This window comes from Canis lupus, chromosome 1, assembly GCF_003254725.2.
Source record: "Canis lupus dingo isolate Sandy chromosome 1, ASM325472v2, whole genome shotgun sequence".
Lineage (NCBI taxonomy): Eukaryota > Metazoa > Chordata > Mammalia > Carnivora > Canidae > Canis > Canis lupus.
This window is the reverse complement of record NC_064243.1, coordinates 90,474,322-90,546,410: the sequence shown is the minus strand read 5'-3', so window position 1 is coordinate 90,546,410 and position 72,089 is coordinate 90,474,322. Positions and strand designations below refer to the sequence as shown.

The following is a 72,089-nucleotide window of genomic DNA, read 5'->3' as shown; positions in this document are numbered from 1 at the left end:
TGTTTTATGAGTTTAGTATGACCCTACTCTTCCCCTACTGGTTAAACCACATGAAGTCCATTTTATTTTCTGCTGTCTGCACTCTGACAACATGTTTGACACTCTTTAATTAATTAGTTCCCTTCCAGCCCCTGCATGCTGGGACCTGCTGGCCAACTTTGGCACGTCTTCCAAGCCAGTGACCCTTGGGTGCTGCGTGTCTGTTTTGTGACTAGTGTAACCTGTCAGCACTTCCATTTTAGTTTTTTTTTTTTCACCTTTTGTGTCTGTTTTCTTCTTCTATGACAGAATCTGGCAGAAACTCATTCTTTTGCAATGGGATTCCAAAGAGCATGCTAACTATCCAATTGCTTTTCAGATTACCGCAAGACTAAAAGAGGTTTAAGCCCACATTGAAAGCCAAGCTATATAATGACTGTTGACATTGGAACAGCAAACACTGGCAAAGCTATTAAGTGAATAGCAGATTGTGGGTAATATTTTATCTTTGACTATGGGGGGTCTTTAAAGGATATTAGGAGAGGGTATATCTATGGGAATATATAGAACATGCCATTTACAGAAGCCATCCTGCCAAGGATATGGCAATCTTTCCTGAATTCTCAAACCCAGGTGCCATTTTGGGACAAAATGAACACAGGTGGTAGATCAAGAAAGGAGAAAATCAGAAATTCTCTTATTCAGCTCCCTCATTCAAGACTGGCTCAAAACTAAACTTTTTCTGTGATTTTTTACTTCTCACAGACAATAAATGACTCTTTACAAATCCCATACATATGTTTTGATTTTTTAACACAACATCCTTTTATTTTAAGTATTTGTTAACATGCCAGTATCTCCCACTATTCCATGAATGCTCTGAACCACAGATGTCTTACTGATATCTATACCCCTGGTACTTAGTAGAGTTCCTGACACATTAATGAATGCTGCATGAATTAATGGATGAATAAATGGTCAACAGAGTCCCAGATAGATATTCTGTTCCATTTCTGATAGGCCACAGACACAAAGGAAGTATCATGTTCTAGGAACTATTGCAAGGACCACTCTACTGGAGTTTAGCTGCCTCCCATGAATTTGCAAGAGGAAAAGTGCTCTCCAGGTTTGTGATGAGGTGAGTCTTCTGTGGCATGGTCACTGACATGGACCCTCCACAGCATAGAACTGCATCTTCCAATAGATGGCAAAACTATGCTATAGCTCGAAGGAACTGTCAAGACTTTACTTCAGATATTTCATTATATAGATAAGAAAGTGGGCCCTAGGAAAGTAGAATATTAAGTCCGATTCTATAAGATAGCTGTGTGATGGAAGATCTGAGAATGGAACTCATATATCCTAAACAGAATGGTAGATTTTTCTTTATTATAGTAAAATCAATATAACATAAAACTTACATTTTACTCATTTTGAGTGTATAGTTCAATGGCATTGAGTATATTTACACTGTTATGCAACCATCACCACTCTTAATTTCTGGGACATGTTTTTGAAAGATTTACTTATTTATTTTAGGGGTGCCTGGGTGGCTCAGTTGGTTAAGTCTGCCTTTGGCTTAGGTCATGATCCTGGGGTCCTGGGATTGAGCCCTGCATGGGGATCCCTGCTCAAGCTCTCTCAATCTCTCTCTCAAGTAAATAAATAAAATCTTTTTTAAAAAGGATTACTTATTTTAGATGGGGGGAGGGGCACAGTGAAAGGGAAAGGAAACCTCAAGCAGACTTCCCACTGAGTGTGGAACCTAACACAGGGCTCAATCCCACGACCCTGAGATCATGACTTGAGCTGAAACCATGAGTCAGTCACTTAAATGACTGAGCGACCTAGGTGCCCCTCTCCAGGACATTTTTATCATCAAAAACTAAGATCTGTATCCATTAAATAGTAACTTCCCATTCTCTTCCCTACCCTCAGCCCCAGCTCCTGATAACCTATTCTACCTTTTGTCTCTGTGAATTTGACTTCTCTAGGTACCTTATATAAGTAGAATTGTATTTCCCCTCTTGTGTCTGGCTTATTTTATCCAGCATAATGTCTTCAGAGTTCACCCATGTTTTAGCATATGTCAGAAAGTCCTTCCATTTTAAGGATGCATAATGTTCCATTGCATGTAAATACTGCATTTTTGTTCACCTGCTGATGGGGCATTTGGACTGTTTCTACCTTTTGGCTGTTGTGAATAACGTTGCTCTGCACACTGATGTAAAATATCTATTTGAATCCTTGTTTTCAATCTTTTGGGTACATATCTAGAAATAAAATTTCTGAAGAGTGCTATCTTGATTATACCACAATGCCTCAAATGATAGGCAGGCTATCACTTTTCCTCAAACATTTAAAATAAAGATGACCTGATCTGGAATGGGTTCCAGTTTGGGTAAGTTCTTCAAATATATTCTAAGTATCTGATGTGTGTCAGGCTCTGTGTTAGGTTGTTGGGGTGCACAGATGGAAGACACAGCACCATGCTAGTGAGACAAGCACAAGGCATGAGATATGAGTGGTAATCCAATACCCCCAGTGGAGGAGAGGAGGGAGTAACTGATCATACCAAGTTGTGGTGGGAGCATTTAGGGAAATTGTCCAGTAAAGGCTTTACAGTCAAGGACATGACACATGAATAGAGTTTTAGAAGGATAAATAAAAATTCAACAGTAAAATTAAGGTTGAAAAACTGCATACTCAAAAATAAGAATGTGAAAAGTCATGGTATATAGTTTAATATGAATGAATGTGAGAAATAGAAAAATTTGAAAAAGAAAAAAAGCAGAAAATGAGTCTAGAGAGCTAGACAGAGTCATAAAATCATGAAAAGGCCTGGAACACCATACTGAGGAATTTAAATTTTTACATTTTACTCTTTAAGCAAGAGGAGGTATTGAAGCATCTTAAAGAAAGAACACGGCATTATGAGAATGCCTCCTTGGGCAGAGAATCACTCTGGCCTCCTTGGGACTGATCTAAGAGTGGGAGGGGGTCCAGATAGGAGCAAAGACTCTCTGTCACAATCTGAGAAACAGAGAAAGGTCTAAGCTGAAATGATAGAGCACCTGTAGATGTAGGATTTGATGGCTGATGAACTGACTACAGAGGAAGAGAGGGAAGTTGGAAGGAAAAGCATAAGGATAACTCCAAGGTTAGTGGCCTAGTAACTGGGCTATTGGGCAGAGCCATTCCTCCAGGAAATAGGATAAGGCTTAAATGAAGATAATCAATTCAGTTTGAGGCATGTTGCTTATAGGGTATCTCTCAAGTAGAGAAGATTCATAAGAGGTTGGAAGTTAAAGATACAAAAATTGAGCTCAAATTAGTCCATTTGTAAGAAACAAATCACTCTCACACCTTTTTTCTGCAAGAAATTAATACAGGGAATTAAATGTCCACAAAATCATTGGAAAAGCTGGAGGAGCTGGCTCTAAATTGAATTTCCAGGAATAATGCCCAGAAAATGGCCGCAGAAATAATGTGCTAGGAAAACTACAATCACCATCATAATTAGGAAGCTCAGTCAAGTAATCAGGAAGCCACTACAGCCATTGATGCAACTGCCTCTTGACACGAAGGAAGTTAGTGACTAGATGCTACATATCCAAAGTTTCCATGATTGTGCCTCCTAGCAGCAACAAAGGGAGGACTCTGGCCTTACTTTTGCCTTTTGAAAAGTACATCTTTTCTTGATTGTGTTGGTGGTTGCACAATTCTGTGGATATACTAAAAGCCACTGAATTATACACTTTAAATGGGTGAATTGTATGGTATGTGACTTATATAGTTCAATAAAGCCACTGAAATGCCTTGCCTATTTTCTCATTGGCATATCTTATTCTGTACCCTGAAACCAAGTTGCAAGGGGGTTGGGGAAATGTAATTTTTAGCTTTCTGGCTTTCATTATATGGGGAGATAAAATAGAAAGAGGTTGAAATGGATGTTGACCAGACCAATCCTTGGTTCTCGTCCAATAGGAGTGGGTAAGTTTTCTAATGAAACTTTATCATAATAGGGAGGGAAGGGAAAGAGCAAAGGAATATACATAAAGTCAGGACTTCAAGGAAGACAAGCAAAAATAGCCAAGAAGTAAAACTGATGAGAGTGATCGAGATGGTAAATGAAGAACCAGAAATACACTGCTCTAGAAGTCAAATGTAGAGACTGAAGAAGGGAGGTCAGAGAAGCAATGAATGCAGCATCACTTCCTAGGTAGGTAGGCTGGGCAAGTCACTCCATCTCTCTGAATCTGTTTCTTCCTCCTTACAGTGAGGATGGTAACAGTAACATTTATCCCTCCCACTGAACTCTTTCTTCTCACAGATCAACTGGGACGGTGCATGTAAAACTGAAGTAAAGCTATAAATCATTCTATTAATTGTTACTAATAATTAATTAATTAGTTGTGATTATCTTTACAAGAAAGTGTGAAGCCTCTACTGATATGTCCCTTAATATTGGATATAACTGAACGAAAAGTCCTCTCACCCCAATTCGACCATTTTATCTCAAAAGAGACGAAGAGCTACTCGCAGCTACCCCTATGCCACCCACATTTGTCCATGAAGAGTGTCAGAAAGCGTTCTTCTCAGCCAACATATTACTGAGAACTGATTTACAAAGATCCGAGAACTGATTTACAAATACAAACTCACGACTTCCCCAACAGTCCTCCGCGGTCATGGTTGGGTGAAAGACAGGTTCACAGCGCCAGCAGATGCATGGAGTTTGGCGCTCACATGCTCTACCCCCCCCCCCCCCCGGTCCCTGTCGCACCCCTTCCTGCCATGTCATTTACCGACTCTCAAATACCGACAGCCTGTGTGCTGAGGAGTGGGATTCCAATCATCCCACTTCCTAAGGCACTCAGTTGCATTTGTAACACACCAGCTGTTTCTGAGAACACGTTCTTAATATAGGAACAGCACGAAATTCCACTGTAACTGTCCCAAGCCATGCTAGAGTGCTACCATGGCAGTGACATCTTGTGGCAGAATTAAACTCAAAGCCGAATCTTTAGGGAGCTGGGCAAACCTCCCTCTCTGACTGTCTCTTTCACCCAGTTTGCTCTGTCACAGGACGGCAGGCCTGAGTACTCCTTGGAACACAAGGTCAGGTAAGGCGGGATCCGGCACAGCAGAACGCGGTGCAGACAAATCACAAAGAGCCCAAGCAATGTGTCCACGGGGCAAGAGAATCAACAGTGAGGGCTTTGAACTGATTTAACAGCCTGCTTGTCAGAAGTCCTCTACAGAGTGGTCATCGCACACTTGCCCTTTCAAAGTCTTTGTTATGAAGAGCAAGTTAAAGTGGATTTTCTTTTTTTGGTCTGGAAATAGGGATCTGTTTTTGCACTGCAGATGGTCAGGACGCACTATTCATCTTAAGGATAACTTGACATTTGTTGATCTTTCATTAGGGGAAGTATGGTATTTAAGAGCACGGACTTTGGAGCCAGACTGTCTTGGATTATTGGATTCCTGGATCTCTTGCTTCCTAGCTATGTAAACTTAAGCAAATTACATGACCTCCTAGGCCTCAATTTATCTTTTAAAGGAATAATTCATGTAAAATGCTTAGCACAATGATTGGCCCTTATTAGGCCTACTACAAATGTAAGCTATTATTATTCCTATCCATAATTTTGCCTTAAGAATGCTGTAGTATCTTTCAAACCATCTTATTTACTTATTTACAGTACATAAGCAAAGAGGAGATGCTCTCCTTAAGATTATTAAGGTTCTCAGATGGACTGAACAGAAGCAAGCCTTTCTAATATAATCTTACTTCCTTCTTCTGTACACTTTCTTTGTGTTACTGTTTGCAAAACGGCATGTATTTCTGGGAGTATCTATCCAGCCTGGTGATCCTGCCTGTCTCCTTTGAGGGGAGCTTACTCAACAAAAATGAAGCACTGGTGATGGAGAAAGAAAAGTCCATTAGCAACAAAGGATGGGGAAGGTATGTCAATGCTTATCAAGAAATGAAGTTCTTGGGGCACCTGGGTGGCTCAGTTGGTTGAGCATCTGCCTTTGGCTCAGATCGTGATTCCAGAGTCCTGGGATTGAGTCCTCCATCGGGCTTCCCTCGGGGAGCCTGCTTTTTCCTCTGCCTATGTCTCTGTGTGTCTCTCATGAATAAATAAATAAAATCTCTAAAAAAAAAACGAAAAAAAGAAAAAGAAATGAAGTCCTTGTACTGTTTTTAGCCAATTTCATCATATAAAACAAATAAGCCCTAAACCTCAGGGGTTCAATACAGTAAGAGTTTATTTCTTACCCATGTGACAGTCCAACGTGGCATGGCATATGAGTATGTATGGAGGGTAAGGGTAGGAGAAAGGGCACAGTGAGGTGTCTGCTCCACACTGTCATTCAGGGACAAGGCTCCTGTGTTATGTGACTTCACATGCCTCATCCAGCAGAAGGGGAAAGAGAACATGTGCAGGATCACATGGGACTAGACCTAAAAGTTGACCAGAAGACAATCATGTCGTCTACTTTACTGCAAGGGAAGCTGGGAAATGTGTTCCTAGACAGCAAAGGAAACAAGTTCCTGAAACTACTAGGATGTTTGATCTTCTCTATTGCTCACCCAGATGATAGTCTTTGGTCTTGCTTCAAGATAAATTTCCTTTTGAGATCTGCAAGCTTTTAGGTAGTCCTTCCAAGGGCTCCACGTCTTAAAAAATTAATAATCTTGACTGAAAGGTTAAAACTTCCCAGATCACGTCTAACAGTGAGTCTAGTATCAATTAAACACCATGTACCAAATTTATAATCACAGGCACCCCATAACTACTGGCATGGAGGGGTAAGATGGACTCTGATGTTAAAGCCTGTCATCATGTTCTTTCAGGTTTTGAGATCATCCCTCGGTTCTAAAGGACACAGTCTCCTAATAGTACTTCTTTTTTTTTCCCTCTCTCTTCTCAGTAAGGCTCATTTAACTATATAGTTGCAAGTAGGGGTTTCTGGTTGGTGATTCCAGCACATCTTCACTGATGTCTGTGATGGTCCTCATACACACCAACCTGAACAGCGCAAGAGCCCCTGCCGCACATGAGACAGCAGAGCAGAATGAGAAGAAGGAGGTACAGAAGTTAAGTGAGCTGTTCAGTGTATCGTCTACCCTTAGGCAAGCCAGAGCAATGCAGACATGTCAGGAGTAGTGAACTGAATTCAGACAAGATCTCCAAAATCAAGGACAGGGGGCCATGAAGAAGGACAATGAAGACCTTAGATCTCCATGTGTCAGAGCTGGGAAATGTGAGAAAGGCAAGCTGGAGATTAAACCTGGCTTAACATTTCAAGCGCACATCTCCTCTTCCCTTTTCAGAAAGCGACTTTGCTGTGGTTTTGCTCCCCACGTGGGTGCTGAGCTGATCAGCAGCAGCAGACCCTAAAAAGAGCTGAGTTCCTCCCTGAGAATGACCTACCTGACCGCGGAGTCGGCGCCTTGCAGGGCAGGGCTCAGTTACTGGACAGCACCCCTCAGGACTCATGTTGGTGTGGATCCTGTTCTTGCAAAGATGCACCAGATTTTAAGTGAAAGGGATCAACAGGAACTAAGCCCTTGTAGGAACTCTCTGATTTTCCTAACAGCAACCCCTCTTGCCATCCCAGCCAGATGGTCCCCTGTTCTCCGCCACCCAAAACCGAGTCTCCTCTCCGGCCTTTGTTGCTGAACTCTCTCTGTCCTGTCCACAGTCTGGACGGTGGCCACAGGCACTGCTGCCAGGCGGACACGCTGACACTACGGCCACTCCGCTCACCGTCCCCCCACCCCCCACGGCCACCACATCGGCTCACTGAGAACCCCAGCGTGCTGTGTGCCTGTGTGCGGTAGACAATGAGGAGGCCGCGGCTGGCCTGGCCCAGCCTGCATTTCCAGCGCTGCGATGCAGAGAGCGAGCCTGCAGTTACTGGGGAGCCAACCTCCACAGCCCCTGACGTCCTCTGCTCCTCGAGGAGACAGTAATACATTACAGGTGTTGTAACTTTTCCTCCCAGTCAGACAGCCTGGGGAGCTGTAAATCTAAATCATGGCTGCCCTCAGGAAACCCGTGGGCCTGTAAACACAGTGAAATGAGTGAGATGAAAGCATCTGAGGGAGAAAATGAATTTCTGGCGTCCCACCGAAGTCTATTTCATTTTTACAGTCTGGTCACCCCCCTGTGGCAGGGGCAGCGCCGAGGAGGGACAGGCCGCCTCCTCACTGACGGCTGACAAGTGCGGCTCCTCGGGGAAGCCGTGGCTCCGGGGCCTAATCGAGAGGGAAGAGGAGCCGCCGCCGAGGCCCAGCGTCCCCGGGAGCAGCTCGGGGGCCACCTGGGCCGCTGCTGCCAAGGCCACGGCCGGGCCTTCTCTTCGGGAGGCCGGGCCGGCTGAGCAGGCCTTTGTAATCAAGGCCAGTCTTCAATTCCCAGGCAGAGCAGCGTTTGGGGTGGGAAGGGAGGGGGGAAGAGAGGGCAGGGGAAGGGCCCCGCAGAGGAGCCGACAGCCAGGCCAGGCCGCCTTCTCCAGCCCTCAGCGTCCGGGCAGGGGCCTCCGAAGCGAGCACCGAGCAGAACGACGGGTCACGCCGAGTGGAAGGCGGCACTGGACGCAGCGGCCCCCTGGTTTCCACTAATGTTCGGTTTTCACATAAAATGCAAGCGTAGTGCCTTTGTGGCCCGGACTGATGGATTAATTAAATGGCTGAGGTCGAGATGAGAGAGTTGTTCGGCGTCCTTGCTATCACGGATGGGTGAGATGCCAAACGCTTGTGATGGTGAACTGAAGCCCCCTCTATCCCCTTGGAATTCCACGCAGGAATCCGAAGGCGATGATGTTTGAATTCTTAGCCAACCCCCCAAGCTCACATTTTACATGCTTTTGGCCGTGACTGCGAGACTGCAAAAGCCTGTTTTTAGAAAATCACCTAGCCTAGTTTGTAGTGTAAATAATAGTTTAAAGCGTTGGAAATAGCGTCTTGATATTTCAACTTGCAGATTGTTGCTGTAGAGGCAGGAGTGGGTGGTGGATACCAGCCCAGAATCCGGAGCCAGACCGTCTTGGATCAAATCCCTGTCACTCCACCTCCTAGATGTGTAATCTTTGACAAGTATCTAAACATCACCGTGCTTTGCTTTCTCATCTGTCAAATGGGTATATAATAGTAGCACCCTCGAGATCACCTGAGTTGAAGGGAGTTAAAGCATATAAAATATACAGGACAGGGCCTGGTACCTAGTAAACAATGAATATCACCATTAGTATTGGAAGTGAAGTTTCTAAACATTTTAATTTTGTTTTTGAGTGCTACTAAGACTCCCTGATTGAGATACATGGCTTTTCAACTGAACACATGTATTTTTGCCTAATGATCGGGCAAGCAAATAAGTGCACGTGGGTCTCAGCTTTACATGTGATACCTATTAATCCATCAGCTGGCAATGTTCTTCCCCTAGGGACACCTTTGCTGCTGGAAAATATTATACTCAGTTTTTGTGACCCAGCACAAGTGGCGCCTCCTGCATGACACCTTCCTGGACTGCTGCAGGCAGCTTCCGTGGCTTCCTCCTTCAGCCTCCCAGGTCTCTTTGCACATGCCCAAAACACATGAGAGCTCTTCTCATATGAGAATGTGACGGGATTTCCTAGCACCCAGCGGGGCAGGACTCCCATCTGGTGCATGTCTACATCCTAAAGTCTTCCAAATAGGAGGAAAGAAAGGACAAGCTATAGAGGGAAGAGTCTTAGCTCAGGGAAAAGAAAAGCCACAGGTCCAAAGGCATAAAAAGCTTTGAGAGCCAGGGCTGTAAGTTCAGGTTCTCATAGCTCCTGTACCACCAATTGCAAGGACAATTACTCCCATGACACGGGTGGTGATGCTACTGAGGATGACACCGAGGGTAACCACTCCAATCCCAAAGAATACAGCACGGTTTTCACACAGGTCTGACTCCAGATCCTACATCCTCTCCACCACCCTCCTCAATTAGTAGTCATTTCACTGATTATGGATTGGAAGCAAGATTGGAGCACATGTGAGCAAGACAAAACATTTTTGTCCCCTGGGACCATGTGACCATTCAGATTCCTTTTAAGTTCAGCTTGTTTTTCCAGCTTGTCCTAAAACCTATAAGCATGCAGTTTCTAAAATAACATTCCTGACAGGAAGAGAAAGCCTAGGTAAAAATATTAATGATGGCTGATGTTATGGAACAGCAACTATGTGCCAGACTGTTCTAAGAGCTTCCCATGCATTAATCATTTAAATCCTCAGGTATTCTTTCAGATACAGCAAACCTATATCAAAGTAATTATAATTTGTCTTTATTTCCATTATCAAATTGCATGTCACATATTTTCAACTGCTTCAACTTACCAACAGAGAAATGGAAGTGTCCTTTAATTATCATCTCAAGGTTGCGTGCTGACAAGACTAGTGTTTCCCACAGAGTAGTTAGGAGAAAGCTCAGATTTACAGACATCACAAAATTGTCACCTCCAACATGTTGCTTGGCCTGAAAGTTATTTTCTATTTATTCTACAAGTCAAACTATGGGAAGGTGAAATAAATGCCTGAAACCTTCCAGGGATCATTCCTTTGTCTGCAGGGACTAATATTAATTCCAGGTACATGTTCAAATGAATGAGCAAATACGTCATTGGGACAGAGGCTGAGAACACACAGTGTCTGCACGATGGTGTTCCTTCTCTCTTGTTCTCCTTTGTTACCTTTGCTCTGTCTGGCTTTCTCCCTTCCTCATTCCTGGTACCAAGAGTCAAAATTACTACTAGATTTCAAGTATAAAATTGATAGGGGGAGACTTTTCTGAGAAAGCTCTTCACATTCTTCTTATAAGGAGGGAGGCCGGGGAGAAAGAAAGAAAGGAGAGACTACATCATTTCAGGCAAGTGTCTGTAACTTCCTGCCAGACCAGTTCCCAAAACTGGCAAAAGTATTATTCCAGAAAAGGTTCTCATCCTTCCAAACCCAGTTTCCCAGCCACAGTTAGAATCAATTGCCATCAAACTGGATCTTCTCGGAGAGCATGCAAAGAGCATTGCTTGTAAAGCTGAGGAAAAAAAAAAAATCATTTCCAGAAAGTCTTTGAAGGGCAAAGTGTTGATCTAGGGCTGCTATTGACTTGTCCTGAAAATATGTGGGAGGGGAAGCACCAGGGGATGACGGGAGTTTGTGAAAACTGCTGGAAATAAAATGCAAATGGAATTACCCATGATGGTCTTTTTTTATTTGAAATAATTTTGTAAACAGAAGTTTACTCTTAAAGGCTGGCAGATTTTTGCGATTTGTTTAAAAACTTTGGACATTTACTTCGATATTTTATCCTTGTTTTATCCACCGTGCTTTACAGGGCGCACTACCTTATAAAGATGCTTGATACATAAACCGACAATGGGTGGAAGTAAGAGAGAAGAAAGAATCACTCTTTGCCCCTGACCTCAGGTAAAGGGAACACAGAAGAAACATGTCAAAATGTGCAATATCTGTAGTCAAACAATAAATGCTGATCGAGGTTTGACTTAACCCCAAATATAGAACCTATAGTACCCAAGTCAACATGATAAATTTTTTAAAATTTCTAATCAGAATAATTCTCTACAGCTGAACACCTCAAGATGTGTTTGAGATGCTGATGAAAAGCTTACAGGCAGATGTTATGATTTGTCAGGTCAAAAGCAATATTTTGGGTTTTTTTTTTTCTTGCTGGAAAAAAGGATCTGCCTCTAACATTATTAAAGTCTGATAGGAAAAGTCTGTTTTTAAAACGTGTCTCTACCTTCAGAGAATTCCAGACGCTAATGGCTTTCAAGTAATTCTTATACACTTTAGAATAAATGACATTCTTAAAAAATGTCTGAGTTGGTATTTACACGTATTCATATTCCCCAAGCTTCCTGTCTAGTTTGTCAATGCTCACATATGTCCTTAAGAATAATGCTTTAAAAGGAGAAAAAAATGCAGTGCCAGAAACTGTAAAAATCACAAGAAGAGGCCCATATTTCACCCATACATATGCACCCCACCAAAGGTAATGGAATTTATCTTTGGGCCAGCAGCTTTTTCATGGTAAACTCCCTGAAATTTAGAAGGGTACTCTTAGTCTGTTGATTTCTGTGTCTCCTAGATGCCAAGGGATGTCCTAATTAATGATATGCTGCAAAATCGTCATGTGTTGGGACTGGTAGGGGTCAAACCTGCCGTCCAATAGGCAGACCTGGTTGCTGAGGGCTGCAAGGTTGTGTCGCACATATTTGGCAGCATTTCTAGTGCTTGGTACCACTTTGCAATGCTCAGCTTTGGCAATCTTGACCAGCAGGTTCAGGGTCCAGGCCCACAGGCCAGGTAGCTACAACTTACACCCCTTCCAGGTGGAAGAGTAGAGATTCAGGAATATCAGGACCATTCCTCTCTGGGGGCATGAGCAGAAATAGAGGGGGCATGCTTTGTTTCTGCTCAACCTGCAGTGGAAAAGCTGCCCTGATTCTTCATCTAAGGAGGTTGTTCTTGACATGTCAAGAGTCTCAGAGCACACTGTTCTTCTCCTGTCCCATCACTCATCACTGTTGTCTCTCTTGATTGCAATGCTCTCCTCTCTCTCTCTCTCTCCCCCCTTCTCTCTCTCTTTCTCTCTCAGCCAATGCAAGCAAAATACTATGTCCAAGTCATAGCCAGCCTTCTTGCTGTGTCCTCACATGGTGCAAGGGGCCAGGAGCTCTCTGGGGTGTCTCTTATAAAAACACCAATCCTATTTATGAAGGCTCCAGCCTCATGACCTAAGCACCACCCAAAGGCTCCACCTAATACTGTGGTCATCCCTGGGGGTTAGAACGGCAACATAGAAACCTGCAGGGTAAGGAGACATACTCAGATCGTAGCATTCCAGCCCTGGTCCCCCAATATTCACAACTTCTTCACAGATAGAATACAACTCATTCTATTCCAACAGCCCCCAAAGTTTTTAACTTGTTCCAACATCAACTCAAGAGTCTCAGGACTAAGTGTCATCTGAGTATCATAAATTGGATATAGGTGAAAGTCGAGGTGTGTTCATCTCCTGAGGCAGACTGCTCTCCGGCTGTGAACCTGTGAAATGACCCAAGTGATGTGCTTCCAAAATACAATGGTGAGTCACACATAGGATAAGTATGCTCACTCCAAAATGGAGACACAGGAAGAAAGCAACCATCTAGAAGATCTAAAACTTGAGTACCACTATGGGGAAGGGGTTCCCCCTTCCAAAGCTTTGTGTGGCATGTCCCCATGGCTCCGTTAGGCACAGCTCATTCTGCATCTCTCACGAGTTGGAGTCCTTTCTGGTCTCGGTGGCCCTCTTGAGCTGAATCCTACGACAGCCTCACCCTACTGCTCTCCTAGGCACAGTCCTATTAAGGGCTCTGCACAGAGGCCTCACCTCCACAGCTCTTGCAACTCTGTGTATCTGCAGAGAAGGCACCAGGCTGATGGCGCCACCTGTGTCCTCCAGAGGGACAGCCCCCAGGCCAGCATGGTACCTGGGTCGCCCTAGAACAGAACATGGAGCAGCTGCCCAGAGTGGTACCAGAATGTGAGTAGACAAGCCAGTGATGTGAAACAGCTTTGAAATCATTCTGCCCGGCAGGCCCTTGCACTCTGAGGCTATGGTAGGAAGGGACCAACCCTAGGATCTCTGAAGTGCCTTTTGGAGTCATTCTTCTGGCAAGCCTGGCTTCTGTTTAGATAGCTGACTAATCTCAAAAAATCATTTGGCCACACTTTAATTCTCTCCCAAGCACAGCTTCTTATTTCTTTCAGCATGGAGAAGCTGAGTATTTTCCAAATTTTCAACTATTGTTTCCCTTGTGATTAAGTTTCCCCTTTAAATCATTTTTCTCTTCTTGCATTTTAGTATAAGCATTCAAGAAAATCTGGGCTGCTCCTTCAAGACTTTGCTGAGACATTTCTTTAGTCAAATACAAAATTCTATTGCTCACAAAATCTACCTTCCACAAAACAAGGGGACATGAACACAACTTGGCCAGGCTCTTTCCCACTTTATAACAGAGAGCGCTCTTCCTCCAGCATCTGCTAACCAGTAACATGTTTCTCATTTCCATCTGAGCCTCATCACCATGACCTTTACCATCCATCTTTCTACCAGAATCCTGTTGGACTACTTTGGTATTCCCTGCAAAGACTGGGGCTTTCTCTACAGCTCTTTTCTTCTCCTAAGCCCTAATGAGAATCACCATTAATAGAGCTTTTCTACAAGCATCTACAAACTCTCCTAGCATCTGCCCATTGCCAGGTTTCAAAGCCACTTCATTTTTAGGTACTTGTTTGAACCCTTCTCCTAGTGCTAACTTTCTGTCTTAATCTCAGGCATTAGGATACAAACATGTTTTAGCAGGAGGGCCAGCATTCAACCTACTAGGGACCATTTCAGGTCAGCTGCCTACCATGGTGTCTGGGTTGTATACTGTTACTGATCCATAAACATTTGTTAAAAGGAGAAAAAAATGCTTCTGGCTCCCTTTGCAGAGCTTTCTTCTTCTTTTTTTTTTTTTTTTTCTTCTAAGCGTCTCACCATTGGCCTGACACCACAGGCTAAATCTCTTGACCACCATCTGTTTCCATACTTCCCCATCCGCAAGATGACCCATGTTCTCTGCTCTAAGCTAATAGTGTCGGGAAGTATAATTAGAGATCATCACGGCTGTGATAGTTCCCATGACTTTGTATTTCATGGAGCAGTATACTTAAAATATATTTTAATTTTTTTAAAATAAACTCTATACCCAACATGGAGCTCAAACTCACAACCCCAAGATCAAGCAAGAGTCACACACTCTCCTGAGCCAGGTACCTCTTAAAATATATTTTAAAACAGAAGGGGTACAGATGTTTATAGGGTTTGTCAGCATTGCATTTTGCCAAAAACTCATTTTTTGAAGTCTACTGACTATCATGACTGGCTCATGAAATATATTAATAACTGTGAAAATATAAGAAAGACTTCATTTGAAACTAAGGAATCAGCAACAGTTTTATAGAGACAGCCCAAATATGGCCCAGCAGCATCATGGGGATGAGCTAGCACAGATGCACCTGCCCAAGTTCAGGAGCTAGTCCAACTATCCCATCTGACAGATAGAAAAAACAAGACATAAGATGTGAAATGACTTTTCTAAGATCACAGAGCAGAACAGGGAATAGAACTCAAATATCACAGTTTATTTGATGATAATTACTATTTTTGATAATCATGATTTTTTCTAATAGCAACCAACAGGCAATGGGCACCTGCTGTGTGTCCATCACACACCGACAATATGCTGTGTTAACCACAGAGCCTTCATTGCATCAACTATAATAATGAGCATAAGACATGCTAACATTTACTGGCTTCCAACTTAGCCACTGTGCTAAGTGCTTTACACACAATATCCTCTCTAATCTTCACAATGATCCTATGAGGTAGCAACAACTACCGTACCCGTTTCCAGATAAACAGACAGCAGCTTAGAGGGTGTAAAGGTGATGACACATCATGAGCAGCAGAGCTGGAGAGAGGATCCAGGCCAGTTTGAATCCCTTTGTTTAAATCGTGATGCTCAACTACTTCCTTCTTCCTCAACAACTTCCTCTCCACAGGCTCTCTCCTCTCAATGGTGAAACATGTCTAAACATTTTCCATTGCTTCTACTACTCATGTAAGAGTTTTTCCTGCTCTGGAATCCTCCCTGCAGTGGCAATTTCACATTAGAGAAGATATTTTTGCTGAATGGCTAGAATCTAGGCTTCTGGTTGCTGAAGCCCCAGAATGAGGTACCAAGAGGTATCCACAAGAGTCTCCACATTGCCTCCTCTGAAGCCCACAGTGGCCCCAGTGCCTCACTGCCACCCTGTGATGCGTCCCTTTTTCTCTCTCTCTCCACCCAGCTATCTCTTCCTCTGTCCTATGAGGAACCAATGCTTTGCATATTTTGAGAAGCTGGCCTGCACCATATAATTTCATAGGTAAGTCTCATTTACCTTTAGTGTATAGTTCGTCAAAGTGGTTTGTAATCTCCACATTTTATAGACATTGACCATAATAAGAACAAGTTTTTACTATGCACCACTGTAAGCTAAGACTCAGAGATTTTACCTGAAACGCAGTAATACAGCCCAGTGACCCAGTGGCTAAGGGTGTGAGCACTGGAACCAAACACCTGAATCTTGTCTTTGTTACTAGCTGTGCAACCCTGAGCAGATTATTCAATCCATTCTGTAGCCTAGTCTCCTCAGCTGTAAATTGGGGATTATGATGATAATACTAGTATTCACCACAAGATAATATTATGACAATTAAATAAAATAGTTCACCTAAAGGACTTAGAACAGTGCCAGGACTAGTGAACTTTCAATAAATAGGAGCTGGTATCATCACACAAATTATCCTATCTGATCTTACAATTGTATAACTGTCGTTAGTCATGTTTTTTTCCCAGGGAGCCTGAGTGATTTTATCCAAAATATCACAATTAATAGGTCAGAGCACAGGGATCCTGGTTATTTCCACTAGGTCACCTGAATCATATTCTGCTTCCTTTTCCCCTTTGCCACAGTCGCCCTAGCAGCAGACTGACTTCTCCCCTTGGGTGTCAGTTAATATAAGCACAGAGCTTATATTACATTTTGAAATAGTAATAATTATATTATTAATAAATATATTATCTTGGAGATTCAGAGCATAAATGGAATGTAGTGAGGATAATTAATATATTAGCTAAATGCATCAACTAAAGTTAATGAGATCACATTTCAGATCAAACTCTTAAAATGGGCTGCATGATTCAATTCTGCCCCCAAGTTTTCCTTCTTCTTTTAGCAGTTTGCTTTTTAACAACACACGGCCCTTTCTTTCTGAAAGTAGATCTTTGGTATTTTGAAAATACAAGCAGATAATAAATGTTGCACAACATAACTACAAAAATAGAACTTCATACTAACATCCATAAAATGGCATAGATATTAAAAGTGGAAATCAAATAGAAATTAAAGCAATAACTAAATTCAATGCTTCTAATGCAAACTTCTAAGATTGCCCTGTGGAGGGTTCTAACTACCATTTCCCCCACTCCTCATTGCAGTCCAGGAACTGTGCTGTGAGGGCACATTTTACATTTTCCTGTGAGGGCCATTTTGCATTTTCGTCTGTGATGCTCCATAACCTGGTAGGCATAACAGATCCTCCACTCCCATAAATGCTGCAAAGGAAGATGTTTTAACTTTGCACCATGTTCAGAAGTAAGAGGAGTCCTTGCACTTAGAGAAGCCAGACAGCCAAGGCTCTGGAAAGGTATAAAGCACAGCTGTGGAAATCACTCTGTGAATGGCACATAGCTCAGCCAATGAGGGAGCCTTAAGAGCATTGTGGTGTGTATATTGTGAAGAATGGTTTGTGCTGGACATCAGTTTGCAAGACTGCCTGGTAGGAGAGAAGGGAACCTGTGCGTCTTAAAGTGAAACTTCTCAAGGACAGAACAATATCCTGCTTCCTTATCTCTCTGTACCCTTCACTTGGCACAAACGAGGCACAGACCGGCGCTGGAGGCTGAAAGGACAACAGTGGCCCACAGGCAGTGATGCAGAGTCACCAAACCCAACTCTTCCTTTGGCTAATAATCATGTCCTTAGCAGTATTTGATCTTACTAAGACTCACTTTTGTCATTTTAAAAGTAAATCATAATTGGGATACCCATCTCACCGAAGAATCATGATGGATAAATAAATTGATGTTGTAAAAAATTGCTTTGCACACTGCACTATAAGAGGTTTGATTATTTTAATTATTAATTTGGTAATGGGGCTCCAATGTGAAAATTTGATTAACTGCATAATTATCTGTGGGTCAAGAGTGGGAATTTCCTAATGGCAGGAGTCCTACATTCAAAAGAAACATCCACATTACATATTTACCCTCAATCCACTGACACATGTGTATTTCTGAACTTTCAAGAAAAACATTAGGAAAAAATTACTAAATAATTGGGAAGTTATGTTTTGTAGGAGGTTGCTTAGATCATGCCTTTTTATTTTAGAAAAAATATTTGTTTTGTTTAAAATTATGGTAATAGATGTTTAGTGTATTATTTATCAAGATGTATGTAACATAAATAAGCAAGAAAATAATGAGTCAATTGTAATTTCATTACCTCAAGATGACCTCATTAAGAGTATTAGCTAAACTTGCTAGTTTTTTCTACATATACATATATGAACATTACATATACTAAAAGTAGATCACACAAGATACATTTTTTTGCTTACTAACACTACATTAGGTACATTTTTACATGTTAACATATGTAGTTTTGTAATATTATTTTTTAGAGATTTATTTATTCTACAGAGAAAGAGAGAAAGCATGTGCACAAAGGGAGGGGCAGAGGAAGAGGGAGAGAAAATCTCCAGCAGATTCAGTGCTGAGGGCAGACCTGGACACAAGGCTTGATCATGACCTGAGCTAAAATCAAGAGTCAGATGCTTAATCAAGTGTGTCACCAAGTGTGTCACCAAGGATGCCTACTACTTGGCATCCTGTAGTAGTATTTTTAGCAGAGGCATAATTTTCTCTTATATCTATGTGGGATAATTTATTCACCAATGACTTCTTTTGGACATTCATTCCCAATGGGTTTACCATAAAGATGAGCATATTTTACATAAATAGTTTTATGCTCTTACAGTTTTTCCTTGGGATGAATGTGTCAGTGTAAAATTGTTGGAAAATAATTTTTTTAAAGATTTTATTTTATTTAAGATTTTATTTATTTATTTGGGAGAGAAAGTTTAAGAGCGTGAGTGGGTTGAAGGGCAGAGGGAAAAGCAGACTCCCCATTGAACAGGGAGCCTGATTTGGGACTCGATCCCAGAACTCCGGGATTATGACTTGAGCTGAAGACAGATGCTCAATGAACTGAGTGACCCAGGTGCCCCTAAACATTTTATTTTCAAGTAATCTGCACACCAAATGTGGGACTCAGGCTCACTATCCCAAGACCAGGAGTCACATCCTCCACCAACTGAGGCAGCCAGGCACCCCAGAAAATACATTTTAATATAAATTTTAAGGGATATATAGATCTTTAAGTATATTAACTTAAACTACAAATTACAAATTAAACTACAAAGCAGATACTAATTTACACTCTTACTAGCATTGCACAGGGTTGCTTGTTTCTATATATTCTCATCTGCACTCAATGATATTAAAAAGAGCTTTGCCAATCCGATAGGTAAAAATTGTTATGTAACTGCTGTTTTAAGTAGTATTTGATTACTAAAGAGAACATACAATTTTTGTATACTTATCAGACATTTAAATTTCTTCTTTAAAAAAATGCCTCTACATATGTTCTTAATTTTTTTCCACTTTGATGCTCACTTAAAAAAAAAAAAAAAGATTTATTGAAGCAAAGTAGGCAGCCTTTAAAATGGCTCCAAAATAATCCTTGCCTTCTGGTATTCACACAGTTGTGCGATCACCTCCCCCTGAGAATGGCCTGGAAATAATCAGTTTCCTCTAATGAACAAAAGGAGGCAAAAGTCATGGGATGTCACTTCTGAAAGCAGGCTACAAAAAAGATGTAACTCCCACATTGCTCATTTGCTCTTCCTGTCTTTACTTTCTCCATCTCTCCTTCTCTCAGGGCCCTCGCTCTGGGAGAAGCAAGTTCCCATGCTGAGTAGCCCTGTGGAAAGAACCGAGTGGCAAAGAAATAACATTTCTAACCAACATCCAGTGAGGACATGAGCCTTGCCAACTGCCATGAGAGCGAGCCAGGACATAAATATCCTGTGACCCGCTGACAAGCACATGAGTGCGCTTAGAAGCAGATCTTTCCCTGGTTGAACCTTGAGATGACTCAGGCTCCGGCCAACACCTTCACCAAAGCCTTCTGAGCAAGAAGCCACAGATTCCTAACCCACAGAACCTGTGAGAGAAGAGCAAGCTGCTGGAAGACACTAAGTATTTGGATAATTTGTTACATGGAAACAGCTAACTAATTCAAGGGACCTTAGAAAAATATGGCATACTAGATTTTTAGAGACCTCATGCCGAAAGATGCTGCATAAAATATTGATGGCATATTTCTTAACGTATACACAAGCTGCCAGGAAAATAAAGGAATCTCAGAGGTTAGAAATGACAAGAAGTGAAAACTCAGGAACTAATAAGCAAGTACTAGAGTCTGTTTTGCCCTCAAGATATCTGCCAGTCCCTGGTGGCTTAGGTCCTGGGTTTTAACGGACTGCCAAGACTGCAGTGAAGCCCAGGGCCTGAGCGGTGTGGGGGGTCTGACTGGAATCCCTTCACACATATGCTATCAAAAAGTCTGACTTGATCAGTGGTGACCTAGAAAAAAATCTAGCAGGCAGAAGGAGATAGCAGTGATGTGTCCCTGGCTTGACCTTGGACAGAGCAGAGAGAGGGGAGTGAAAAAGAAGGAAAGTCTCCCATTAAAATCCCTAACCACAAACCCACAAAACGCAGAGGTTTAGGGCTTGAATTTGTACTGTCATATAAAATTCTAAGCTAAAATTTAAAGTTTTTCCTGGTTGATAATTCTCCAAGGTGCCTAGGAGAAGCAAATGCAAATTCCCTCTGGAGGAACACACTATACACACGTCTAAAAGAATTTCTGTGGATAAAAGACCCAAGGCATGGGAGCTCACCAGCTTACTGAACCAGGCAAGAAAACTAAAGCCATGAGCAAGAGTCAGGAGAATCAACAAAGCACGTAATTAGGTCCGTAAAAGCTGTAGATCAAGGAATGATGAAACAGAGACTACAAAACCAGTAAGTTTTAAATGTTCACAGAAATAAATGAGCATGTTGAAAGTATGATGAAAAAGCATTAGATTACTAAAAGTGACCACCATATGCTTGAAAACCTAAACAGAACTTTTAGAAATGTAAATATAACAGTTTACAAAGTCCATGGGAGGAATAGGCGGAAGATTGGACACAGCTAAAGACAGAGTCTGGAAAATTCATGTGAAAATTACCGGGCATCTGGCATATGGAATCAGAGATGTGAAACATGAAAGAGAGGTTAAGAGACATAAAGGACAGAGGGAACAAGATCTGCAAAAGCCCCAGGAGTCCCAGGAGGAGAAAACAGAGAGAATGCAGGAGAGATGACATGAGGAGAAGCAATGATTTAGAATTTTCCAACAATGATTAGAGCAACACCAGTTAAGAAACTCAAATAGTACAAATACAGGTATCCACACTTAGACACCAAAATAAACTTGCAGAATACCAAAGAAAAGTTCCAAATTTTAGAAGTTGAGTAGCCAGCCAGAGAGAAAAAACAAATGGTCAATGATAGAACTATGATTAGACTGACAGATTTCCTCAAAAACAACTGCTTTGGTTTCCTATTGCTGCTCTAACCTGTCACCACAAATGTGATGTCTAAAATCCCCATGCATTCATTTTCTTACAGTTCTGAAGGTCAGAAGTCCAAAAAGAGTGCCAGGGGACTAAAATCAAGACATCAGCAGGGGAGGTTCTCCCTAGAGGTTCCAGGGGGATCTTACCCCTTTCTGGCTTCTAGAGCTGCCAACCTGTGGCTACATCAGTCCAACCTCTGCTCCCACACATCCTACTCCTGATCTTGACCCACCTGTCTATCTCTTATATGACCCCTGTCATATGGGTTCATCTGAATAATCTAGGATAATCTCCCCATCTCAAGATCCTTAATTTAATCACATCTATAAACTACCTTTTATACTGAAAGGTACCATATCCACAGGTTTCAGGAATTAGAACATGGACCTTCTTGAGGTACCATTATCCAGCCTATGACAGCAACAGCAGAAGAGAAACACAGTGGTATAGTATCTTTGAAATATTGAGACCTGGACTTCTACATCTGGTGAAACCATTACTTGGGAAATGAGACGAAATAAAGACATTTTCAGAGCAACTAAAATAAAGAGGTTTTGTCCTTTAACTCACTAAAGGGATTTCTAAAGGATGAACTTAAGGGGAAAGAAAATGATCTCAGAAGAAAGATCTGAAATCCTGAAGAATGATGAACAAAGAAGTCAATAAATATATGGGAGAATTTAAACACAGACTGAATAGAGGAAAGGTAAAAAATTAACAAGATTCAGAATAAGAAAGATTTGTAAACAAAATTGTAACAGATATTTAAAATAAGAATCTTTTATAAATTATTTTACACCAATAAATTAAAACACTAAAGTGAAATACACAGATTCCTAGAAAAATATAAATTATCAAGATTGATTGAAAGAACTAAGAGATCTAAATGGTTCTATAAACATTAAAAAAATTACCTAGTAGTTAAAAATCCTTCCACAAAGAAAATAGATGTGGATGATTTTATAGGCAAATTCCATCTGCATTCAAAGAATAGACAGTTAAAATCTCATATGAGGGATCCCTGGGTGGCGCAGCGGTTTGGCGCCTGCCTTTGGCCCAGGGCGCGATCCTGGAGACCCGGGATCGAATCCCACATCGGGCTCCCGGTGCATGGAGCTTGCTTCTCCCTCTGCCTGTGTCTCTGCCTCTCTCTCTCTCTCTCTCTCTCTCTCTCTGTGTGTGACTATCATAAATAAATAAACATTAAAAAATAAAAATAAAAAAAAATAAAATCTCATATGAACTCTTTCAGAAAATAGAAAATACTTTCCAACTAATTTAGGGCAGCTAATACTAATTTAATGCTAAAATTTGAGATTAAAAGATAAGGATGGACACCCAGCCCGGGTGGCTCAGTGGCTTAGCACCGCCTTCCACCCAGGGTGTGATCCTGGAGACCCAGGATCAAGTCCCACCTTGGGCTCCTTGCATGGAGCCTGCTTCTCCCTCTGCCTGTGTCTCTGCCTCTCTCTGTCTCTCAATCTCTCTCTCTCTCTCTCTCTCCCTCTCTCTCTCACTCTGTGTCTCTCATGAATAAATAAATAAAAAATCTTTAAAAAAAGATAAGGATGGCTAAGTTCACTCACCAACATATATGCAAATATTCTAATAAATATTAGCAAACTCAAACCTAAATACTACGTATTTAGATTTTTTTCCACAAAAGCAAGACTAGTACCACATTAGGAAATCTAATAGGACAATCTGCCAAATTAACATATTAAAGGTAAAAGATCCCATGGTTATCTCAAAAGATTTAGGAACACTGATAAATTTTCACAATTCGGAAAATAAAATAATTTTCTTAACCTTAAGAAAGGATATCTATAAAATCTAAATAGAGGTCATAACCAATAGTGAAACATAAGAATGTTTTATGTAAAACCAGGAACAAGGTAAGAATTTTCCATCACCACTTCTATTCAAAATTATATTGAACATCGTAACCAGAAAAAGATGTAGAAATTATAAGATTCAAAATAAAGACAACTCATTATTCATAGATAATATGGTTGTTTACATAGAAAACACAAAAGCATCTACAGATACTATTAAAATTAATAGGAGAGTTTAGAAAAATAACAAGACATCCAGAGACACTATCAGAGTGCAAAGACAAGCCACACACTGGTGGAAAATATTTACAACACATGAATTAACAAAGAATTTGTGTCAAAATATATAAGGAACTTCTACAAATAAAAAAAAAACTGACCCTACTAAAAATTGGCAAATGATATGCACAAAAATTTCAGAGAACAGGACATATGGAAAGATGCTCAACTACATCAATATAAAGAAAACACAAAATGAAACCATAATGCATTGACATTCCATACCCAATAGACGAGCAAATATTTTTAATGTAGAATAACAAATGTGATGAGGACTAGAGCAACAGAACTTTCATTTACTCTTGGGGTATAATTATACACAGGTCCATGAACAATGGAAAATAACCCAGCACTACTTTATAGAGTTGAATGTATGCTTGCCAAATGACTCAAGAACTCCATTCTAAGGTATATACCCTAGAAAAATTCTTGCACATTGGAACCAAGAGATAGGCACATAAATATTCACAGCAGCATTATATGTAATTACAAAAAAATAGAAACAAGCTATATGTCTATATACAGAAGATTAGAAAAATTAGGCTGTATGCATACAGTGGGATCCTAAAAAAGTTCAAATGAATGTGTTAAATAATGCTACTCACCAACATAGTAGAGTCTCAAAAGTATGATGTTCAGTGAGAAATGCAAATCACGAAATAATATATACAGTATAATGTCATTTATATAATGTTAAAAGATAGGAAAATGAAGCACTGTATTATTTAGGGATGTATACATATATAGAAGATTATAAAGTACAATGTTGAATAACATAAATCCTCATATCTATCCTTGGTATTTTTTCTGACTCTTCTGTGTCCATTATTCTGTAATATGCTTGCTACTACTTCAGATGTGTAATTTTACATACATGATATTGGAGTTTCCTAGAGCATTGATGTCATCATTGGTGTTGTTAAGTATCAATTAAGAATAAATGTTGACTTTTATCAAAACACTTTTTCACTTCTATCTAGATGACCATTTATTTTTCTCCTTTACTTTCTAATGTGACGGATTATATTAATAGATATCTTTGAAATATTTGAGCCACTTTTATATTCTCCAATTATGGCATCACACTGTCACGTGTTTATTCTTTCAAGGTACTGATAGATTCTATTTGCTAGCATTTAATTTTGGAATTTTATGACTATAGTAATAGGTATAATGGACATGTTGGGGTTTTTTATTGCCATTTTTTTTTTTTACCTGGCTTTAGTTTCTGGGATATGTTCACATTACAAAGTCAATTGAAATATTTTCTTTTTTCCTGTATATATATTTTAAGATTTTTATGTATTTATTCATGAAAGGCAGAGACACAGGCAGAGGGAGAAGCAGACTTCCTACAAGGAGCCCGATATGAGACTCAATCCCGGATCCTGGGATCATGCCCTAAGCCGAAGGCAGACGCTCAACTGCTGAGCCACCCAGGCGTCCCTCTCTTTTCATATATTATGGAGTCATTTATATATAGAGAAATATTTATTCCTTCAAGGCTTGAAAACTCCAGATTTTACCACCACCTGGACCTGAAGTCATTTTCAAGCAGTTCTCTGACAACTTTAAATATTTGTTTTCAAGGTAATTGTTCTCTTCAGATTCTTTTTCACTATGCTTCACATTTTTCCACCTATCCCAATGGCTGTAAGTCAAGGAAGGGATGTGGTTTCTTCATGCCCCATGTGATGGAGAGTAGAAGCAGACTCAGAAGCACAGGAAAGATAATTCATGGAGGCAAGATATTCAAGTGCTTATATGGGGACAGGCACGTGCTACATGTGGGCATCCTAGAGATGGCCATTAGTGTAGAAGCAACCTAAATGCACTAGCTTCTTAGAAGACAAAGATCCTTAATATCCAGAGCATGGAATTGTTTTAGGAAGGAATCAATAATAGGTCCACTTGTGTATTTCGAACTTTTTTTTTGCTACAACCCCCAATAAGCAATATAATCCACATTACCATGTAATTATACACACACACACACACACACACACACCACTGAAATAAAAATTTCACAAAACAATACTTAACTTTCTGCCTGTGAGTCACTCCGATCTATTCTTTTTTAAAAAAATACTGTATAAAACTCATTAAATTGTTTTCATGACTTAGTGTAGGATTGAAACTGGCAATTTGAAAAATACCACGTAGGGGGCTTGATGAAGGATCTGTCCAATTGGTGGTAAGCAAGTAGTAGCACAATGGAGGAAGGAGTGAAAAGGATGGGAGAAGTTTTTTCATCAAACAGAAGAGGTCAAGTCAATCCAGCACATCAGGTGAACTTCTAAATGTATAGGGGTCACAGACCATATTTTCCTGAATTTACCTGTCTCATAGATTATGATTTGTTCCAGCCAAATTTCTTCTGAAATGGACCTTGTGGAAAAAAAATACTATTTGAAATCCAAAATAATCTTAATAATAGTATACTTAAGTTCCATCTAAAATTATATATTATGGGCAGCTCAGGTGGCTCAGTGGTTTGGCGCCGCCTTCAGCCCAGGGCCTGATCCTGGAGACCTGGGATTAAGTCCTGCATCAGGCTCCCTGCATGGAGCCTGCTTCTCCCTCTGCCTGTGTCTCTGCCTCTCTCTCTCTCTCTGTGTGTGTGTGTGTTTCTCATGAATGAATAAATAAATAAAATCTTTAAAAAATAAAATAGAATAATATATTAATAGAACTTAGCCAATTCAAAGCTATATTTTTGCATTCAGAGTTCCCAGATTTAGTAGCCTCTAAAATACGAAACATGTATTGAGCTAGCCTATATGCATAAATAATATGATACACGCCTCCAAATGTGAAATTGGGGGAACTACACATTATCTGGGCCTACCTTAGTGATGTTGACACCTTTTTCCGCTGCCTTGAAGGGATGTGGGTGGGTGAGAACTGACACCAGCATAATAATCCAGAGGCGTCTTGTAGTAAAATGAAAACAAGCAGTGAAATTGCCATTGTGGGAAAAATTTAATTACCAGGGAAGTCATTTTTGCTTCAGAAATGACTAGGATTAAAAAAATATATAATTTAAAATGCCAAACAATATGCAGTCAAGTAAACCAAAATATCCTACCTGTAGGAAAACAAGTGAGGGCAGCTTGGTGGGCTCCTCCAGCTGCCACTGAGTGAATGACCCATTGATGTACATATCAGGTGCACCTTTTACTGAGTTTTATTTCCAACATAATTGTGGTTTACAAAGCAGAGAGTATCTCTCCATTAACCAGTTTTGTCAAGAATGAAAAGATAGGGAGAAAAGCCAGAACTTGCAGGCCCTTCCAAAGTGGAAGCTGCAAGAGAAAATGGAGAGTTGGGGTTGGCCACTTGTGGTATTATCTTTGCTGAGCTAGGTGTACTCTGTTTACAGCTCCTTTCTCCCACCCTGCACGTCCTCTAGGGACGTGGCTCCAGAGAGCCATGCACCACCGAAGAGCCAGCATGAAGGGTCAGATGGCTCCAGAGAGGGTCCAAGTAGCCCTCAGAGATTCACTGAAATCTGCCTCCTTGGTCTGATTGCCTGGACAGCAAGGGATCTGGGTGCCCACTCTAATGGGGCTGGACGCACGGCAGGGATTGAGGGCTGCTTCAGACTCAGAGTGGGGGCTGACAATGTGGTCTCGGGCACTGAGGTGTCACACGGGCTGAGGACGGCAAGAACAATGGAGAGGGAATGATAGGGAAACCTCTATAGGCAGTTCTGCGGGCACTCTCAGCTGTCACCATCCTCTCACCACCTCACAAGAGCCCTTCTCACACCTGACTGTGCACAAGGATCCCATTGGCATCTGGTTAAAATGCAGATTCTGAAGGGGCAGGTCTGGGATGGGGCCGGACTTGTCACCATCAAGCTCCTTGGAGACACTGATAACAAGGCCCTGTGGAAGTTTTTGTTTTGTTCCGTTTTTTTTTTTTTTTTTTTTTTTTTCAGACAGAGAGAGAGAGAGAGAGAGAGAGAGAGATGTGAGCTGAGGGTAGAGGCGGAGGGAAAAAGAAAGAGAGAGGAAAAAAATCTTAAGCATGCTCCCCACTGAGCACAGAGCCCCAGGGTGCACGGTCAGATCCCATGACCCTGAGATCATGACCTGAGCCGAAATCAAGAGTCTGACACTTAACCCACTGAACCACCCAGGCACCCAGGTCCCTTACAAGTTTGTAAACTCCTCTGAGGTGCCTGGCATTGCCTATTGCTTAAATCCCAATGTTACAAGTTCTATCCTCCCTGATCCCCGCTCCGTGTTTCTCTTCAGAACTTAGAAGCAGAACAATTCCTTAGCTGTAACTATATTCCTTATCACACACGTACGCACACCATGTCCTCTTTATGTCACCATAATTAAATAAGGAACATAATTCAAAATAGGACTTAGACACCTCAGTCTTCCTTACTCCATACCAAAGGCCTGGCTTATGATGATAGGAATCAGACCAGCATACAGCAGTTGGAGGGAAAGAGAGGAAAGGATTAACATTGATTTGTGTCACCGTGGGGCAGATACTTACTAGGCTAGGGAGTGCACACCATGGCTAAAAGCTTGCTGAATTCATGTATTCCAAGTCCTAGACTGAGTACTTTTCTCACATTCCCTCATTTACTTCTCACAACCAATCCACGTGTTTGACACTTATTAAAACCTCCAGGGGTGCCTGGTGGCTCAGCAGGTTAAGTGTACCACTGCTGATTTCAGCTCAGGTCATGATCCCAGGGTTGTGAGATTGAGCCCTGTGTATCAGGCTCTGAATTCAACGGGGAGTCCACTTGGGATTCTCTCCCTCTACTCCCCATACCTTCTCTCTCTCTCTTTCTCTCTCTTTCTCTCTCTCTTTCTCTCTCTCTTTCTCTCTCTCTACCTCTCTCCAAGAAAAAAAAAGAAAAATCCGTCTTACAAAAGAGAAATGTAAGTCTCTGAAGGGTTAAGCAGTTGCCCAAGGTGATGGGGATTCAAAATAGGCAAGGTGTGATCCCACCCAAGGAACAATCCAGGAAAGTATTAATTGCTAGTAGAGGTTGCTGTTTTTTTTTTTTTTTTAATTTGTGAAAACAATTCATAGGTGGCAAAATATGCTTTCAAAACTGCCCCAAACCAAGAGGCTTTAACCCTTGCTACAAATAAGCAGCACCTTGGGGCCTTTAAAAATAATAATCTCCCTACCTGGAGATTCACTCTCAACCAAGCCAGCCCCAATTCCTGGGGGCAGGGCCCAGGCAGTGGCATTCTCTACAAGTTCCCCAGGGGATCTTAATGGGCAGCCATACATATGAAAATATATATTTTTAAGATTTTAACACGAGTCCTCCATGACAGCAAACTGTAAAAGGGGGAGATAAGGCAGGTGAGTCCCTGTCATCATGAAGGAGGTGAAGATCACATACCTGTATAATGTAGTTTCGCTGCACCTCACTGTCATGGCTCTACGTGGGCTGGTGGTAACCGAGGAAAAGGGCCTGTGGGAGGTGGCTACTGAGCTGAACTCTGAAAGAATTAAAGAATAGAGCATGAAACAGATGACAATGCCAGAGTTTGATGAACCCTGTGCATGTGTCCCTTTGTGCTGCTGCCTATACTGCAGAAGAATCTGGTGCGCACAGCCTTAACACTGAGTCCCCATTAAGTTCAATGCTGTGCTATGTTTCTCAGCACTTCTCCCTCTCCAGGAGTGGGTGGGCTTTGTTGATATCAAATCTGGGGGGAAAATGTTTTCTTTTCCAAGACTTCACTTAATATGTTAGATAGGGTTCAACTTCAAGACTCAGGAATAGCTCTGTTTGGACTTCCGCCATTATGTCACTGTTTCACTGGAAGACTGTGACTTCCATCAGCACTGGACACGAACAGGTGTGAATGATACTTGTCCAGGCAACTGCCTGCAAATGGAAATTAGCTGGAGTGTGTGTTTAGTCTGAAGGTGTGTGTATGTGCGCGTGTGTGTGTGTGTGTGTGTGTGTCATGAGGAGTGGATTGTAAAAGATAACCCCCCAGGGCAATGTTAATGGCCAAAGAAGTTGATGCATACAAATCAACAGACTTAATGATGATTTAATAGAAACAACCAGTTGCCCTGTCAGGGGACTTCCCCACTGTTTTCTTTATGGAGAAACTTCCATAGTATGAGGGGTAGATTGCAAGAAAGGGTTTTAAAACTTATTTTTAGGGAGGCCTGGGTGGCTCAGTAGTTGAGCGTCTGTCTGCCTTTGGCTCGGATGTGACCCGGGGTCCTGGGATCGAGTCCCACATCGGGCTCCCTGCAGCGAGCCTGCTTCTCCTTCTGCCTTTGTCTCTGTGTCATGAATAAATAAGTAAAATCTTTAACATAAATAAATACAAAAAAATAAAAATTACTTTTATTTTAAGAAATTAGTACAGAGATTCTATTTGCTTTATAAAATTGTTGCCCTATAAAGAACAAAGTATCTTATCTACTGGTATACACATGTATATCCATATACACATTTTTTTCTGTCAATTGCTTCATTATGAGATTAAATGAAGCACTGATATAATACCAGAAATAGGATGGGATGTATACAAAATTTATTTACTCTTTGTCCTTAACATCTAACCCTCAGGGAAGGGAGTCCCAGGATGCAAAGACCTGAGAAGCAGTGCCTGTGGTGTGAATGAGGGCAGCAGGAAGGCTAGGGTGGCTGGTGGCAGGAGAAGGGTCAGTGCCTCATGGCCACAGTAGAGATTTAGGTTTTTATTCAGTATGTGTTAAGAAGTCACACAAGGATTCTGTGAAAGGGAATGCAATGATCTGATTTATATTTTGAAGGGATTTCTCTGGCTGCCCTGAGGAGATTATAGAGGGTCAGGAGTAGAAGTAAAGGAAACAGGATGTTGTTGCAGGAAATCACAGGGATGAGGATGCCAGCTATTCAGGTGGTGAGAAATTATGGGGCAGGTTTTAAAGACTGAGAAAATCTAGGACTTCCTGAAGGATATAGTGATGGAGGAAAGTCAAGAATATGGGTTCAGGAAGGATGGCAATGGCGTGTCATCGAGATGTCTAGCACATATTCAAGAGGGAAAACTTTATGGGCTGCCAAATAGGTAAGTTTGGGGGTTAGAGGTAATGTCAAGGCTGGCAATATATGTTTTTGAGTTATCAGCATGCAGATAGTATTTAAAGTCAAGTAAGTGGATAAGGCACCAAGGGAGTGAGCAGGAAGAAAAGAGCCAACTGTGGGGCACCCGAAGTTCAGAAATCTGGATTACAAGAGGCATTGAGCAAAGAAAACTGAAAAGTTGTGGCCATTATACTATGAAAGAAAGGAGGAAAATCAGGAGTGTGGTGAAAGAAAGCTTTTAAACTTTCTTTTTAGAGCAGCAGGACTCTTTCAAAAACTATTGCTAAATCTGGGTGTCTGGGTGGTACAGTCAGTTAAAGCATCTGACTCTTGGTTCTGGCTCAAGCCCTGATCTCAGGGTCATGAGATCAAGCCCCGTGTGGGACTCTGCACTCAGCAGCAGAGTCTGCTTAAGACTCTCTCTGCTCCTTCCCCCAGCACTCTCAATATCTCTAAAATAGGTAAACCTTTAAAAAGAAAAAAACAAAGAGCAAAAACACTATTGCTAAATCTAATCTTATAAGAAGCCAACAACAACATGACACTTCAAACCCTATTTAAAAAGGGAGTTTGGGAAATGCTGGATGTATGCCTGCAGGTAAGGAACCTTCCTAAACCCTGGACTTTGTGAAGGTCAACGGTACCACCACTAGGATAATTTGAGGTTCCTAACAAAAGCTTCATGTTGTCTATTTCTAACACTCCAGGACCCAGCTGAGAGCAAGGGATTGAGGAGGTACACTTTGGTAAACTCTGTGGGGGTCAGAAGAGATAAGGTGTGACTGGCAGGTACCATGGACTGAACATGTGTTTCTCTCCTCAAGTTCATATGTTGAACCCCTAATTGCTAATGTGATGGTATCTGGACATGGGTCTTTGGGAAGGAATTAGATCATGAGGTGAAGCCTTCCTGCTGAGATCAGTGCTGTTCTGATAAGAGATATGCTTCCATTCTCTCTCCACCCCATGAGGACAGAACCAATAGATGTTCCTCACCAGAAACAAAATCAGCCATAACCCAATCCCCAGACTTCTCAGGCTGCAGAACTGAGAGAAGGAAATTGATGTTGCATAAGCCACTCAGTCTATGGTATCATGTTATAACAGCCCAAACTGACTGAGGCAGCAGGGGATGGAGAAAACACCCCCAGACCCCTGCGGCAGTGCACATCATGGGAGTGTGCCGTGTAAGAGGTGAGGGGAGCAAACCCCTGCCCCACTCTTTGAGCTTTGCTTCTGAACTGCTCTTACATGATAGAGCCACAGTGCTGCCATGGGGAGTGAATACATTTCATCCAAAAGGTGGGCGTTTTCTCTTTCTTTTATGTTTTGTAATTTTTGTAATGTTTTATACTTTAGTAATTCTTCTTGACCTTGGATCTTCATCTCAGGAGACCACAGGGCCTTATTTGCCCTGATAATCCATTGATTTCACTCTCAGACACAGAGGCTGTGTCTCAGTCAGGAACCTATAGTTAATTACTTTTCAGACTCACCTCTACATATATTCAGAAAAAACTGAGACATTGACTTTGGATCCCACCAAGAAAAATGTTTTCCTTCTTTTAAAACTATTAGTTCTCCAAGAAATGACAATTTAAACAGAGGCATTGTTACGGTCCTAAGCCAGAGTTCTTCCTCCTGTTCCTTTCTCCCTTATATTAATGGGTATCTTCTTAGCGACATCCACACATTTTTCTCTAAAAAATTCACTCACTTAGCATATATTTTCCGAGTACCCGCTAGGAATCAGATGGGCACTAGAGCACAGTAAGAAACAAGACAGACATCTCTGCACTCATGAAATCTGCATTCTGCAGAAGGAGATATGTAAGGGGGAAAGGGCAAGGACAGTTGGAGAAAGCCTTTAATTATGGTTAGCATAAATGAGGTAATAAAGGTAATGTGAAGAGAGTACCTGTGCAGGACATTTTACACAGAATGATCTGGGGCACACTCTGAAATGGTGACATCTGAACCAATGGGCATGCCTGAGGCAGCTCTACAAGTGACTTGAAGAAGGGCCCAAGGCAGAAGGAACAAGTAGACTGTCAGAAAGGTCAGCAGCCTGACCTATCCAAGGAACAGAAAGGAAACTATTGTGGATGAAGCTTACAGAAGAAGGGAGGGATGGAGAGAGAAAGAGAGAAAGAAAGCTGGCAAAGGACAGATCTTAGAAAACCATATAAAATATAGAAAGAAGGTCTGCTTTTATTCTTTTTTTTTTTTTAAGATTTTATTTATTTATTCATGATAGTTACACAGAGAGAGACAGAGAGGCAGAGACACAGGCAGAGGGAGAAGCAGGCTCCATGCAGGGAGCCCGACGTGGGATTCGATCCTGGGTCTCCAGGATCGTGCCCCAGGCCAAAGGCAGGCGCCAAACCGCTGTGCCACCCAGGGATCCCGGTCTGCTTTTATTCTAAGGGGGATGGAAGTCAAATGCTTATAAGGAGGATGGAGACTTGATCTAGTGTACCTTTTTCTTAATTAAACTTTTATATTTTGAGATAATTATAGATTCCCAGGCAGTTGTAAAAAAATAAAACAAATCCCATGTACCTTTTTCACAGTTTCCTCTAGTGGTATAATACCTTGCAAAACTACAGTACAGTACCACTAAAATATTGACAGTGATAACAATCCACCCATCTTATTCAGATTTCTCACGTTTTATATGTACCTGTGTATTTAGCTCAATGACATTTTTTAAAAGATTATTTATGTATTTGAGAGAAAGTAAGAGTGAGAGACTGAGAGAGAGAACAGAGGAAGAGAGAGCAGCAGACGCTCCTCAAAGCGGAGAGATCAACGGGAGGATCTTGATCCCAGGACCCTGAGATCAGGACCTGAGCTGAAGGTAAACACTTAACCCACTGAGCCACCCAAGCACCCCAAGTTCAATGACATTTTTAACAGACTTTTTTAGGCCAGATTCAGATAAATAGAAAAAAATAGAGCAGAAAGTACAGAATGTTCCCATGTGTCCCGTGAACCCACACACTCACACCTCTGCAACCATGAACCTCATGCAGAAGAGTCATGTATTTGTTATAATCCATGGGACCACACTGACACATCATAAAGTCCATGGTTCATATGAGGGTTCATTCTTGGTGTTCATAATCTATGGGTCTTGACAAATGTATAATGACACATCTCCATCATCATAGTATCATACAGCGTAGTTTCACTGCCCTAAACATTTTCTGTGCTCTGCCAATAATCCCTCTTCCTTTCCAACCTCTGGCAACCTCTGATCCTTTCACTGTCTCCTCTTTGCAGTTTTTCAAAATGTCATAGAGTTGGAATCATACAATAAGTATCCATTTCTGATTGACTTCTTTCACTGGTAATATGCATTTAAGTTTCATCCATGTCATTTCATAGCTTGATAACTCATTTCTTTTTAGTGCTGAGTAATGTTCCATTGATTCTTTGTACCATAGCTTATTTAGCCACTCACCTACTGAAAAAAATATTGATTGTCTCCAAGTTTTGGCAATTGAATAAAGTGAATAAAGCTTCCATAAAAATCTGAGTGCATGTTTTTGTATGGACACAGTTTTCAACAGCTTTAGGTAATTGTGAAGGGTTGTGATTGCTGGATCATAAAAGTAAATTTCGTTTTGTAAAAAAAAAAACCTGCCAAAATCTCTTCCAACCTGGCTGTATTCCACCACCAGAAGGAGTTAAGAGTTTCTGTTGCTCCATATCTTTGCAAGCATTTGGTGTTGTCAGTGTTCTGGATTTCAAACCATTTTAAGAGATGTGTAGTGGTATCTCATTGTTGTTTTAATTTGCATCTCCCTGATGACATATAATGTAGAACATCCTTTTCATATGCTTATTTCCCATCTGGATATCGTCTTAGGTGAGGTATCTAATGGTATTTACACTATTTTTTAATTAGGTTGTTTGTTTTCTTGTTGTTGAGTTTTCAGAGTTCTTTCTACATTTTGGACAACGGTCCTTTAACAAATATGTCTTTCTCAAGACTTACTTTCTCCCAATCTGTGTCTTGTGTTCTCAAAAAGTCATTACCATAGCAAAGGTCATTTAGATTTTCTTCTATATTATCTTCCAGGAATTTTACTGTGTTGCATTTTCAGTTTAGGTCTGTGATCCATTTTGAGTTAAATTTTATGAAGGGTATAAAGTCTATATCTAGAATCATCTACATTACTTTTTACATGTGGATGTCCAGTTGTTCTAGCACTATTTGTTGGAAACAAATATCTTCACTGTTTTGTCTTTGTTCCTTTGTGAAAGATTAATTGACCATTATTTATGTGGGTCTACTTCTGGGTTCCATTCTCTTCTACTAATCTTTTGTCTCTTCTTTCACTGGTACCACACTGTCTTGATTACTGTAGCTTTATAATAAGTCTTGAAGTTGGGTAATGTCAGTACCCAAAATTTGTTCTTCTTCCATACTAGGCTGGCTATTCTGGGTCTTTTGCTTCTCCATATAAGCTTTAAAATCAGCTTGTTAATGTCCACAAAACAACTTGCTGGAATTGATTGCAATTGCATTGAATCTATAAACCAAATTGAAAAGAACTGATATCTTGATAACATTTAGTCTCCTTATGCATGAATATGGAATATCTTTCCAACTATTTAGCTTTTCTTTGATTTCTTTCATCAGAGTTCGCAGGTTTCTTCATACGGATCTTGTACATATTTTGGTAAGATTTATACCTAAGTATTTTTTTTCACTAATGTAAATGGTACTGCGATTTTAACTTCAAATAAATACAACTTAATTCATGGCAGGTATATAAGAAAGCAATTGCCTTTTGTATATTAATCTTGAACCCTGCAGCCTTACCATATCACTTATTTTTTCCAGATTTTTCATCAGTTCTTTCAGATTTTCTTTTTTTTTTCTTTCAGATTTTCTGCAGTTATGTCATCAGTTAAGAAAGACAGTTTTATTTCTCCATTCTCAATCTGTATACCTTCTTTTTCCTTTTCTTGTCTTATTGTATTAGCAAGGATTTCCAGTGTAATGTTGAAAAGGGGTGATGAGAAGGGACATCATTGTCTTCCATCTGATTTTAGTGAGAATGCTTCAAGTTTCTCACAATTAAGTATGAGGCTGGCTATAAAATTTTTGTAGATATTCTTTATCAAGTTTGACATTTTCCTCTGTTTCTACTTTACTGACAGTTTTTATCATGAATGGGTATTGGACTTGTCAGATGCTTTTTCTGCAACTACTAATAGGATTATTCATTTTCCATTTCTAGCCTGTTGATGTGATAGATGATATGAACTGATTCTGAAATGTTGAATCAGCCTTGCATATCTGAGATAAATCCCATCTGGTTGTGGTGTATAATTCCTTTTATACATTGTTGGATTCAATTTGCAATTTTTGTATCTATGTTTACAAAATACATTGGTTTATCATTTGCCCATACAGTGTTTGGTTTTGATATTAGAATAATGCTGACCTCATAAAATGAGTAAGGATTATTTCTTCTGTTTCTATTCTTTGAAAGAGGTTATAGAAAATTGGTATAATTTCTTCCTTAAATATATGAATTTACCAATGTAAAATTCACCAATGTACCTACTTGGGCCTGGTGCTTTCTGTTTTGTAAATTATTAATTATTGACTCCATTCCTTTAATCGAGGCCTATTTTTGTTGATTTTTAAATCAGATTGCTCATTTTCTTATTGTTGAGTGTCAAGAGTTTTTTTGGATACTTTAGAAAATAGTCCTTTACTGTGAGTCTTTTGAAAATATTTTCTCCCTGGGGTGCCTGGGTGGCTCAGTGGTTGAGTATCTGCCTTTGGCTAAGGTCATGATCCTGGGTTCCTGGGATCGAGTCCCACAGTGGGCTCCCCGCAGGGAGCCTGCTTCTCCCTCTGCTACGTCTCTGCCTCTCTCTCTGCTACGTCTCTGCCTCTCTCTCTGTGTCTCTCATGAATAAATAAATAAAATCTTATAAAATATATTTTCTCTCAGCATGTGGTATGAGTTCTTTGGAATTTCACTGCATATGAAGGCTCAGGTATGATTAGCACTGTTAACATATAGGACAGTTCCATTACCACAGGATCCTTTGTAGTTGCTCTTTATAACCGCAACCACCACCCTCTTTTTCTCTCCAGTTTCCTCCTATGGCAATCACTAATTTGTTCTTTATTTCTATAATTTTGCAATTTAAACAATGCTTTATAAATGAAGTCATGAGGCATATAATCTTTGAGATTTGGTTTCACTCAGTATAATTCTCTGGAGACTCAATCAGGCGTTCTGTGTATCAATAGTTCATTGCTTTTTATTGCTGAGTAGTATTACAATGTATGGATGTATGACAGTTTGTTGAAACATTTACTCATTGAAGGACATCTGAGTTGCTTCTAGTCTTTGGCTATTGCAAATAACGCTGCTGTGAATATTCACATGCAAGTGTTTGTGTGAGTCTAACTATGTACATTTTTCTGGGATAAATGCAATAGCTGAGTAATATATTTTTAGATTTAAAAGAAACTGACAAACTCTTTGGTAAAATGGCTAGACCATTTTATACTCATACCAACAATGTATAAGTAATCCAGTTTCTCTAAATCTTTGCAAGAATCTGATGTCATTATTTTTAATTTATTTTTATAGATTGTAGTAGTAATTCATTGTGATTTTATTTTGCACTCTCCTAACAGCTAATGATGTTGAACATGTCTTCATATATTTAAAACCCATCCACATATCCTTTTCAATGAAATGTCTGTTCATAGATTTTGCTCATTTTCTAATTGGATTGTTTGGGAACTGTTGTAATTGTTGAGTTTTGAAGGGTTCTTTATATATCCTAGATGCAAAGTATTCATCAGAGATGCAATTTGTATTTTCTCCTATTTTATACCTTGTCTTTTAACCCCCTTCACTAAGTTGTTGATAGAACAAAAGATTTTAATTTTGTTAAGTTCAAATTTATCAATTTTTTGTGTTCATGTCATATTCATTCATTTCTTTTTCAATTTAAATTCAATTAGCCAACATATAGAACATCATTTAGTTCAGATGTAGAGTTCAGTAATTCATCAGTTTCATATAATATCCAGTGCTCATTACATCACGCATCCTCCTTAATGCCCATCACCCAGTTAACCCATACCTCCACACACCTCTCCTCTAACAACCCTCATTTCTTTCCCATAGTTAAGAGTCTGGGTGGGACTCTTAACCTAGACTGGTGATTAATGGTGGGATGCCTGGGTGGCTCAGTGGTTGAGCATCCACCTTCAACTCAGGGCATGATCCTGGGATCTGGGGATTGAGTCCCACATCAGGCTTCCTGAAGGGAGCCTGCTTCTCCCTCGGTCTATGTCTCTGCCTCTCTTTGTGTGTCTCTCATGAATAAATAAAAATCCTTTAAAAAAAAGAGTCTCCCATGGTTTGTCTCTTTCTCTGATTTCTTCTCATTCCATTTTCCTTCCCTTCCCCTATGATTCTCTGAATTCTTTATTATATTCTTCATATGAGTAAAACCATATGATGACTGTCTTTCTCTGACTTATTTCACTCAACATAATACTCTCCAGTTCCATCCAAGTTGATGTAAACGGTAGGCATTCATGCTTTCTAATGACTGAGTAATATTCCATTGTATTTATACCACATCTTCTCTATCCATTCACTTGTTGACAGACATCTCAGCCCTTTCCACAGTTTGGCTCTTGTGGACATTGCTGCTTTTATTATTAATATTATGAACATTGGGGTACAGGTTCCCCTTAGGATCATTACATCTGTATCTTTGGGGCAAATACCTAATAGTGCAATCGCTGAATCATAGAGTAGCTCTATTTCTAACTTCTTGAGGAACCTCCATACTGCTTTCCAGAGTGGCTGTGCCAGCTTGCACTCCCACCAACAGTGTATTCCCATCAACAGTTTCCCCACTTTCCACTTCCTAGTCAACATTTGTTTCCTGACTTGTTAATTTTAGCCTTTCTGACTGGTGTGAGGTGGTATCTCATTGTGGTTTTGATTTGTATGATGCTGAGGGACATGGAGCATTTTTTCATGTGTCTGCTGGCCATTTGTGTGTCTTGTTTGGAGAAATGTCTGTTTATGACTTCTGTCCACTTATTGATTGGGTTATTTGTTTTTTGCTATTTGCCTCTTGAGTTTGAGAAGTTCTTTATAGATTTTGGATACTAGCCCTATATCTGATAAGATATTTCTTCTCCCATTCTGTAGGTTGTCTTCTGATTTTGTCAACTGTTTTCTTTGCTGTGCACAAGTTTTTTTATTTTGATGAAGTCCCAATAGTTCATTTTTGCCTCTGTTTCCCTTGCCTTTGGAGATGTGTCTAGTAAGAAGTCGCTGTGGCTGAGGTCAAAGAGGTTGCTTCCTATGTTCTTCTCTAGGATTTTGATGGATTCTCGTCTCACATTTAGATCTTTCACCCATTTTGAGTTCATCTTTGTGTATGGTGTAAAAAAAAAATGGTCCAGTTTCATTCTTTTACATGTGGCTGTCCAAATTTCCCAACGCCATTTGTTGAATAAACTGTCTTTTTTTCCACTGAATATTCTTTTCCTTTGTCGAAGATTAATTGACCATAAAATTGAGGGTCCATTTCTGGGTTCTCTATTCTGTTCCATTGATATATGTGTCTGTTTTTGTGCCAGTACCACATTGTCTTGATTACAGCTTTGTAATATACCGTGAAGTCTGGCATTGTGATGCCACTGGCTTTGGTTTTCTTTTTGTAATTCCTCTGGCTATTCAGGGTCTTTTCTGGTTCTATACAAATTTTAGGATTTTTTTTTTTTGTTCCAGCTCTGTGAAAAATGTTGATAGTATTTTGATAGTGATTGCATTAAATGTGTAGATTGCTCTGGGTAGCATAGATATTTTAAGAATATTTATTTTTCCAATTCATAAGCATGGAATTTATGTCCATTTCTTTGTGTCTTCCTCAAACTCCTTCACAAGTTTTCAGTAGTTTTTAGAGTAGAGATCCTTTCCTCTTTGGTTAGGTTTATACCTAGGTTTAAACCTAGGTATCTTATGGTTTTTGGTGCAACTGTAAATGGGATTGGTTCCTTAATATCTCTTTCATCTGTCTCATTGATAATGTATAGAAATGCAACTGATTTCTGTGCATTGATTTTATATCCTACTACATTGCTGAATTCCTGTAAGAGTTCTAGCAATTTTGAGGTGGAGTCTAAAGTATCATGTCATCTGCAAAGAGTGAAAGTTTCACTGCTTCTTTGCCAGTTTGAATATCTGTTATTTCGTTTGTTGTCTGAGTGCTGTGGCTAGGACTTCTAGTACTATGTTGAACAACAGTGATGATAGTGGACATCCCTGTCGTGTTCCCGACCTTATGGGGAAAGCTCTCAGTTTTTCCCCATTGAGAATGATATTTGCTGCAGGTTTTTTGTATATGCCTTTTATGATAACAGGGTATGTTCCCTCTATTCTTACACTGTGGAGTGTTTTAATCAAGAAAGGATACTGTATTTTGTTAAGTTCTTTTTTCTGCATCAATTAAGAGGATCATAAGGTTCTTGTCCTTTCTTTTGTTAATGTGATGTATCACATTGTTTCATTTGTGAATCTTGAATCACTTTTGCAGCCCAGGAATAAATCCCACTTGGTCATGGTGAATAGTCTTTTTATGTACTGTTAGATCCTATTGGCTAGTATCTTGGTGAGAATTTTTGCACCCATATTCATCAGGGTTATTAGGCTGTAACTCTTTTTGGTGGGATCATTGGTTTTGGGATCAAGGTAATGCTAGCCTCATAGAACAAGTTTGGAAGTTTTCCTCCTTTTCTATTTTTTGAAACAGCTTCAGAAGAATAAGTATTAATTCTTCTTTAAATATTTGGTAGAATTCTCCAGGGAAGCCATCCAGTCCTGGACTCTTGTTTGTTGGGAGATTTTTTTTAATTATTATTATTACTGCTTCAATTTCCTTGCTGGTTATGGGTCTGTTCAGGTTTTCTATTTCTTCCTGTTTCAGTTTTGGTAGTTTATAGGTTTCTAGGAATGCCACCATTTCTTCCAGATTGCCTAATCTGTTGGCATATAGTTGCTCACAATATGTTCTTAAAATCATTTATATTTCCTCGGTGTTAGTCATGATGTCTCCTCTTTCATTCATGATTTTATTAATTGGGTCCTTTCTCATTTCTTTTTGATAAGTATGGCTAGGAGTTTGTTGATCTTATTAATTATTTAGATCCTAGTTTTGTTGATCTGCTCTACTGTTCTTTTGGTTTCTATTTCATTGATTTCTTCTCTAATCTTTATTATTTCTCATCTCCTGCTTGATTTGATTTAGCTGTTCTCTCTCCAGCTCCTTTAGGTGTATGGTTAGACTGTGCATTTGAGACTTCTTGTTTCTTGAGAAAGGCTTATATTTCCATATGCTTCCCTCTCAGAATCTCCTTTCCCACATTCCAAAAGTTTTTAGCAGTTGTGTTTTCATTTTCATTTGTTTCCATGATTTTTTTAAATTCAATTTCCTGGTTGACACATTCATTCTTTAGTAGAATGCTCTTTAATATCCCAGAATTAGAGTTCCTTCCAAATTTTCCTCTTATGATGGAGTTCAAGTTTCAAACCATTGTGGTCTGAAAATATGCAGGGAATAATCCCAATCTTTTGGTACCAGTTGAGATCTGATTTGTGACCCAGTATGTCAGCTCTATTCTGGAGAATGTTCTATGTGCACTCAAGAAGAATGTGTATTCTGCTGCTTTAGCATGGAAAGCTCTGTAGGAGATACACACACACACACACACACACACACACACACACACACAGAGTATCATTCCAAGTTCCTGTTTCCTTATTGATCTAAGGTCCAGAGTATCATTCCAAGTTCCTGTTTCCTTATTGATCTTCTGCTTAGATGATCTGTCCATTTCTGTGAGTGAGGTGTTAAAGCCCCTTACTGTTATTGTATTACTATTATTATTATCAATGTGTTTCTTTAATTTTTTTATTAATTGGTTTATATAATTGGCTGCTCTCAAGTTAGGAGCATGCATATTTATAATTGCTAAATCTTCTTGTTGGATAGACCCTTTGAATATGATAAAGTGTCTCTCTGCATCCTTTACTAAAGTCTTTGGTTTAAAATCTAATTTGTCTGATATAAGGATGGCTACTCCAGCTTTCTTTTGAGTTCCACTAGCATGATAAATAGTTTGGGTCTAAAATGAGTCTCTTGTAGACACAATATGGATGGGTCTTGCTTTTTTATCCACTCTGATACCCCGTGTCTTTTAATTGGAACACTTAGCCCAATTACATTCCAAGTAACTTTTGAAAGATATGAATTTGGTGCCATTGTAGCAATTGTAAAGTCACTGTGTTTGTATATTATCTTGGTCTTTTCTTGTATATGTTATTTTTGGGCTCTCTCTTCATGTATGGGATCCCCTTTCATGTTTCTTGCAGGGCTGGTTAGGTGATCACAAATTTCTTAAGTTTCTGTTTGTCCTAGAAGCTCTTTATTTCTCCTTCCATTTTGAATGACAGTTTTGCTGGATAAAGTATTCTTGGATGAATGTTTTTTCTCATTTAGTACCCTGAATATATCATGCCAGTCCTTTCTGGCCTGCAGGTCTTTATGGATAGGTCTGCTGCCAGTCTAATGTTTCTACCCTTGTCAGTTAAGGATCTCTCACCCCAAGCTTCTTTCAGGATTTTCTCTTCATCTCTGAAATTTGCAAGTTTCACTCTTATATGTCAGGGTCTTGATATATTTTTATTTATTTTGAGTGTGTTTCTTTGTGACTCCTGGACTTTAATGCCCTTTTCCTTCCTCAGATTAGGGAAGTTCTCAGCTATGATTTGCTCAAAAAAAATCTTCTCTCTCTCTCTCTCTCATTCATCTTCCCCTGGGATCTCAGTTATTCTAATATTGTTTTACTTTATGGTATCACTGATTTCTCAAAACCTCCTCTCATGATGAAGTAGTTGTTTTTCACTGCCTTCCTCAGCTTCCTTACTTTCTATCATTTTGTGTTCTATGTCACTGACTCTTCATTTCATTTCATGTCGTATTATTGGTGTTAAATAGGAAGAGTTCATCTACTTTGCCCATTTCTGCTTTTAATTAGTGTATTTAGACCACTTACATTTAAGGCACATCTTAAATCTACCATTTTCTAAATTTTGTTTCTTTGCTTATTCTATTTCTTATTCCTGTGTTTCTATCTTCTTGTCTTTCTGTGGAATAACTGGAATAATTTTTAGAATTTAGGTTATTTTTAATAGTATTTTTTAGTGTATCTCTTTATACAATTTAATGAGTTATTGTGATGTAGTTTAAATTTTTTTAAAGGGTCACAGGCTGTTGTGTTTAGAATGGGTTTGAAAGTAAAAAAGTTAATGAAAAGATACCAGTGGAAATGCTATTGAGGTTATTATACCAGTTAGCAATGGTTACTTTAAGTATTGCTTCAGTTGGTTCAGGCTTCAGAAAAGTATATGCTTTTCTATCTGGGTGAAATATTATTTCTCACCTCTTTCACCTAAACTTTTTCTCATATTTTATTTTGTCACTTTCATCTGAAGTCTATTTACTCTTAAGATTGGATTTCTGTGTTGCCCCAATATTTGCCCATATAACCCCTAACACCTCCAATTATACATCTAACCACATGCATTTGTAATCACTTATTTACTTGTCTGTATTGTCTGTCTTCCTATTACACTATAAACTCCTCAAGATCAGAAACATATCTTTTCCTTTCTGGAAATTAACCCCTTGTAGAGTGTCTGGGACCTAGTAAGCCCCCAAAGCCTATCTACTGACTGAATCAATACATTTTATGGGATATATTTGAGGTCTTAAAAGGGAAAATTGTCTTCCAAAACATAGTCAGTTTATCCCCATAGATGTTATCAAAGTGTTTTAATACAGTATATAACCAATTTTAAATATTAATAATTTAAAACCACATTGTTTTAAACCACTACAAAGGTTGCTTTTAGTAGATTCCATTAGAATTGGGCTATAAACAATAAAAGAAATATTAATTAGTATGTTTATTATACATAAAAGTACTTGGTGTTTTAATGCAGGATTTTTTTTAAATGCTGTTTCTGGTAGTTTCTGAATGGAAGTGAAACAGAATATTGCTACAGCAACTATTTAGAGCATCAAGTCATTATTTCAGCTCAGAGAGCACTATGGATTAATCACTTCAGCATCCAAAATGAGTTCTGGTTTTGATTTTCTTGAGGTTTCAAAGGTAACAAACCAAAACCTCCCATTTTTATGTTCCAAGGAAATATAGCTGAACCCACAACACTCACATAACACCAAAAAGTGCCTCAAAAAGCTTCTGCTGCTGAAACCTTTATGTGCAGATTGTAACCCAGAGGAAACATTTTTGGACAAGTGTGGATGAGGCCTTTCTGCACAGGATCCACTATTCAAAGTGCTGACACACAGGACGACTGTGTGGCATGGGAATCAGTATTCCAGGCTATGTTATTCTAAAAAATAATGTATGACTGCTTCCCAAGGAAAACAAACCATGGAGCCAGCCTGCCTTTATCTTTCTGTCAAATATATAATTGTATTAAAATTCTTTATGGATATGGCAATGGGATTTTCCCACAGTACAGTGACCTGCTGCTTTATCAATAATCTGGCCTCTGTTTTTGTTAGGTGAAATCTTAGGGTATATTGACTTCATCTGTAAAAATATGACAGGAACACTTGCAGTGAAATATAAACAATGACCTTCTTGGATTTTCCAAAGAATGATTTTCACAAGAACCACAAGATGGCATTGTCTGCTATGGGACTGTGTTCTGACACTCAGCAAGAACTGACAGCAGAAAATGGAGACAGAGTGGCTTCACATTCCTCATTTTATCTGGAAGATTTTGTCCTTCCCTTCTACATCAGCTTTGTTCACTGTGTGCTGTGTGGTTGTGGTGAATGTTGGGATGTAAAGGAGGACAAGGGGTGGGAAATGAGTCTTGGGCAGCCTCCAGAAGAGCACTGAAAGTCTATAATGAAATAAAAAGCAAAGGAAGTTGGGGTGAGAACATAGAAACTCCCACCTGACACAGTGCTAGATTCAAAGACTCAGCTTGTACTTACAGATGGACATGGAGGATATTTAGACCTCATCCAGTTACTGTAGTTGAAGAGATTTAGATAATTGTTTACATTAATCATATCTAAAAGATTGTCTTCCCTCTGGTATCCCTCCATATGTACCTACACTGGCGACTCCACAGCTAAACTTCTATAGTGTGTGTAGGATGGAATACAATCTTTTGTCACTTATCTCTAGTCCCTGAGCATGAAGCCATTAATGTAAAGCAAAAGCAACACATTTATGGCAATGCCTATACTGAGCCTTGAACTTTACAGAAATTTCTCATTTTAAGCCTAACCCTTCTTTGTAGGTATCCTAGATGAGGAAATTGAGGCTCAGAACAATTAAGAAACTAGTCCAAACTTCTAAAGTGGTGTCCTATATAATTTAGTCTCAAATTAATCCAATCCTAATGCCCATGGGCTTTCCATTATACTAAACTATTTTCAAGCAGAAAGATATTATGCAACTAAGCAAACCTGAAACAAGTGTCACAGTGCTGTCTGTAGTCTTATTGTACCTAACTGTATCAGTAGTGTTGGACACAGGTGATCAGCACCCATATGGCAGACAAGATGCCTGTCCCACACTGCTATTCTTCAAGATCTCTTGTTACTACAACACATAAAGGGATGGCATATTTGTACTTGTCCCCTCAATGAACCAGAAATGTGACTCCACCTACCATCTCAATTTTATATCATGCATTATGAAGCGCTGTTTGTTAGTTTTCTGTGTGTCATGTGCACTCTCAGTGAGATACAAGAGATAGTTTGCAATTTAAGGACTTAGAACTTGGTGTAAAATGTATGTTTTTGAACAAAAATCTATCCATCAGAGTGAGCAATCCTAGATGCCAGACATGTGCCAGGAACTAAAGGCTCAAAGACTTATAAGATACAGTTCCTATGGAGTTCAGAGCCAGTGAGGGAGTCAGACATGGAAAGAGATATAATTTCATCATAATTTGGTAAGTGTTGTAAAGGAGGTAGGAACTGGAAACTAAGAGAACACAGAGAAGGGCATTTACTCCATCTTGAGGACTCAGAAAAGATTTCTTAAAGGATATGATATGTCAGCTAGGCCTGGAAGGATGATATAGAGGCTACTGTTAAAATAGACCAAGTCTTAATCTTACCTCCTATTCTTCACTAGAAACCCACTTGACAGGGAAACCTTCACCAAGTTTTGGTTGAGTCTCAGATGCTGACTTGGGGGTACATGCTGGTTATTCTTCATTCTGTCCCCCAAATGATTTGCCCTATATTCACTGAGATACTAACTTCTGGAGGCCACATCATTAATGTAAAGTCACTAATGTAAAGCCATTAATATAAAATGTAAAATGGAACCCTTGGGCTTCAGTTGGGTGTTTGCCCAATGTGGAAACACCATCTGAAGATCTCATAGAAGGATAAGAGGGACTGAAGTATTTATAACTCACACCATTTCCAGATTTGTTGCAAATATGCTGGTCACCATATCATCCTATGACTATAGCTTCTGTTAAGGAACCTCTTCCTTAGCAGTTTTCTTTTTTTTTTTTTTTTTTTTCTTTTTTTTTTTAATTTAATTAATTTATTTATTTATGATCGTCACAGAGAGAGAAAGAGAGAGAAGCAGAGACATAGGCAGAGGGAGAAGCAGGCTCCATGCACCGGGAGCCCGATGTGGGATTCGATCCCGGGTCTCCAGGATCGCACCCTGGGCCAAAGGCAGGCGCCAAACCGCTGCACCACCCAGGGATCCCCCTTAGCGGTTTTCAACTGGGATCATTTCCACCTTTGCCCTGCTGACTGGTGCTTCAACCCCCACTTGTTGGTTTCCTTAATCCTTTCCATGCCTCTCTAATCTTTCACTAAAAAAAAATATTTAAGATTCCCTTACAAGGGTACCGCCTGTTTTCTGAGGGACCCTGATTGAGAAAGGTAAGAGAGAAAGAAGAGCTTTCTTGCAGCTATACCATCTATAACATGTGGCCTCTAAGGTTCAGTGGGAGAGAAAGAGAGGAATGGAAGCTGCACCTGCTTTTAACAACTTGGGCCTACAAGTAACAAAGTCACTTCTGTTCATTATCCATTAGTGAGAACTGACTTCTGTCTAATGAACACAGGGACCCATGAGTGAGACTTATGGACAAGGTGACAGTTGAGCTTGGTCTCAAAGAATAAGAGGAAATAACAGCTGATAAAGAGAATGGATGAAGATGTTCCAGACAAAGAGAAGGACATGTTTAAAGGGAAGGCAGAAAGGACAAGTATGGAGTTTTCAGAAGAGAGCACAACAATGCACAACAGTGCATTTTGACATAAGTTGAACTCTAGGAGGTCACCAGGGGGATGGCAAGAGGTGCAGCAGGACAGGAAGGCAGTGGCCATGTGATGAAGAGCTTTGTTTGCCACAGTTAGGATTTGGGGGTTTACCCCAAAGTTTATGAACAAACATTACAGGATTTCAAAGATGGCAGAAGTAACAAGAGAAACATTAAAAATAGTTATTCTCCTAGCATGAGAAGAACACCTATCAAAAGAGAGTGAACCAGAAAGCAAAGGGGCTCTGTCTTCAATCTGGACACAGATGAGAAAGGTCAGAAGTGAGTCAGCAGTGGTGGGGGCAGAGAGAGCATGATGGACTTGGTGTGACTTCTAGTCGGGACTTCAACAACTCTGCAAGCTTGAGAGAAGACAGGACAAGTGGACTTTGACCCTTAGAGCTTCTGACAAGTGTCCCTCAATAAAACATGGTACATTTGCTGAGACAGCACAGACAAATAAGAGGCAGAAGATAAAGGGGATAGACAGTCCCTTACTTTGAGACATGCTGAGGTCAAGGCTTCTGCAGGATCCACAGGAGGAAATGTTCAGTAAAAAACTAGAATGGGATCAAGACCTTGGCTGGAGATACAGAACTGGGAGTCAACAGAGGTAGTTGCTGAAGCCCCGAGAATAGGCACAAGTATCCAGGAAGAATGGATGAGAAAGTCAGGATGCACCCTGATGAGACCTAGCAGAGGGGACACCGCTAAATAATGAGCTCCAGAGGAGACGTGAATAAATGGTGATCCATGGGTGAAAAGGCAATGTTCAGATATGAAACATGGATCATGAGGGTGAAGAAAAAGGAAACTCCATTAAACAATGCGTCTGTGAGTGGAAGTCAGGGATGAACAATGAACTATACATTGTCTAGAGGTAATCAAAAGTCAGACAGGGAGCCAAGGGAGCAGATCTGAGAATTTCTGAGTCAGCAAATTAGAGAAGGCTGAGTGTACAGCTGTGAAAACACCTTGGTTAAGATACCCCAAATAATCAGTATGTCCGTGTCCTTCCTTCCCGATGATTACCACACCAACTATGGTTCACACACTTTTCTATGGAATGATGGTGTGCTGTATAAAGCAAACTTGGAAGCTGTTAATTTGACAAATTTGGAAATTGATTAGGCAGCAAATCTAAAAATCTCTAAGTAACACATTTTTTAAAATTGAGGGCTTAAGATCTACGAGGCACAGCCACAGTGCTTTATATTTGCTACCTCATCTAACTTTGGGAAGAGAGTATTATTATTCCCATTAAAAGATATATAGGAATCAAGGGCTCAAATAATGTGGCATATCTAAAATTGAATAGCTGAGAAAAGACACAAAGTCGACAGCCAGATCTTCAAATTATCAAAGCTTCGGCCACCAGCCATCCTGTTTCATGTACGTGGTCAAACAGGAAACGCCCCTAGGCAATCAGCTCTCTTAAAATGGACAGTGTGGAAATTTGTCAATCACTGAGTCTTGAAGCCTTAGAACTATTATCTAGGGTTTTCTCTCACCGTCTTCACTGGGCATTCATATTTAGTGATTCCTCCTTTTATTATTCTCTTTAAAATAACATTAAGATTACTTATTAAGCAGCATCTCACTCTAACCTTGGATGCCTATTGGACTTCTGCTGAGTCACAAAGGGTATAGAGACCAGAAAACTAGGTACCTGCCTCAGTACTACCTAGAAATAGCCTTCCCTGCTATGCAAGCTTCCCCTCCTCTCTCGCTCTCTCCTGCTCACATATCTGTGGTGAGTAGAAAAAGGGAAAAATTGTAATGGAAGGACTTAGAGTGTTCAGGAAAATCAATCAAACACTGTCACAACAAACCTTCTTTTGAAGGAAAACTAGAAATAAATAAATAGGAAAATTAGTAGTGTCTTAATGTACTTACCATAGCACTATATAGGGATCCCTGGGTGGCTCAGCAGTTTAGCACCTACATTGCCCAGGGTGTGATCCTGGAGTCCCGGGATCGAGTCCCACATTGGGCTCCCTGCATGGAGCCTGTTTCTCCCTCTGCCTGTGTCTCTGCGTCTCTCTTTCTCTCTCATGAATGAATAAATAAAATCTTTAAAAATATACCATTATATAATTAATTATGTAATAAATATGAAAATGATATAATAACTTAAAAGTATCTTTGACTACTGATGAAAGTGAAGACAGTTGAGGGACAGAAGGGCAGGGCCCGTGACGGCATGCTAACTTGCTCCTTGGGCAGAGACAGACCAAATACGATCTTGCCTTTGACAAAGAAATGTACATTTACTTATGTGCTTTGTAAATGTGAAATCAATCTCTAATACACTGAGAGTTAGACTATTTTGTATCTTGACCATCACTGAAAATAGTAAACCACATGATAGAACAAAATCATATAGTGGAACAAAATAAACCAACAAAAACATACAGAAAAAATGAAAGCACCAAAATCAGAAGATGTAAAATAAGGTACAAAATGTAAATTAAAAATTATTTGCTTAGGGCTGCCTGGGTGGCTCAGCGGTTGAACATCTGCCTTTGGCTCAGGAAGTGATCCCAGGGTCCCAGGATCGAGTCTCACATTGGGCTTCCTGCATAGAGCCCGTTTCTCCCTCTGCCTATGTCTCTGCCTCTCTCTCTGTGTCTCTCATGAATAAATAAAAAATCTTTAAAAAAACCTTATTTGATTAAATTTTCTTATTAAAACACAAAAGTAGTAAATACAAATGGTAGTATTTCTTTATCAAAACATAAATAGCCCCAAACCAAAAATTATCATATATGGGGAACCATACACAACAGAATGATGCTAAAAACTTACAAATAAAGGAATGCCTGAGTGGCTCAGTAGTTGAGCATCTGCTTTTGGCTCAAGTCGTGATCCTGGGGTCCTGGGATCGAATCCCATATAGGGACTCCCTCTGCCTGTCTCTATCTCTCTCTCAGTCTCTCTCTCTCTCTGTGTCTCATGAATAAATAAATAAAATCTTTTAAAAATTTTATGAATAAAAAAAAGGAGGAACAAAGATCCATCACGGAAATGGATATTATTAATATTGTGGAAGGTAGAATTTGAGGAAAAAGTAGTACGTGGCATAAAGAAGGCCATTTTGAATTGTCAAACTATATAATGAAATCATAAGAGACACTAACATTATATAATGGGTCAAATCCTTTACAAAAAGCAAAAACTGAGGGAAGCACAGGGAGGCACTGACGGGAGCCCAGCTGCATGGGAGGTTAAACAAAGCGCCGTTGTCTGTGAGGCAAGCCAAGGTCATGGGCACTCCTGAACACTCCATCTCCTGCTTAGGTGGTTCTGCCTCTCACCTTCTGTTCCCGCGGTGCCATGGCAGCCCCTGCTCCCCCACATTTCTCTGTATGAGGCATCAGAAACCTGGAGATTTAAGAGGCCCAAACTGATACTACTAATGAGAGAGGCCGCCAAGTGGAGAAAGCCAGGAGGGGGGCACATGCAGAGGCCACGCAGAAAGCAAGCCACACAGAGGGCACAGGCTGCAGCCAGCCCCAGACAGTTGCCAACAAGGGAAGCCAGAGTCTCAGATTTGTAGGTAGTCTCTCAATTTTTCAATGTTAGCTTAGTTACAAACAAAGTAAGACTCCACTCTGTGATGAATCTAGCCTGTAAATCTCCAGTCCAGTTCATTATATGTCTAATTTTGGAACTTTCTGGCCTGTGACTTTCAATATATATATATATACAGCAAACTCCCTGGAATATAATTGCTTATCTAAACACTTGCTGAATGAATGACTTCATGAACCAATTGAATTGTATCTGCTTTTGAGTATATTTGGTCTAGTTAGGAAGAAAGATAATCAGTGATGAAAAGACAGTATGGGGATGCCTGGGTGGCTCAGCAGTTGCGCGTCTGCCTTCAGCTCAGGGCGTGATCCTGGAATCCGGGATCGAGTCCCCTAACGGGCTCCCTGCGAGGAGCCTGCTTCTCCCTCTGCCTGTGTCTCTGCCTCTCTCTCTATGTCTCTCATGAATAAATAAATAAATCTTAACGAAAAAAAGACAAAACAGTATGATAAATCCTGTAGAAGGGGCATAGTGAGGATACAATGGAAGCCAGAGAAGGGTCCTAAGGTCAACTCTAGATTCTCCTTCCCAGAATATTTTTTGGAAAAATCTCTCTCTTGAGAGGAGTGAGTAAGTAAAAAGGAGGTTTATTCATTACAGCATCCTATAATGAAGTGAAGTTTAGTAAATTAGATTTACAAGTAGCAACATGAACAAATATCAAAAAATAGTATCAGGTTAAAAAAAAAACAAAGTCACAAACGGATTCCTAGAGAAAAATACCAGTTATATAAAATTTCAAGGTACACAATCACTATGTGTATTCTTTTAAAAGAATATATACATGTGTTGCCAAAGGGGAAAAATAAAAGTATTGAAATGATATATGCCAACCTCAGGGTAGCATTTACTCCTGGGGAGGAAAGGAATGAGGAGGTGGGGGGAGGGCTGCGCTTTAATTATATTTGCAATGTTATATTTCTTTTTTTTTTTTTTGTAAGATTTCATTTAGTCATGAGAGACACAGAGAGAGAGAGAGGCAGAGACACAGGCAGAGGGAGAAGCAGGCTCCCTGTAGGGCACAGTCTCATCGATATGAGACTTGATCCCAGAACCCCGGGATCACGACCTGAGCCAAAGGCAGATGCTCAACCACTGAGCCACCAGGTGCCCCACAATGTTATATTTCTTAAGAAATATGATATGAAACAACACATGGATATTTGTTGATACTCATCAAATTTGTGGGGCAGGTTCACTGGTGTCTGCGTATTGAATATTGTTCTCTGTACAGTGTGTTTAAAACATTTCATAATTAAGAATAATAATTATGATGGCCATAATGGGAGAAGGCAGTTGTGAGTTAATTCTGAGAACCTGGCAATTACGTTTTCCGGGTTAAGATGTGAACAATGCAATGAAACGGTAAGCTTCACTGTGTAGCTCTGACATGCTTGATGTTTCCTACGCAGATTGTTACATGGACATAGTGGTTGGTCTTGACCTTCCCCAAGTTTTTCTCTGTCCCCAGTTTGCTCAGTCCACAGACTTGACCACTGGTCACACTTGACCTCACTGAGCCAACTCCCAAGTCTAGACATGGCCACTGGACAACACATAAGAAAACACAGCAAGAAAAATAAAGGAAGTGGGTTCCCTCACAAAAACTGTAGAGCACACTCAAGGAAAGAAAGAGTAATCATAAAATTCGAGGTCCACAAAAAGGTGCAATAATTATGAAACACAACTTCTAAGTTTACAAGGAAGGAAATCCTCAGGGAAAAGAAGGACTTTCCTCAGTCACAAAGGCTAATTAATAGTACAGCCTGGACACAGCTGAGGACTTAGGCTCCTGCTCCGGGAATCTTCTTTCTGCTGCACCCGTGGCCCTAGCAGAATTCTGGAGCTAGGAGGGACCCTGAAGCTCACACAACCCATGTCCCTTACACTGCAAACACAAGGACCAAGACTTCCAACAATCCTCTCACTGAAGAATTTAAAAGTTGTCAACTTTATCCACTCTAAAAAAATACGGTGTTAACAAATGAGAAATTGCTCTCTTGAATATAAAAATTTGTAAGTCACTTAATCTGGGAATCAATGAATTGAGTGAATTCTGAGTCATCAAATCTGAGACTCTTGAGTCACCTCTTTGTATATATTCTACACTCTGGCAGCTTTCTTCATCTTATCTACCTGCTATGTCCTTTCAAGTCCTCCATGTCACACCAACGCTGGTCTCCCCTTCTCTTTATTCCCACGTGACATTTACAAGTATAAATATTCCATTGTAACTGCTATATTTGTACTCTCCCAAACTGCATGTTCCTAGGGAACCTGCACCATGTGTCTCATTAATCTCTAAACAGTAGTGCATGGTCAACAAATATTCATTGAATGAGTTAAAGACAATAAGGATTCATTCTCAATGCTACATATGTTTCTCCAAAACAACTGGATTTACTCAGTATACATTGATTCTAAAATTTATTTTTTTTAATATTTTATTTATTTGAAAGAGAGAGCACGAGTGGGAAGGGAGGGGCAGGGGGAGAAGCAGACTCCCCACTGTGCACGGAGCCTGATACAGGGCTTGACCCCAGGACCCTAAGATCATGACCCAAGCTAAAGGCAGATGCTTAACTGACTGAGCCACCCAGGCACTCCTGATTCTAAAGTTCTTAGAATTAATTTTGGCCTATGATAAAACTCTTCAAAGAGTGGATCATAAAAAAAAAAAAAAAAAAAAAAAAAAACAAAGAGTGGATCATGCAACAGAATTTGAAGAGCTTAGGCAAAACATTCTTCATGCAATTATGAGTTGGGAAAAGATAGAAGAGTCTACTTCTGAAAACATAAGTTCCCCACTCACTGGAAATGTTTGAAGGAGAAGTGAACAACAGCCTGGAGTGCGTATCTTAGAGAAAATTCGAGAACTTGGTGAAGATTTGGAGGAGGTGTCCTTCAATATTTTTTCTAACTAGGACATCGCCTAAGACTTAGACTGTCACTAAAGGAACCAATTCATCATCAGTCTACCAGTCATTCATGCTTTAGTAGGAACTGGGGAACTGTAAGGGGGTGGGAGACATGATAAAGTACCTTTAAGGAAATCAGCTTAACAGAGAAAACCACTCAACCCTTTGAGCAGTCAGACAAAAAGTCAGCCAACTTGTCCTAGGATGCCCTGATAAGAAGCAGGAGGGCACCTGGGTAGCTCAGTTGTTGAGTGTCTGCCTTTGGCTCAGGGCATGATCCTGAGGTCCTGGGATTGAGTCCTGAATGGGGCTCCCTGCAGGGAGGCTGCTTCTCCCTCTGCCTGTGTCTCTGCCTCTTTCTCTGTGTCTCTCACGAATAAATAAAATCTTAAAAAAAAGGGGGGGGGGGAAGCAGGAAGTTAAGCGAATGTTATACAAATACCATGCTAATGGCAGAAAGGATATTTTAATAACCAAATTTTTATTTTAATTCCACCACCCTAGCAGTGGAATAAGGTCTGTTCTGTAAGACTGAGTACCCTTTTCTTGGAGGAATTTCAGAAAAGAGGCCAGATGGCCAATGGTTTGGGATATGGTTAGGTGGATTTTTATCTCCATCAGAAGGTGGGGTCACATTTAGGGAGTCCACACATTCTGATTTTCTCAGGACAGTTGTAGCTTACATCTTTTGTTCCAGTATAACTATTAGTTCTTCCCCATTTTACTTTCAAAAATGACCCAGAGTTTGGAAGATAAATCCTATGGTCACCCTACTTATATGACATGACCCTTAAATCCCTCTCAACTTCAATAATCTTGCTCAATGTTTGACCAAGAGGTACGAACTTTATTTTTTTTTTAAGATTTTATTTATTTTTTCATGAGAGACATGGGGGCAGGGGGGCAGAGACACAGGCAGGGGGAGAAGCAGGCTCCCTGCCGGGAACCTGACATGGGACTCGATCCCACGACTCCAGGATCACGCCCTGGGCTGAAGGCAGGCGCCAAACCACTGAGCCACCCAGGCATCCCACAGGGTACGAACTTTATAAAAGAAGGAACATTTCAGCTGGACAATCCCTAGATGAGGGATTTCAGACTGAAGGAGATAGTCCCCATATACCACTTCCATCCTATATACCATGTCCCCAATTAACTCTTCCATCCTATGACTCAAACTCTGACTATCTGAAAATCTCTTGAACCCATTGGTGACCTACTTAAGACATGAGTTTTCACCAGCCTTATGGAGAGAAGAACCTTCATGAACTATAGACACCTCTAATGCAATACAGTTTGTATCATTTTAGGAAAAATACCTTAAGAATTTGTGACAGAAGCATTTTCTGGCAAAACATCTTTCCACAATAAAAATTCATATGGATAGAGTAGTAAAATTAAGAATTAAATACCTGTACTATTATGTATTGATTTACAAGAATTCATGTAAAGCTCCTTGATCTTATCACAGAACCCGAATAGCTGTATAAAGAGAGAAGAGTCTATGCTAAGTCCCAATGTAATGAAAGATTATAGTTCTTAGCTTGGTACTATATACTTTTTTGCCCTCTTAAAAAGTATTTAAATGATAATAGGATCTTCAAGGAGGAAAGTGAGTGGGTGTTTGAAATTTATATTTTCCTGTCGCTAAGTAATATTTTTGAATATCAGAGCTGAAGAAGGGTCACAGACTTTAACACATATCCCAAGATTTGTCATAGCTGTCTCCAGGGTGCCCGTGGGTAAATCTGAAAATGTCTACAGTGAAAATGAGAACAACATTTGTGGCTGCAGCCCAACAAATTTTTTTGGAGAAATCATAGTAAATTATGAGGTAAAGCAGTCAGAAACTAGGCCAACCTGCCTCTGCATGGATGCATGCGGCATCACTGGGTACCACCTGATGTAACTCACCTCTTGTCTCAGAGTCCAAATTTCAGTACAGTTCAGAGCTGTAAAGTCTCAAAACTGTTGAAATGCCTGAGGTGTGTCACCCAGCTGGGAGTATGGCCTGAGGACCCAGGCATCTGGCATCACCTGGGTGCTCATCTGAAATGCAGAATCTTGAGCTCCAACCTAGATCTAGTGCTAGGTCAGCATCTGCACTATGGCAAGATCCTAGACAGATTCATACTCATTTTAAAAATGGCAGAATTAGGGCAGCCCAGGTGGCTCCGCGGTTTAGCGTCACCCTCGGTCCAGGGCACGATCCTGGAGTCCCGGGATCGAGTTCTGCTTCGGGCTCCCTGCGTGGAACCTGCTTCTCCCTCTGCCTGTGTCTGTCTCTTTCTTTCTGTGTCTCTCATGAGTAAATAAATAAAATCTTAAAAAAAATGGCAGAATTAGAATGTTCTCATTACAAGAAAAAATCGTGTAATTCTGTGAGGTGATGGATGTTAAGTTATTGCGGAGATTAGTTTACAATATACACATGTCATATCATTATGTTGTACACCTTAACCAATGTTATATCTCAATAAAACTCTGTGAGGGTAGGACGGAGAAGCATGAGAAATGCAAGCTAACTGCTTACCCAGAGGTATAGATTCAGATCTAGACTCTTCTACTCACTATAATACTGAAATTGTAGGACTAAATCCAGCAACATGACTGACAAAGAGGAAGGGACCCCTAAATGCTGCAATTGTAAATTGCTCACCCTGAATAAAATCCATCCCAGCCCTGGTCAGGCCCCAGAAATGGGTTCCTCTACACATCTTTTGCAGCCTTTTAGCTTGAATCAGTGTCCTGCATTCTTAGAAAATATCCATAGACCTTGGCCCAGAAACACCCAGTTGGTCTGTGACATTCATGATCATCTTTCCGCCCTGCACCCTCCTTCTGAAGATTTAGAAAGGGCTTTTGCCTCAAGATAAAAATAATCAGAAAAGCAGAACCTGGTTCTGTATTTTTCACACAGCCTGCTTGGGGTTTTCGAAGAGCATGAAATGCAATTAACACCAATGTGAAATCCGCATTTGTTCATTTTGAGGTTATTCAATGCTATTGTTACCTGACCTATAAGCAGCTGTTGCCAACTAATGTAAATGGTCACTGGGATCTGGAATTATTATATACAAGTGAAATAAATCTGCCTTTCAGATTGGCACGTTACAGAATCCTTCCCTCCCCTGCCCTCGACCCCTCACCACAGTCGGGTCATGGAGAGCTATGGTCACACGTCTCACTTTTCTTTATGCAATTTCTCTCTTATTTTTTTCCCCTGAAGTTCTGCTCTATTAAACATTCTTATTCTTGCAACCCAGGATTTTTGACCATTGAAGACATAGTAAAGAGGTTAATCTGAGCTGAAATAGATCAGATCTGTTACACTCATTCTGATTTATCTGACTCCTTTACTGGTTCACCAGCTTGAAATCTTTGGCACTGGTTCAGGCCATGTCTCTGGTAGAGAGGTTTTTCCTTTTTTTTTTATTTTTTTTTTTAATTTATTTTAAAGGTTGCTCTGTTTTCATTACAGATGATACGGTTGGATCTCAAAATGCCACAAAGTAAAATGCATATACTAAATTTGATAGATATTTTTCCCCCTGGGGCCATAGAAATGCTTAAACAAAAGCAATTTAAGAAGCTCTTTTCCAACTTCTGGGGCACACATTGGAAAATATATTAGGTTGGTTGGACTTATTTTTGTTCTTGGGTGCTGAAGACCCCAAAGCAGCAGCTGCTTTTTGCATATGCCGTTATTATTCCTACCATGATAAATACAGATGTGCCGCCTGCGGGACAGAGACACACTGGTATTATGGCTGGGCTCTCCAGCTCCTCATCAATGAAGAATGTTAGAGCTGACCGGCAAATGAAGAGCTCCATGACCAAAAAATACCAAGAGAAGGCAGAGATCCTGCCTTGAAGGCAAAGAAGAGAGAAGCAAAATGGGACCCAAGCTGGAAGATCCCTGGCTCTTGGCAGGAGAGGCCACCATGCTTCCCAGCTCCCCTTGCCTCTCCAGGATTTTGGAAGTCATTTTGGACTGCTTGCTTAGCATAAGCAGCTGATTCGAAGAAGAGGATTCAAACTGGATACTGATGGGAATTAAGTACACAGGTGTAATGAGTCTAATAGATTATAAAAGAGTTTTTCTGACCAGATAATGCAGTCTTTGCCACTGAGGCGTTTGGCTTTGAATTCCAAATCAGCCTAATGCAGGATCATTTAAATTGGAATTGTACTGATTATAACATGGTTCTCATCCCGGTGGGGCTCAGTACAGGGGGTGTCCACAGAGGAGCAGGACTTCCTTACCCTACAGCAGCCTTCGGAGGGGGAAGACACTGCATGGTGCTCTGGAGGGCGAGCCCACACCAGAGTCAGGACTCTCCATCAGCCACAAAACTAACTTCACGGCCAAAGAGTTTCTCTCCCAACCAGAGACAAACAACTCAACTTCGTTGGAGCTCTTTACTTGAAACCGGGAGGGAAATATTTAGAAGGTAATAGAGGACTGACTCCCATGTTTCCTTCGAGGTCTTGTGTCTTTGGGGTTAAGGGTGTTGTGTGCAATACCTTTACTTTCTTGAATATTGATCTTTGATACAGCGGCCCCTTACCCTGCCTTGGGCCGTGGAAGCTGGATCTCAGGGCTGAATGCAGAGCAGATGCATGACTCCGTCTTTCGTCAAAAAGAAACCTCAAAACAGACACAGAAGTCCTGATGTGTCAGTCTGTCAAACGGTTTTCCTTATTTCCCGGGGGGCCAGAGATCTAAGAAGGCCGGTCACAAAGGTCCCACTAAATAAATGCTCCACACTTGTGGCTCTGCTGTGTCAAGAGTCCTGGCTGTTTCCAGGGGGTGGAGGGAAGCATGCCTGATTTTACTCACACATACAATTGTTTTGAGTCCACTTGTCCGCCTCACTTCAAAGGAAGCCTCTGTTTACAAGTTTGTCCCCAGTATGTTTTCACTTGACCCATAGAGTCCCAGGCTCTGCAGAGACACTGACGAAGGCGGGGCCGGGCGTCCCCGCGCATCTTTCATCTCCAGCCAGCGCTCTCACTGAAGGCCACCCCGGCCTCTCATCCTGGCTCCGAGGAGGCGCAGGTGCCCGGGGAGATGACTGGGGGTCACCTCCCCGTCTCGGGCAACGGCCCGACCTCCGAGTCTCGGGCAGGGTGCTGCTTGTGTTTTCTGAAAAGATGAAATCAACTGGCAGAAACAGCTGTTTGTTTGGTTTCATCTTCAAAATGCTCCTCAAGGGGGCCCTGGGTGACTCAGTGGTTGAGCGTCTGCCTTCGGCTCAGGGTGTGATCCCGGAGTCCTGGGATCGAGTCCCGCATGGGGCTCAGTGGGGAGCCTGCTTCTCTGCCTCTCTCTGTGTGTCTCTCATGAATAAATAAATAAATGCTTTTAAAAAAATGTTCCTCGGGGATCCCTGGGTGGCGCAGCGGTTTAGCGCCTGCCTTTGGCCCAGGGCGCGATCCTGGAGACCCGGGACCGAATCCCACATCAGGCTCCCGGTGCATGGAGCCTGCTTCTCCCTCTGCCTGTGTCTCTGCCTCTCTCTCTCTCTCTCTCTCTCTCTCTGTGACTATCATAAATAAATAAAAATTTAAAAAAAATGTTCCTCAAGTAAAACAAAAGTGTAAGGTCTTTAAAAATACTACTGTGATGACTCCAAAGTGTCTGGGGTAACCTGGATCCACCACCCATTTGTCGTTACCAAGAATAATTAAGCACCGCAGATTAGCTTCTCTGCCCACCCTGTGTGATTCATTACAAAGATTTCGCCCTGTGATTTCTAGGTGCACGAAACTGGGTTGTTGATTCCTTGTACACACATTGTTAGCCCTAAACTTATTTATAGGCAATTTCCAAAGGTTCACTTAGAAGTTGATTTTTCTGGAAGTCAGAACAATTTTACAGAGAAATAAGATTAGATATGATGCTGATGGTTCCTCAAAATCTCCTTACCGCAAGGTATTTGTACTATTCTGCGCTTAAAACACAGTTAACAACAACAAAAAGCTAAAAGATTTTTTTCTGCTCTGAATATTATTTTTTTTGATGAAAACATTTTTTTAATCAGAGGAGGATATGGAAGAGCCAGTGGAAACTTTACTGTATAAATAAATAATTGGATACTTCCTAAGGCTGTGGGATATAATGGCAATTAGCAAATTTCAAAATTTGTGGTGTTATTAATCAAATGTGTTAACTAGTCATGCTTATCAGACCATGTTGGGCACCTCTTTTTCCTTTTTTAAATCTTAATTACAACAATAACAACAACAACAAAACCCAACAGCAAAGAAAATGAGAGGAAAAGGAAAGCAATAAAAGATATTTTTCTGGGATCCCTGGGTGGCGCAGCGGTTTGGCGTCTGCCTTTGGCCCAGGGCGCGATCCTGGAGACCCGGGATCAAGTCCCACGTCGGACTCCCGGTGCATGGAGCCTGCTTCTCCCTCTGCCTGTGTCTCTGCCTCTCTCTCTCTCTGTAACTATCATAAATAAATAAAAATTAAGAAAAATTAAAAAAAAAAGATATTTTTCTAAGATATAGGTTAAAGGTGGATAAAATGTTGCCAAAAGGCAGTTACAAAAGAAAATGTGCATTGCTATGAAAAAGCAACTGCCCTGAAGTGTTAAATTAGCTGATCAGTGGTCAGTGAAATTGTTGACAATCATAGGGTATGCCTGGGCATGGCCTCCTTAGAAAGGAAGAACATTATGGTAAAGCAGTGGTGATCAAACTGTGGTTCTCAGACCAGCGGCTCACTACCTGGGAGCCTGATAGAAATGACACTGACTGGGCCCAACCCTAGGTCTACTAAAGCAGGAGCTCTGGGAACTGGGTGCAGCAATCTCTGAACAGATGGTCCCAGAAGCACTATGGTCAAGAAACCCTGGATTGGAGAGTTTCCTGTAATGAGCGCTAGGTGGCTCTGTTGGTCAGGACAGAGAGGAGAAGGAAGGCAGTTGGGTGGTCAGGGCCTAGGATCAATGCTACTCCTAAGAAGCTGTGGAGGAGGGTGACTTATCTGCTGCCTTAAAAAAAATCTTTTCTGGGGCGCCTGGGTGGCTCAGCAGTTGAGCATCTGCCATCCACTCAGGTTGTGATCTTCAGGTCCTGGGATCAAGTCCCTCATCCGGCTTCCCGCAGGGAGCCTCCTTCTCCCTCTGCCTATGTCTCTGCCTCTGTCTCATGAATAAATAAATAAAATCTTTTTTTAAACAACAAAAAATAAAATCTAAGTCATTGGGAATAAACCACAAATAAATCCACTCTCCTAAATGACTAACAAAAATTATGAGACATTTCCCGGTTTGGTTTTTCATATCTAGGGCTTGTTTGCAAAAACAGAAATTTGTATCAATATGTAGAAAGCATTAAATACCTGTTTTCTGTACCACGACATCAAATATTGCTACTATTACCTAAAAACATCATTTAATTTCCCTTGACTTCAATACTTTATAACAGAGCCATTCCATGACACGGCCAACAAAATGAGAAATTAACCCTTAACACAACCTTGGATTCTACTGAATTTTGTGCCCATCCTTGCTCTAGATCAACAGTTTCCTCCAGGGGCCTCCTTTTGATTTTGTTTCTCTGGTCCAACCCTTCTAGCCTTTCTAGTTTTGACCCAATCCTATATTCAATCTAAAGCATTTCTCATTCCTGCTTTTACAACAGCAAGTCTACCTTAGCCTCTGGGACTCAAGTCAGGTACTTCAGACTGAGGATGGCCTTGGTCCATTCCATTGGATAGGGCATCCATCAGAGAGGGAGAAAGCAAGAGCTGAGATCCTCCAATGTAGCAGCCTTGGGACTGGGTACATTTTTGCATCTCTACCCAGGAGATACTATTATAGTTAAAATGTTCCTAATGAAACTCTGTAAATGCTTTGTAAGAAAGGCACTAAAAATTCAATATAAATAATTTGAAGCTCTCTGTTATTGTTGTACCACTGTTCTCTAACAAAGAGGTTCTTCACCCACAAGGGTTTTTAACCTAAAGCCTTCGGACATAAAAGTCTGTTTCAATATAACTGTTTTCCTCCAGAATTCTGGTGTTTTTTATCATATGAATTGAAAAAATATTATTCTGAGAAAGGTTCTCTGGTTTCATTAGACTTCCAAAGGCATCCATGCAGGATAAAGATAAACGCTGAATAGTACCAGTTACGCTGCCTCTACATCAGAGGAAGATAATACTGAGCTCCTTGGGCCTCACCAAAGGACAGAAGAAACAATTACCTAGAGGCAGAAAGTAAACTGAGTCTCTGGACAAGCTGATCGAGGTTGTCATGCTCCCAAATTTAGCATATGTCTCAAGCCAACAAAAGTGAGAAGTACTGTTCATCAAAAACATACCCATGAGAGGCCATCTCAGTCTCCCCAGAACCCATGTGCTCATGGTAGGCACATAATGAAGTTAATACACACTGCTTGGGTGAAGTAGAGTGCAATTAAGTGTGACAAATGAAAACTGCATGCCAGGGGCACCTGGATGGCTCAGTGGTTGAGCGTCTGCCTTTGGCTCAAGTTGTGATCCCGGGGTTCTGGGATCGAATCCCACATTGGCTTCCCTGCAGGGAGCCTCCTTCTCCCTCTGCCTGTGTCTCTGCCTCTCTCTCCATGTCTCTCATGAATAAATAAATAAAATCTTTAAAAAAATAAAAAAGAAAAATTCATGCCAGATTATTGATCTAAGACTTGAGTTCTTATGCTGTGTAAATTAACAAAATGCAGCCTCCATTTTTCATAAGGATCAAGTAAGTACCTTACTCTTACCATAATGGTTGGGGGCAATCAGGGCATCACCACTGTATAAAGTACGTCTTGCGATGGGAAAAAGCATTTCCTGTTTTGGGAGCTGGTCAGGACCATGGTAGGTTTAATAGCTATAAATTAATCTTAAGCATCTGGTTACTTATTCATGGGAGACACAGAGAGAGACAGAGACATAGGCAGATGGAGAAGCAGGCTCCCTGCAGGGGACCTCATGCGGGACTCGATCTTGGGGATTACGACCTGAGCCAAAGGCAGATGTTCAACCACTGAGCTACCCAGGTGCCCAAGTAACTGGCTACTGAGCAACAAAGTCCATATCTCATTCCTACCAACGTCAGGTCCTGACATTCTGCAAATCTTGGCTAAGAACAACTATTAACCAGTGTTGTTGTGGTGGAAATAAGAGATTTTAAAAACCTACTCCCCTTCTTAAGAACTGGTCTCTCTTTAATTGTCACTCTTTGTGATTATGCCTCTTTATTACTTTGTTCTCTCTAAACCCTTTTTAGGTGAGCAGACAGTATCAGTTCCACACTTCGTAGGTGAGGAAACAGTGCCTCTGTCCCTCCCTGATTACATGATGAATTGGTCCTGGAATTAGAAGACCACACAGTTCATGGTCTTACAATAAGAGCCGAGGTCCTATAGAGGGTCTCAAACAGTCCCCTGGACTTTTCCCTTTTCTCTCTCATTCAGTAGCAATAGGAGTTGTGACCTCTGGCAGGGAAAACATTCCATCTCTACCCAGAACAACCATGACAGCAGAAAAGACAATCTCCCATCCTTAAAGAAATGAACCACTGTGTGTCCCCTTGTTTGCTTGCTTATGGTGCTACTGGTATAGCTACCAGCCAATCGGCCAAGGGGCGGGACAGATTTTGTCAATTATGGATTTGAGATTGCAGCCTCTTATTGAAGTTTTTCACTTTTTCTGCCGCAGATTGAAGGCTGACTACAAAGTATTTGCTACAGTGGGGAAAAAAATCATAGGATTTAAGTTTTAAATCAATAGGGGATTCAGAGATACCCAGCAGAATTTTATATTACCTGGGTCCGGTTTAACGGATGAGGTAAAAACATAAGAAGATACATTATTTTCCTTAGAAGGAGCGACTCTGCTTCATTTCTTAGTATGTGAGGAAAGACATTTTCTCACCAGTACTGGACATAGCCTGTAAATGTAAGATGAAATCTGCATTCCAGTCAGTGTTGAGGATGGGGGTGGCAATGCTGGCCAAAAGCTGCCCCCCACCCCGCTCCCCTGAGGATAGAAGGATCACAAGGCAGGGTGTGAACTAGACTCAAGTCACCCTTAGAGCCCCTGCAGAAATGAATGCTTAGCACCGGAGGAGCATGACTGATGGGACTTTATTAAGATTTAGAAGGGAGAACACTTGCTGAAGTGACAGGCTGGAGCTGAAAGAGGAATGGATCACAAGGCCACCGGCTACTCACACGGGCCAGAGCAGGTCACCTTCTGGCATCGGAGCAGCCTAATTCATGAAGTCAGGAGTTAGATCTGATTCTATCCAACCCTGGGAGACAAAGGAAGTCTGGAGCCCCACATGGCAGGCTGCATTCAGAAGTTAAAAACTAGTTAGAATGTTTCACTGAAAAATAAGAGAGGAGGTGCAGAGGAATTCCGAAGCCCCGAGTACCTGTTGTGAGCAGGACACAGTGTTGGCCATTAAGTGATGAGAAAAAATAGGACAGCTGAGAAGCACAAAAATACCCACAAAAGAAAATGCTTCTCGTTTCAGCTGCATTTAAAAGTATTTCATTCCTATAGGACTGTGTAAACAATTATGCAACTTTAAAAAAGGGAGAGTCTTGTCCATCCTGAACATTTACTAGACTTTTTTTTTTTGTAAAGAGCTCTATTAATGCAATAAATTAACTTTGTGTGTGTGTAGGTATATATCTCAGCTGTCGAGAGGCTTCTCTCTCTCTCTCTCTCTCTCTCTCTCTCTCTCTCTCTATATATATATATATATATATATATATATATGCATGCCGTGGCCAGCAGAAGTGATCAAAAACGAGGGACACTGGGCCCAAGCTTGCCATGGGCTGGCTGGACGTGCCGCCGAGCGCAGGGTGGACCTGCCTGACTCCCGTGGTTAGCTTTTTAAAAACCTTGAAAAGGAAAACAAAACCAAAGTGTGTAATTTGGATTTAGAGGAGATGCAAGATCCTTAGCTCCCTGACCTCGCTCTGGGGTCTGTTGGGGACCATGGAGCTTGGGTGTCGAGGAGGGGCTTCACGCTTGGTTTTATAGCTTATCTCCTGTATTGTCTTTTGGACCTGTTTTAGTAAACCTGTTTTTCATTTTATTAGATTTGGTCACTTACAAATACATATATATATATATATATATATATATATATATATATATACACACACATATATACAAACTAGCAAGGGATTTCAGAATGTTGTAGGCCTCATTACAGCCTGGTCTCCAAAAACCTGTTTGAAAAAGGCAACATGTTCTTCACAATGTTTCCTGGCCTGAAGTTAGGGTTCCCTCGCAAACTCTGATTTTGCTGTTCAAAAAACCGAACTATAGTATAGAAAAGAATGCTGTCTTCAGTCTGCTTCGCAGCACCTAAAAATTTTCATGTGGAAATGTTGTCGTGGCCGCCAACGCCCCGGGTGAACCGTAAGGTGGCTAACACGTGGTGCTTGGAAAGCAGCACTTTGACGATCTTGTCGTCGGCTGTCAAGAGGCTACTCCCCTTTCCCATCTCAGCTTCCCTTTCCTGAACTGCTAGGAGGCCTATGTAACAGGCATTCTTAATGTTCCAGGCCGTCTGGGCCTCACCATTCCAGAACCTACAGGAGCACCTTAGGTAAGCACCTGCAATTCTGCAAGCCCTGGGGCTTAAAGCTCCCTGGAGGAGGGAGCCCAGACAATGGCAGACAGGAGCAGGTGGGTAACCACCCTGCCTTCTCTCCTTCCGTGGCACAACTCAAGCTACCATAGGCAAGTCTGGTTGCCCAACACTACCCAACTCACCATCACACATCTGTACTACTTCCTACCAGTGCTTCTTGGGCTCAGCAACTAAGTAAAATACCCTCAATCTGTGTCACAGGATATACTTCTGAGAAAACCTAAGACTGTGTGCGTATATGCGTGTGTGTATAAATTTTAGAGACTTATTAAGATTTGATATTTATTGATCAAGTTTGCCCTGATATTTTGCAAAGTTCCTAAGCTGCCAAGCCAGAGTTTTGAGAGAAGTGAGGTGGGCATGAGTCGCTGGCTTGCAGCCAGTGGCAGCTGTAAAAGGAGGGCTTTCACATGCTACTTGCCTGGCCTCAGACTCTATTCTGGAAAAGGAGGCAGATCCTTTTTCATCAACAGGGAAAACTGGGTTTCTGTGGGGTCTACTCAATAAGGGGTTTTGACATGTTCAAATGAATCAAGTATGAATATATGACTTTTCTCTTTTCTGCTCAGCATTTAATAAGCACACATAACAGGATGTTTTAAATAAATCTACCAAAAATGCAAAACCTCTCTGCTCATCAATAAAAATACACCAATAACTGGCTTCTGGAGGGATTGTAATACTGTTATTTACGTTGAGATGTTACTACACAGAGAAACAAACATGTTTAGCATGTTGTAAAATCTTCTTTCTCTCTTCCCAGATATTTGTAGGAACAAGGAGGTGGAAGAAGAGGGAAAAGAGTCATGTTTACACTCATTTTAAATGTCAGTTTAAGCATTTCTCCTAGAAGACATGTTGGCAAGCAATGAGCATTTCCCAGCTACCCTCAGGATAGGAAATACCAACCTATTTTACATTACCCTTCTCTCAATTAAATATTTCCTTGGGAAATTGATTGGAAAGCTTATAACAACCAAGGATAAAATCACTTTTTGGAGAAAAGAGCCGCATCCATGTGCTGAGGCAGGACACTGTGTGATAGGCCAAATAAAACTGCCAGGTACAGAGTCTGTCAATGAGTTAGTTACTCAGCCCTCAAATTTACCAGGTAAATGAATAATTTGTGGAATAAATTATCTCCTGTCAGAGAAGTATTTGCATGAATTTGGGGATACAAGATCTCATCTGTCCCTCTCTGCTCCCCAGGCCCCTGAGATTCAGTGAGTGAGGATGGATTACTTAAATGCAAGGTAATGGTTGAGGCATCTTAGTGCCATGAGCCCATTACTGAGCAAAGTGTCTCCGAGCCGCATAGGAAGTAATCCCGTGTCATCAGGAGACACAGGGACCCTGCAGCCCGGGCAATAAAACACACTGTGTTTGGTCAGAGTGGGAACTGCTTCAAGATATACCCTGATGGGATGAGCACTGATCACTGGGTGTTATACTATATGTTGGCAAATCAAACTCCAATAAAAAAATATAAATACACATATATGTGTGTGTGTGTGTGTGTGTATACACACACACACACACACACACACACACATACCCTGAAAGCAGAGGTCCAAGCAGCATTGCCCGTTGGGCAGAATGGAGATTTCTAAAAAAAAAAAAAAAAAAAGAGAGAGAAGCAAAAGGAGAAAGGATGGAAAATCAGACTCTCATTTAAATCTCTAAAATATGCAGCAGTGAAAATCTCCCACAGAAATACATGCAAACTGCTAGCTGCTCCCCATCATCTGCCTTTTGGGAATTATAAGCTCTGAACAGACATGGCATTTCTAGGTTGTCCCTCCTCTGGCTATTTCACACCCAGAACACCACCCATCCCATTTGCCTCTTTGCAGGGTCCAGCCTGAAATAATCACTAAATAATGTCGGGAGTGGGCATCCCTTGGTTATAAAATACAGGACTGCCAAGGAAACTGTGTGAGGTCTGATTTCAGGTCAGCTATCTGCAAACAAGGGAAGCCACCAGATGGATGGCGAGGCAAAAGCAGTGGAAGCACAGGGTAGATGGGAGACTGCCACCACTCACCTGGAATCCCTACTGAGGAGCAGAAGTAGCAAGAGGAGGGAGATGAACAGTTAGCACTTATAAGCACCTACTAATGCCCTAGTGCAGTGTATATATTTAATATATATTTCAACTTAATAAATATAATTCACTGTGCTAGGAATATATATTTACTGTATAACTAAGTTGTAGGCATATCGAATGTTACCAGCAGTCCTAAGACCTTCTTTCTTCTATGTCCTGAACTCTCCTGTTACAGAACAAATCCCCATTTTATATTCGCTTCTCCCCCCATCATCAGAGATATGGCACAAAGGCCAGTCATAGCAGTATGTGAGTATCACAAAGCTTGGAGACACACTTCCGGAGGTCTTGTTAAAATACATGAAGCTAAAATGTTAACGATGAGGGGAATCTTAGAAAGCATACCCTTCTCTTACTCAAATGAGAAGACAGATGATCAGAAAGGTTAAGCTAGTTGCTTAAGTCCACACAGCCTGTTAGAGAGTAGGGGCTAAAACCCAAGAGACTTCATTAACAAATTAGAAAGTTCCTTGACCTACAGGAAGCTACTTCCATCCAATGTGTCAGAAGTGTCCACTCAATACTAAACAACAAAACAACAAAAGCCCCTTATTTTAAAAAAATAAGAGAGATTAAAATGTCAAGAAAATTAGATATTCCAGAAGCTCTGTAGATTCTTATCTTTGGGTCATGAACTTTGTCTCAGTCTCAGATTCTGATGAGTTTGGACAAATTCCAGAGGTCTCAGCACATATGTGTGAAATGCATATGTTCACGTTCTATTGGTAATAACTCAGCTGAGTGCCACAGCCACAAAACTCCCCACATCAGTCCAGTCTGGCATACACTCTGCAGCGATTTATGGGACCACAGAGGGGAGGCCGTCTGGGGTGAGATTAGGTGCCTGGCAGGCGCTTCCAGAAGGTTCCATGCAGTCTCACTGTTGCCAAGGCTGCCTGGCAGCATGACCCTATAGAAACCCGGCCCCGGGCAGAGTTCAACATCATACACATTTGCCCAGAGAAAACACACCTTTTCCTCACTGTCACTTAATCGCTGCATTAGGCTCATAGAGTTTTTTCCTGGGAAGAGAAAAATGAGTCTCTGAATTGGTGAGTGCATAAGGTGGCATGAAAAAGAGAATAGAGAATTTTTCTGGTGCCAGGGGCCTGGCTCCATCACCAGTGAGCTGTGGGTCCTTAGACAAGTCCCTTTACTCTGGGCCTCTCACCTATGAAGTCAGAGTTAAACGACGATCTGGAAGGATGCTCCCCATGGATGGGTCAATTGATATTCATCGAGTACACAGCTGGCTGCTACGTCCTAGGGACACAAAGATGAACAAGGCAAGTCCTCGTGACAAGGAGACCATTTCTGTGTGTGACACACAAAGAGTAACATTAGTTAGTAATAGCAGGTATCACTGGGCTTTGGGTATTCCGTGTGCTTTTTTTTTTTTTTTACCCCGCTTCATCCTCACAACAACCCCATTTTATTTCCATGTTATGCAGGAGAAACTGGTTCATAGGGAGTAAGTAATTTGCCCAGGTCATATGTTTAATTAGTTATTACCTACGTAAGTGCCCCAGGGCCTTGAAGAGACAGTCAGGGAAGGCTATACAGGAAGTGATATTCAATTTTTCTCTGAAATGTGAACAGTTTACCAGATGGAGAAGGGATGGGAGAAAAGGCAAGGACACTCCAAAGGAAAGGAACAGTATATGTAAAGGCATAGAGGCACTAAATCCTAGATCCACTTGGAAACCCACAGCTAGTCTGGGGCATGTGGAGTTAAGTATGAGAAGGTTTAGTAGGAGGCTGAGCAGATTCTGGCCTGGCAGATTGCAGTTGGCATGCGCTGCATACTTGTGCACACTGCACGGCCCCCAAATTCATACTTTAATACCCCAACCCACAGTATGGAGGTCTTTGGGGATGGGACCTCTAAGTAAGGAAATAAAGTTAAAAGAGGTCATAAGGATGAGGTCCTGTTCTGACAGGATTAGTGGCCTTATAGAAAGAGACTCCAGGGGCACCTGGATGGCTCATTCAGTGAAGTGTCTGCCTTTGGCTTAAGTCATGATTCCAGGGTCCTGGAATGGAACCTCATGTTGGGCTTCCTGCTCAGTGAGAAGTCTACTTCTCCCTCTCCTTCTTTTCCTTTCCTTTCCTCTCCCTCTGCTTATGCTCTCTCTTACACACATGCATGCTCTCTCTCAAATCAACAAATAAAATCTTTAAAAAAGAGAGAGAGAGAAGGAGACTCCAGAGAGCTCGCACTCTCTCTGTACTGCGTGCACACACCATGAAGAAAGTCCACATAAGCACACAGGGAGAAGGTGGCTGTCCACAAGCCAGGAAGATAGCATTCACCAGAAACTGACCTCGCTGGCACCTTGATCTCAGACTTCTGGCCTCCAGAACTGTAAGTAAGTATACTTCTGATTTTGAAACCATCCACTCTACAGTATTTTGTTATAACCGCCTGAGCAGACTGACACACATGGGAGGTCAGTAAGGATCCAGGGATGCTTGTAAATCAAGGGACCAATGTGTACTCTCCAGAAGCTGTGCAGAGGATTTCTAGAAGAAAGAGATGATGGACACAAGGACCTCTTAGGGAGCCCTCCCCGTGAAACAGCTAAAGAACCTTGAGGGCCTGATCCACTTCTTCAAGACACAGCCTGAAAGTCAGTTCCTCCAGAGCTGTGTCTAACTCTGTTCAGTTGCCCCAAAGCCCTCTGTGCCCATCCCTTTTAGATATGTGTGATTCTGAGAAAATTAATAAATGTGTCATGAGTGGTAGGGTAAATGTCTCTTCCTGCCTTCCCACCAGGTGAACAGCATAGATCAGTACTTAGCACATTGCTTATCACATAGCAGCAGCACATTTAAAAAGCTCAGTGAGGGGATGCCTGGGTGGCTCAGTGGTTGAATGTCTGCCTTTGGCTCAGGTCATGATCCTAAGGTCCTGGGATAGAATTCTGCATCGGGCTTCCCACAGGGAGCCTGCTTCTCTCTCTGCCTGGTCTCTGCCTGTGTCTCTGCCTCTCTCTGTATCTCTCATGAATAAATTAATAAAATCTTAAAAAAAAAAAAAAGCTCAGTGAGAGGGGTTAAAACAAGCAGAAGTGCCAGCTATGTCAGTTCAGGTCTGTGCCCAAAAGACGGCAATCCCAGGGCAGGGACACACTGGACCCTTAGGTTTCTGTTTGACCCAGCTCTTCTCTCTTATGTTAGGATTTCCTAGGCCTCCTCATGAAAGAAGAAAACAAAAAACATAAATTGATAAAAATCCAATGCTGGTTAGTATTACAGCCAACTTACTTTCCTGCCATTTAAGGAAAAATTAAGGAATCTTCAATTCCTTTTGGAGAGAAAAGAATATAAATATTATAGTATAGCATAAGTAATATTATATATTATACAAACATTTTATATATATATATATAAAATTCAGTCTTCTGCAGGTGGCTATTCTATTGTCCCAGCACCAATTGTGAAATGATTTTTCTTCCATTTTATTATCTTGACACTGTTATGAAAAAAAATCAACTTATCATGTTGGAAGGACAAATATTGTTAAAATGTCTATACTACCTGAAGCAATCTATAGATTTAATGCAATCCTTATCAAAATACCAATAGCATTTTTTTCACAGAACTAGAACAAATAATCCTAAAATTTGCATGAAACAACAAAAGACTTCAAATAGCCAAAGTAATCTTCAAAAAGAACAAAACGGGAGGTATCACAATTCTAGATTTCAAGATATACTACAAAGCTGCAGAAACCAAAACAGTATGATACTGGCATAAAAGCAGACCCTTGGATCAATAGGACATCAATAGGATCATCAGAGAGCCCAGAAACAAACCCACACTTAATATGGTTAATTATCTACAATAAAGGAGGTAAAAATACACAATGGAGAAAAGACAGTCTCTTCAATAGATGGTATTGGGGAAACTGGACAGCTACAATCAAAAGAATGAAACTGGACCACTTTCTTATACCATGTATGAAAATAAACTCAAAATGGATTAAAGACCTAAATGGGAGACATGAAAGCATAAAATTCCTAGAAGAAAACTTAGGCAGTAATCTCTTTGACATCAATCATCGTAACATTTTTCTAGCTATGTCTCCTGAGGCCATGGAAATAAAAGTAAAATTAAACTATTTGGACTACACCAAAATTAAGAGCTTGTATAAAGGAATTATCAACAAAAAGACAACTCACCATATGGGAGAAGATTCGTGCCAATAAATATCCAGTAAGGAGTTAATACCAAAAATATGTAAATAATGTATACAACTCAAACCCCCCCCCAAAGAATCCAATTAAAAATGGGTAGATGAACCTCTTGCAAGGTTCATCTATGAAGGCAAAGGAAAGAAAAGCAAAAATGAATTATTGGGACTTCACCAAGATAAAAAGTTTCTGCACAGCAAAAGAAACAATCAACAAAACTAAAAGACAACCTACAGAATGGGAGAAGATATTTGCAAATGACATATCAGATAAAGGACTAGTTTCCAAGATCTATAAAGAACTTATTAAACTCAACAGCAAAGAAACAAACAATCCAATCATGAAATGGGCAAAAGACATGAACAGAAATCTCACAGAGGAAGACATAGACATGGCCAACAAGCACATGAGGAAATGCTCTGCATCACTGGCCATCAGAGAAATACAAATCAAAACCACAATGAGATACCACCTCACACCAGTGAGCATGGTGAAAATTAACAAGCTAAGAAACAACAATATTGGAGAGGATGTGGAGAAAGGGGAACCCTCTTACACTGTTGGTGGGA

The 72,089-nt window shown here is 40.7% G+C and overlaps 1 long non-coding RNA gene across 1 annotated transcript; it reads right to left on the bottom strand.

Annotated features, from left to right (window-relative positions):
* Positions 1-26,656: 26,656 nt before the first annotated feature.
* Positions 26,657-68,685, bottom strand: LOC112643857 (uncharacterized). The gene is made up of 3 exons (XR_003125943.3): positions 68,496-68,685; positions 28,930-29,029; positions 26,657-26,848 (listed from the first exon to the last, which is right to left on the bottom strand). It is a non-coding gene; the product is annotated as an uncharacterized LOC112643857 (long non-coding RNA).
* Between the last annotated feature and the right edge of the window lie 3,404 nt (positions 68,686-72,089).